The sequence below is a fragment of the Rhodamnia argentea genome, chromosome 6 (assembly GCF_020921035.1).
Source record: "Rhodamnia argentea isolate NSW1041297 chromosome 6, ASM2092103v1, whole genome shotgun sequence".
In the NCBI taxonomy this organism is placed as follows: Eukaryota; Viridiplantae; Streptophyta; class Magnoliopsida; order Myrtales; family Myrtaceae; genus Rhodamnia; species Rhodamnia argentea.
Window position 1 is genome coordinate 17,881,168 of NC_063155.1, and position 52,663 is coordinate 17,933,830.

Below are 52,663 nucleotides of genomic sequence, written 5' to 3' on the forward strand. Positions count from 1 at the left end.
AAGCGGAAAATGGGTAGGTGAGAGAGGGATTTTCAAATAGATCTTGCGCATCGCATCAGATAGGACGGTTCAGATTTAATTTTAGCCATATGTTGAAGTTTATTGAATAATTTCCATATGATAGCAACAAAGATTCCGTATGATATCGTCGTAGAATGTTTTTTTTTTTTTTTGGTTGGTCAAAGATGTCATAGGATGTTTGACTAGTGTGGGTCCTACTGAGCACGGCGCTTTGCTCTAACGGATAATATAAAGAAGTCTTTGCTGACGAACCAAAGGCAAAATCCCACACCAACTCCCTCTCTCTCTCATTCATCTAAATGGCCTCGTTCAACGCCATCTCCTCCAGACGATCATCAATGGCTTCCGCGTTGTGCAAGCTACCCACCCTCCTCCGCTGCATGAGCAACGTCCCCGAGGACACCGTCTACGGGGGCCCCAAGCCCCAGTCGCCGGCGCAGCGCGTGACCCTCACGAGCCTCCGTCAGAAGCACCGCAAGGGCGAGCCCATCACCGTCGTCACCGCCTACGATTACCCCTCCGCCGTCCACCTCGACATGGCCGGCATCGACGTCTGCCTCGTCGGCGACTCGGCCGCCATGGTGGTCCACGGCCACGACACCACCCTCCCCATCTCCCTTGATGAGATGCTCGCCCACTGTCGCGCGGTGGCGCGGGGCGCCAAGAGGCCCCTGCTTGTCGGGGACTTGCCTTTCGGTAGCTACGAGTCGAGTTCGAATCAGGTAGTGGCATTTGATGTTTTTTTTTTTTTAAATTTCACGTATGCATTGTTTGAAGAAGTTGATGAAGATGAAAGTTGCTTTGAGTGTCGCTATGGTATTTGCGCAAATGCTCCCTCTTTTTTATGAAGCCCTTTTGTGTATGAATCGTATAATCTTTTATCCTGTTGGGGCGGTGGGTTTAAGCATGGTGTTTTGCTCGCATATGTCTCTGTTTTGTGAGTCAGGGTAGAGTGAACTCCCTTTTTGCTTGTTGCGACGTGTCTTGCGAAATTGCTACATGCTGATTTATGGGAGTGAAAGGTGTGTGGTATGGTAAGTTGGATTGTTTTGATGAATGACAGGCTGTTGATACGGCAGTTCGGGTGTTGAAGGAAGGAGGAATGGATGCTATTAAGTTGGAAGGAGGGTCACCTTCGAGAATCACTGCTGCGAAGGCAATAGTGGAAGCTGGGATTGCGGTAATGGGGCATGTGGGGCTTACCCCTCAGGCAATTAGTGTTCTTGGTGGATTCAGGCCTCAGGGGAAGAATATTTCCAGTGCCGTCAAGGTATGTTTCTCTTGCATTCTCATATTGAAGAGCTTCATGAATTTAATTCTTGGAGATGTTGGTATTTGCGTGCTTTGAAATAGAATCAGTTTTGTCTTCTTATAGGTTGTGGAGACTGCATTAGCTTTGCAGGAAGCGGGCTGTTTTTCGGTTGTTTTGGAATGTGTACCAGCACCAGTGGCTGCAGCAGCTACTTCAGCTCTTAGAATTCCTACTATCGGCATTGGAGCTGGACCATTCTGCAGTGGTCAGGTCAGTTCTTTATTTCATCTTTTTGATCGGGAAATTAAGCACGTATATTGTGGACAGGTGAAGTATCTATTGTTTTGTGGGAGGAAATTATATTAACTATTCTAATGAGCATCTTGATTGGGTTGTCGAAAACGCATTTTAGCAGTTGTGATATAAAGGAGTAGGTTTTGAACGTAAGCGAAAAAATGTGGAAAGCGAGACTGATTAAATTTCATTGGACTGTGGATTTTGTTCATGATTCACTGTCCATCTATGTAGATTGTCCTAGTCAATTGATCAATTAAGATGTGTCTCCAAGTTTCTTCATTGTAGCACACACTTCTCCAGGTAGGAATTAGCATTGCCTTAATGCGGAGCCTAGATTTTTTGGCTCTAAAAAACCTCTTCTAATAGGACCGCATCCGTTTCCCATTAAGACATCTGAGCAGTTATTTCACATGAAGACATCTGTATATAATATCTATCGAGTTGAGTTAATTTACGATGTTTTAAGCGCTAAATCCTTTCCACTCTTATCATTGCTACCTCCTATTATGAATTAACAAAGTCGATAACCTAAGGGAAAGTGATTGGGGAAGAGTTGCTGTAACGTTCAGCAACAATTACTCTCTCTCTCTCTCTCTCTCTCTCTCTCTCTCTCTCTCTCTCTCTCTCTCTCTCTGCATCCCCCCCTCTCTCTCCCTCTCTCCTCTTCCCTCTCTCTCGGCTATGATCATCTTCATCTGCTTTGATTTCTCACTGGCTGTGTAGCACCTTCATTCACAATGGTAAAGACTCTAAAGAAGGGACGTTTAGAATAATTTTCCCTTTCCGATGCAGGTTCTGGTATACCATGATCTGCTTGGAATGCTCCAACACCCTCATCATGCCAAGGTCTGGTTCTTTGATTATAAATGTACTTTATCTCTGTTTTCAGCAATGTGTTGTCCGATTTTACTCAAGCAAAGGATCCCCAACTTTCACAGGTCACGCCAAAATTTTGCAAACACTATGCGCAAGTTGGGGATGTTATCAACAAAGCTCTTCTTCAATACAAGGAAGAAGTGACGAGCGGCTCGTTTCCTGGTCCTGCCCATAGCCCCTATGTAATTGGTCCTACCGATATCAATGGATTCCTTAAAGAGTTGCAGAATCTGGGTTTGGAGAAGGCAGCATCAGCAGCAGCTGCTGCGGTTGAAAAGAGTGATAAATCGAAATCTGGCGATGGAGAGAATGCCACAAAATAAGCGAATGGTGCCTTTTCTTGCTCTGTATCTTCATAATTGGGACGAAGATTCTGCACTGTTGGACTTCTTATCAGTTTGAAATGTTGTTTCAGGTGCCCGTGCTTAGGAGTTCAAAAAAGTTAGTTCCCCGTATCAGCAGTCATTAGAAGTGAAGGAATAAGCCACATCTTCTTGGAAGAGTTCATTGTTTTTGTGGTTCTTCCCTTTTCCTTTTTAACTCCATTTGGAGTGTCATCTGATGAATAATGACCACCATTCTGGCCAAGAAAAAGAAACCAGGTTATTGACTACTATACTGTGATAAGCCATTCGCTGATGACCTCTGTTGTTGCTGGGACGATAACTGCTCAGGCCATAAAGCCCGAGCGCGGTCCGATGAGGTGGGAGAGCCTGCAAAATAGGAAGTGCCCCGGGAATCAGCTGTTGGATTACCCTCCTACTTCCAAACTACCTCCTTCCTAATCTGAAATGAAGGGGTATCTTTTTTGGGGTTGGGAGAATATCTTGCCTATGGCTACTGTCTTCTTTTCTTTATATTACCCACTTAAGGCTTGAGCTGTCCAATTTGATGGGCTGAGTCCATCACTAGGCTTATGTGGCAACTGGGCCCAGTTCGGTGGCCTTGGACCAGCTATATCAACCAAGCAAACGGCGGAAGAATCTCATGTATAAGCCAGACCCAGTTGATAATTCAGATTTCATACAACTGACTGAATGAAGGTCTCTGACCCTTTGGGCATTGACTAAAGACCTTGGTTTTGCTTCTTGTTTGATGTACTTTTGTATGCTGAAATGGTGGATTAGATGGTGGTGAATTGGATGGTATGAATTACTAAACCAGTGTACTTGTATGAATTTGTCTGGCGTTGATGTAACCAGTATTTACTGATCCAAGGCCAATCAGTCAAAGGCTTCCGTGAGTGGGCGCTCATGGCGACATTTCTACTCTAAAAATTAACTATTGATCAAAAGTTGATTTTTTTACTTCTAGAGAGAAGTAAATTTTTTTAACTTCAAGTGACTTCAAAATTATTTCTGGAGCCGAAGAAAAAGTTCCGGAAGTAGAAAAATGAAGTTGCGTAACTAAACGGATTTCTATTTCAAAAGTGTTGTTATACGTGCCCTTAAACACCTCAAATTTTCAAATGACATTGCAACATTCAAAGCTCTTTCATCATTACCTAATTAAAGTGTTTTGAGACCCCAAGACTTAGAAATGGTACTGTCATGAAGTGACCATTTTTGTTCTCGTCCTTGTAATAAATAATAAGATTTTCCTTTGGACATCTCCATCATGTGTATGCCAATTCATACTGCACTCAAATCAAAAGTTAATGCTAATCAATAGGTTATCACGTCATAAAGTGGAACCGAGCCTCAGTTGTAGTGACCTGCGCAAATTCCGCCAACAAAACTGGCGGGCCTCAAACAAGACACTGCAGAATTACCAAGAGCAAACATTATTTTTCTCACGTTCTATTTTCATGATTTTCTTCATGGAAAAGTCGGAAAGACGCGAGTTTAAATTCGGGCGGGTGATCCAAACTCGATTTTTTTTCCACCTGTTTTGACTCGATTCATAATTTTCTTTTCTTTTCTTTTTTTCGATTCAATTTTCAAAGTCGTAATGTGCTCCGTTATTTCGGTGGACACAGATGGAGGAATCGCCCACCATGAAATGGGAAGATCAAACTTTTTGACATGCCATGTTGATATCCCTCATCATTGTTGGGAATATGCATCATTTCGTGGCGGTCCACGAATGAAAAAGTTACGTTCTTTTCACCCCATTTGTTCCTGAGTTTGACTAGCTATACTATTCTTTTCTCTCACCTTTTCTTTTTCGCTTCTTTATGAGGGATAATAGCACAAGTGGTCCCTGAATTTGATCCAATATGCAATGTGATCTTTAGACTTTAATTTTATTCAATATAATCTCCAAACTTTAACCCAATGTTCGATGTGTTCTTGAACTTTTAATTCCTTTAATATGGTCAATGGACATTTGTACAAGTCCAATATGGTCCTTGAACCATATGAAGATATTCAATGTAGTCCTTCCATTAATTTAAGATTAAGGACAACGATAAATATTTTCATATGGTCTAGAGACTAAATCGAACATGTACTACCAAAAGTCCATAGATCATATTGAACAAAACAAAAGTTCACGAACCACATTACACATTATGCCAAAATTCAGGAACCGTTTGTGTAATTGCCCATCTTTTTTATTATATTCTTCTCTAAGTTTGGACATATTGCAGGGTCTTTAATTTGGATCCCTTACTCCCTGAATAAGACATTTGAAGCCAAGATCATGACGTGTATGCATCCGATAAGACATCATTGCATGCTTGATAGCATCTTTATTCTTTTCTTTCGGCTAAGTTTAATAAGCATCTTAGGTTTTTGTCCAGAGGTACAAATGTGTCCGAAGTTCTGCCCTCCCTTGCATTAGTTTATTGAAGAGGAACAGTGAATTTGTTTGCACTTAGACGTTCCCTGCTCACGTGGAAGGTTTCTGTTCTCTCTCCCACTTGGAAAAAGGAACAAACCAGCGTCACATCAACTCCACATTATGTTCTATAATATATTCCTCAGCGTGGTACGCTTCCGAGACTCATCTTGATCTCCTTAAGAGACTGTAAGAGCTCTGCTAGGGTTTCAGTCTCTACTTTGCATCAGTACTTGTTCATCTTCTTCTTGGGGTTTTAACAGTTTTGACTGTTCATTTGATGCTATTTCTGTTTTCTGTTTCCGTCCATCGTAGCGCTTAGTTTATGGAAGCATCCAAACTCGATGGCGGTGATCCTGGTCGAGAGACTTATGCCTCTCTGGGATTGGATAGCTCCGGTGAAGAGGACGCAGGAACGCCCCGGATTTTGTTCCACATAGCTTCTGCTCTCGAGAAGTCCATACGGAGGAATGAGAAATTACCGAAGGCGTGGAGGCGAAAGGAAGCCATTACCATCTTCCACGGGTCGAGGGCGCCTGCCATGAGCGTTGGGCAGTACCTCGAGCGCATTTGCAAGTACTCGAGCTGCAGCACATCCTGTTTTGTCGTGGCATACATCTACATCAACCGGTTCCTGGAAAGAACCGGGGGCTGTCTCACTTCACTTAACGTCCACAGGCTCTTGATAACTAGCGTGGTGGTCGCTTCCAAGTTCATAGACGATGCGTAAGTGCTTCCCACCTTCATAATTCTTGCGAATTTATTAGGGAATACCATCCACAAGCTGTATGTAATTTAATCTTCCTGGGTCTCCTTTCATCTGTTAAATGCAGCACGAGAGAGCTCGGAATGCGCAATTGAATACTCGTCGAAAATAGTTTGAAACATGTCTGGTCGAGTTTGAACTTGGCTATTTTTTGTGAGCTTCAAACTTCTGCAAAAGTCATGATGCTTAAATGTGAATCAGGAGTCAAATTGACGATCAGATGCAAGCTTTATCAAAAATGTGTTCCCTCGTGCTTAAGAACATTTTTACCAATAAAAGGCTGGTTACCAAATGCCATTGGCTCATCTTGTTTCTATGATTACCATCTACGAGCTTGGTTCGAGATTTCTTACGTTCATGCCGATGATGCTCGATGTGCAGGGGTAGCAACAACGCTTATTTTGCAAAAGTGGGAGGAATAAGCAATGCAGAAATGAACAGGATGGAGGTCAACTTTCTGTTCAAGCTTGATTTCCGACTCTATGTTTCGCCGGAGGAGTTCAAGATGTGTTGCTCACAGTTACAGACGGAAGGCAACAGTAAATACCAGATTGATCGCTCGATTAAGTGTTGCGGAATCAGAGAAGGGTGGCTCAAGAAAGACAGTGATAAATGCACATCCACCATTGCAGGTCTCAGTTGCAGAGCCATCTGAGTCGAAATGGAACTTTCATTTCCCGATGCCTGGCGAGGAAGGGCACTTTGCTCATTTCTTTCCTTTCTAACTTTGTTCTGTAGCAATGTCGAAAGTCGAACTTTGTAGAATTCTCTTGCTTTACAAGGTCGATCCCGACTTTGTGAGACAGAATTCTTTAGTGCCACAAAATGCGGTGTTACCACCATATTATGACCACTTTTTGTCCAGGGTCTTTCTAGTCCTACAAATTGCCCGATTTTCCACAGATTAGTATATGAAACTAGGTTAGTGAAGCATCTACTGTTTCCTTCGAGATCCTCCTCCGGAAGCGAAAAGATTACACAAACCTGTAGATCGCAATTTACATAGATGAATCAGCCCCTAGCACCTCAGATTTGAAGACTGCAACATGCACAAACTTGACCAATGATGTTGCATCAGCTAGAGTTTCTTAAAAGATTAGGAACAAGTAGAGCAAATGATTTCGAGCTAAGCGCTGCTGTTCAACAATCCATAGAGGCCACAGCCTCCAAGAGCTGAATTAGGCAGTCTCTGAGTCACCAGTTTGATTTTACTAGCATAAGGAAATTGAGAGAATGAAAAATCGATGTAATAATTCCAAAGTGAGATATCACTGAAATTTCTAGCAAAACTTTAGAGTGCACAGGTGCTGCTGCAGAAAATACCTCGTTTCAATTGACATGCGTAAACATTATACTCCATAAACCCTAGCCTACCAGAACCTACTAGGAAATGGTTGTAACATAAGTACAGATGACGGTAACTTAAAAGAGCGACGAAGAGGGAAACCTGCAACCTCAAACACCCCAGTAAAAAAGGTACCAAATAAAGCTTTTGCCAACAGCTGCTTCAGAGATCATATAGATATTAGAGCCATATAATAGACAAGGCTTCATTAATCAACTGGAGGCGTTCTTCCTTGCAGCGTAGACACGATAAGCAGCCAGCCCGACAATAGCTACAGCAGCACCAACTGTCATTGTTGACGAATCAATTACACATTATCAAACTTTTAGCCAAAAATTCCAAAAGTTTAATCTTCCAAATTGACCAGAATAAGCTAACCTGACTACAATTTTGACTCTATCAAGAATTATAACATATATAATTTTCACTGAAACAACGAGATAAAACATACTCAAACGTGATCATTTCTCATCAGTGGCCTTTTCTGTAAGGCGTGATTACCATGCTTAAGTATGAGAAAATCTTGTGATACTAAAAGGGTCTAACTCTGAATATGCCCTTACAACCCATAAATCGAGAATCAAAATTACAACCAGTCACAAACCACTGATAGACAGATAAGATCCTTAGATAAACAACATACCTGAAACAAACATAAGAGAGCGATTGACGAGTCTATGATACTGTTTGCGGTTTCTCCCAGCTTCTGTTTCCGGAATGCTCAAGTGAGGATGCTCAGCAGCATTGACGATCCTTCTGAATATATTATTAAAATCACCCAGTTTTGTGCTGATAGGTATAGGGGCCTCTATTCCCATATCCTGACTAACCTATACAAGCAAAGACAGAAGGATATGCTTTAAAAAGAATGTTAACAAAGCACAAACAAAAGCGAGCTAGAAGTAAAAAAATTTAAATTAACAGACAATTTGTAATAATCAAGCAGGGCCATAGTCTGAGGTTTCTCTTTCTTGGAGCATTTTTCTCTTTCTTGAAGAATTATTGAGAAGATGAGCAGGATTAAGATTCATCTGGACATGTGCTTGTAATGCCAAATAAACTGATAATATTGGCAGCAGGAAAAAAAAAAAAAAACGTGTGCGCTATGTTGCTGACTTAAAAAAGAATATTATTCTCGCCCAAAAATAAAACAAAAGAATAGTATTGAAGGCACGGGGATGTGAACATTCCTAACCTCGTCACTCGATTCCTTTGAAAAAAGAAAGCACAGGACAAGTTCTTATATTACATCCTTAAATTTGAAAGCATATGCTTATTTGGGAAAATTATACCCTGGTAGAGTCTTGTATAGCCATGGAACATGGATCTAGATCATCCTTAGCCGCAACAATAAGGCAAGGCACCTCAAAACCAGTAATTTCACCATGACTGGCAACTTCCACAAGTAATTCAGTTGCTCTCTTCCATGAGGACTCGTCAGAACTGAAAACCAAGAAAGACACCACTTTCAGGGCAATGAGAATACTAATGGCAAGAGGCATATTCATGCATTAAACAAATTAAAGTTCAAAAGCCATGTAATGCGAGAAATATAAGAATGCTTGCTTACATGGAGTTAAAAATACTCTATGCACGGTTGTCGATGCAGGTCAATCCACAATTCATCAAACAATAAAGCTAGTGAAATACATTAAAAAATTGCAGCACCATATACATTTTCTTGTCAAGATTAGTCAACAACCGAAACAATACCATATGAAATCGCAAGGATTTCAGAACCACTTTTTCGCTTTAGGGAAGAGGATCTTCAATGTGATAACAAGAATAATGACCCAACAAGAAGACAAGTTCACCACAAAGAGACAAAAGAAAGCCCAATAACCCTTAGGAATAACTCAACTAAACAAGTCTCACCCTTGACCAACTCAAAGGCAGAAATAATTTTGAAAAATGTCACATTGACATTGAAGAGAACAATCTGTAGATGTTTTAGGATCTTATGTGAGAGAGAGAGAGAGAGATCACAAATGTTTACTCGGTGGGAGTTAAAAAAGATTACACGAGCTATACTAATGTGAACAAAGAGACACAAAAACCAAATTGCCTTATTTAATAATTCCACTAATTTATTTCCAATTCTACTTCACATATTTCAACACAGTGCATCACTTTTACAAGTGAAAAAGATAAGCGGGTTAGATTGCAAATAAACCAAGATATGATGGTAACACCAGCAATGGTTCATGGTATACCAATGGCTTTACGCGGATAGAGAAGACGATGAGGCCACTATAGTCTTAGTCATCTCATAACCTATGGAAATCCTTCAAATTAATTCTAGTTTTATCTATTTTAGCTTTAACTTGAATTATGTAGTTATTGAAGGGGAGCATTGGCGCAACAGTAAGGTTGTCACCTTGCGACTGGAGGTGCGGGTTCAAACCCAGAAATAGCCTCTTGCCAGAACACAAGGCAAGGCTAAGTTCATTAATTGCAAGAGGTTCGTGCACTAGCTGCCTATTCTACTATTGTAGTTAGTGTTGAACTTATTTAACCTTCTCCCCATTATTTTTATCTTTTACTTTGACATGTAAACGGAAGTCAACTATAGATATAATTCTATACACAATCCATCAGTTCTTCATGAAATGTCATTTTAACAAACTTAACATTCACATTTTAAATGAGAGAAGTACAGCTTTTATAGTGTGGAGAAGGCTAACCATTAATCATGCATAAAGCAGCATCTGACATTAGTCTAATAATACACACGGCAATGACATGAAGTTATAATAACCTGTCATGAACAAAAACGGCCATGTCACAGGCAGCCAAAGACTCCTTCTTGACCAGCATTTTTTTCACTCCATCTTCTGGAATTTCTTGCAACACAAGGGTTTTCTTGACTCCCTGCGTAACTTGCGAATTTACAGCTGAGGAACCATGCAACATCAGTAACAAATCATAGTGAGCATGCCATTCAACTTACCCCATGTTGGTCAACAATGTTAACAGCATAACGCTCATCAGTTGTTGAAGAGTAGGTATCAGAGAAGGGTCTGCATCAATTATAAACCATTATGAAGACTAGATGAACTTAGCAGTTCACAATGGTACAGAACTAATAAGAGATGAAAAGAAGGCAAACCTTCCCAGAAAAGAATTCAGTAACGCTGACTTTCCGGCCTTTTTAGGCCCAAAAACTAAACATTGGAAAACATTTCTGTCAGATTGTTGCTTCTTTCGATTGTATCTTCTCGTCTTAGTGACACGGATAGCAGATGAAGGATCACCAGGATATCCAATGTAGATGAGATTCTCCAGGGTCCGAGCTGGGTCTAAAAGTGTCATCAGAGCCCACTGCATCGACAGAAAAAGACTATTTAAAAATCACTTATAGACTTCCACGTACCTGGAAGGAAAAAATTGCGCTACTCGTCAAAAGTTTCAAATGGAAAGTTATATACAAATCATAGCGTAATCGAATATGAAATCATGGCGTAATCAAATATAAAATGCAAATTAAAGCAAGCAGAGGAAATGGTGAAAAATAGTATCCAGTCATTCTTACAAGTCCTTCCAAGGATGACAAGTTAAAGGATTTGTCATAAGTTAAAATGATGAAACAAGAAGCGAAAGAATATTACATAACTTCATCCAGCATTGAAATTGTTATAAAAACTATAATTATGAACCTTCCACAAACAAAAACACAGAAAAAGTGGTACCAAGGCACAACTTGATCCCTCATATCAACTTAAAGAAGACAAAGGACATACTTTCTATGCTATCGGATCGTAGAACAAAAGATTAGAAGCCTATGTAAATGCTCATACCTGAGACAAAAATCCATCCAGTGATAGTCCCCCCAATGCAGTTTTTTCTGCAGCATCTTTGTATGGAGCTTCATTCCATGGACTGAATGTAGAAAGCAGGTCTTAGGTCTATAAATTTAGAATCTCACACAAAAAAGTTAGTGGTAAAGTGTACACAGCATATACATTGCTCGTGCATTACAACCATACCTTCAAATAAAATATGCATTTATTGGAATTGCGTATTCATATCTGAAGTAATTTCACCTAACATATTCCCTTAATCTCATAACCATCTAGGGGAGTAATGTGGATGCACAAATAACTAGTTTGAACTGATTTTCAACAGAAGCCACTCATTATAGAGACAGCAGAGAAGCAGCTTATGAACAGCACAAGCTCCTAACAGAAACAGGATTACCATTCTGGTGCAGTGGAGAAGAGGTCATCGATTTCCGAAGATCGTAGAGCCCCATCCTATAAAGTAATATACTGTAAGTCAGGATTATCAGACAGTGACCAGCAACATAAGTCGAAATTAAAGCTTCAAATAAAGTGGATGGTACGGAATTGAAATGAGAGTGGACATACTCCATCAGCGTCAAATAAGTCAAATATCCCCTTGAGATACTCAATAGCTTCATTTGTCAACTCCACGCTCTACACAGAGGAAAAATAAGCAACAATTTATATGCTAATTAATACACCATCAGTAGAAATAATTTTACATTCAGTACCAAAGACTATGTCGACCCGAACGCAATGCCAATTAAAGACCGAAATAAATATTAGCTGTTTATAGCAGAAGAGAGGCACAACCTCCAGGTTGCTTTACACATTGAAAACTTGACCATTTAGCATACATATGCCATTTCCTCCAACTTAGTGCAAACATGCGATCATCCTGCTAGATCCTTAGCACACCATAGAAACTTAAAGGAGGATTGATATTCCACTTTCCAAAGAAATGGGTGAGTGGTATGATCAGACAACTTCCAGATCGAAACAGATTAAGTCAAGTAGTACCGATTTTAATATTGGCAGTGACCGCATAATTGTGTGCCCATTTACGAATATGCAGCAGTCATTGCCCCATAATGATAAGTTACTTCGCACAATGGGAGAAATAAAGTAGCTAAAAAATATCGAAAGACCTTCCAAGACATCAACCAACTTTTGTGATTCGAGGTCTTCCAAATTCTTGTTTAACTAAAATATCGCACCACATCACATTCACAAGACAAGGGCGAAACAGTTGTCCCTTCAAGAGAATAAAAAAAAAAAAAAGCCTTTTACTTTGGTTAAGTAATGAAAAAGAAAATTGTCACTAAAACAAAATCATTAAATAAGAAGCCATCGACATATTGCTCCAGGAAAAAAACCAAATAAACTAACGGTAACTCCTTTACTCTTTATGTCTTTTATATCGGTACCTGATCAGGACTTCTTTTAAATGAAGATGGAATTAGACTCTCTGCTAGTTTGATATCATTGTCATAACCAAACTTCCTCAGAACAGTCCACGTTGTCTCCAAACGCCCTTTTTCAATGAACAGCGCATGGAGAAACAGGAATCCTGTCAATGTAAGCCCGTGTTCACTGACTCCTTCGGGCAACTTCTCCTGAACAACCCTCTTGACACCCACTATTTCAGAAGGCTGTAGAGGCGCGTTAAAACATTTGACCTGTCAAATACATGAACTGAGGTGATATGAACACATGTCAAAGACTACATAACAGGAGATATTCTCGCTAAGATTTCCTTAAAATAGCCAGGGATGATGCTGAGCTATCAAATTGCATGGCACTTAAAAGTAGTCTCAATCAATATACATAAACTCCCGAAGAAGGAAGGGAAAAAAAAAGGTATCAGATGTACAATGAGTTCCAACAAAATGATACAATATTGGAAGCACAAAAGGAGACCTGAAAATCATTTAGCTCTGCATCACTGAGGGCACCATCCCTATCATGATCGCAGAGAATGAAAATCCGCTTCAGGGCTCTGACACAACGAGGTTTTAGAGTTTGCGTCTCTTGATCAAATAGTGGGGCAGTAGGATGAAGAACAGCCTTTTGTGCGTAGTAGAAAACCTCCGGGACCTGCGGTGCGAAAAATGCTCAACAAAGAGAGAACACTACTAGAGCACTTCTACTAATACAAGAGAGCTGATCATTTAACCAAAACCTGAATTAGTTTGAAAGCTGAACACTCGATACAAGTTTCGATCTCCCGAAATTGATGCATTATTGGTGTCATCACGTCGTCCAAGCTAATTTGCTGATGCTCATCTCTCAAATCAAGTTTGCAACCCACCACTATAACCGGGACTTTTACCTAAAGATGATATTCAAGAGATTAATGCTCAGCGAGTCAAACAACAGAATAGTAGACTAGTTCACAAGGCTTTGCCTATCAAAATTAACTTGTTATCCTTCACTACAGCAATCAAGAGCAATAGTTTCTGAAGGAAGTCGCAATTCTTTCTCGTGGATTGCAGGGAATAAAGAAACAAAGGGACAACCAATTTACAATACCTAACCTCTAATCGACGAAGTTCTGGAAGCCAAAAGGTACTCAATCGATCAAGGGTAGCAGGCTGATCACATGCATATGTGAGAACCACAGCATCAGCCCGCCTCAGCTCTTCACCCAATTTCCCACTGTCCTCCACTCTGATATCACATTCATTCAAAAACAAATATTGAATGAGCTAACACAAACCCAGTTTGAAACATCTATAATACACTCTTGATGACGATGATGGTGATAGCTAAGCAGAATTGTTCCGGAAAGAGCACCTCGAAGAGGTGTCGATAATCGTAAGCGGCACACGATCGGGATAGAAGTCTTCGGGCAAACGCGTAGGTGGCAACACTGGAGGGGCATTCGTGGGGAAAGCATCAGTAGCCGCGGTGCAGATCAAGCTCGATTTCCCGGTGCCACGGTCCCCGACAACCACGATTCGAACGCCCGTCACGCCACCAGACAGAGCATTTCCAGCAGCAGCTCTTGCCATCAAATCTGTAGAACACCAACCCCCCCACACCAAAAAAACCCCCAAAATCATCAGCCGCATCCGAAACGACACACACAAGTCGTCCCCCAAGAGGGAAAAAATCCGTCAAAACAGAAAAGTGGCGAGAAAAAAAAAAGAAAAGAAGAAGGAAAAATTCAACGCTGCGATTTGAAGATCTTGCCCATCTCAACCAACATGCCGAATCAAATGCGGGAATCAAAACTAACGTCTGTATAGTCTAGAACACGTAAAGAGCAGCTGATTCGTTTCGGACGTGGGGAATCCATCCCAAAAAAATGGCGGCTTGAATCACAAAACGTTCAGGCCGAGAGCACAAAAAGCACAAGGAAAACAAAAAATCCGAACGCGGAAACAAGAGCAGCGAGAGCGAAAGACGAAATGACTCGGACCTGCCGATTGATTGATTGACTGGTTGGTTGGAGAAGAAGAGAGGGAGGGAGGGAGAGCAGCTAAAACCCTAGCGAACGGGGTTAATGCCAGTGGCGGTGGCTATGGAAGGCTTTCGGCTGTTTTGGCTTGGGGTTGAAGTTGGAAGGTGGCGATTCAGGAAGTCCCATTTTTTTTTTTCCCTTTTTTTTTTCTCTCCTTTTTTCCCGTGGGCAGAGAGTAGAAATGTCCGGTTCGGTGAACCGCCGGTTCCGATTCAGGAACGGATTTGGAACCACCGATTCCAGTTCCTAGGCCCAATGGCTCCTTTCACCCAAGCCTCCTCTTTTTTTTAAAAAAAAAACGGGTTGGAACCGGCCCTTAAGGGCCTGTTCCGATTCCGAATTGGAACTGTGGATCCGGTCAACGGGCCGATTCCGGGCCCCGATTTCATTTGGCTATGTCTAGCAGAAAGTATTATTTTCTCACTTTCCTTTTATTCGTTTATCCGGGTTTAAAATAAAAATTTAAAAAAAAAAAAAAGAGGGAAATTGTCAATGATTCCGGTTGCAGTAAAAGCTCGGATTCGATACGATACTGGCAGTTGGCGTTTTCTCTTTATGAGAAGGTACCAAACAAAAATCATCGATAACTTTAAACCATGATCACTGCAAAGTCGTACATTTATTTCGAATTTCTTTTCGTAACACGAAAACCCCAAATTTTATGCTTTTATGGCGCATTCATTCCGAGCTTTTTTCTTTTCATGTGACGCAGAAAATCTCGTGTTTATACCCCGTGTAACACATTTATTCCAAATTATTTTCTTCGATAAAAAGAAAAATTGAGCGATTTTTGTCCTTCGAGATGTCCATGTAAATTTAACGGCTGTGATCCACTCGATTTCTAACGACTCGAATAAACCTCGGAATGGAGTGCTTAATATCGCATCCATCGAAATGGAGTGCTTATATAGCGAATGTCGCTGCATACAAAAGAATATTCATAATTTTTTAAGGGAATAATCTTAACATTGCATTTTGAAAATGGCTTAGTACCCAAAAAAAATTAACTTTATCATATGTCTCAATTTTATTCAAAAAAAATTTTGTCTCATAAAAATCATCAACTTTTACTTTTGTCCCAATTCTATAAACATAATACGAAAAATAAAAACCCAACTTTTATCTCATAAAAAATTTTCAACTTTTAGTTTTATCCCAATTATACCACAATTAGCCTTCCTTCCATAGTTACCATTAGTTAATCATATATGATATTTTCACACCGTTAATGAATTCCACTCCAGCAAGACAGACATGAAAACCCTCAACTTCTCTTCTATTGTCTATTTCCCTCATACATTGTCGGGAGATACAAAGTCACTCAAGGTGGCAAGTTTTAAATTCTCTCCCGCACTCAAGAGCCTAAATAACATTTGGACATGGAGATTTGATTATTATCTTATCGTCCCTAAAACATGCTGTTTTTGAATTTCGAAAATTCATTGATAAAGTTCGACAAGAAAATTCGAGTCACGTAGGATTAACTCACAGTGACTTTTGACGGAAGGCCGACAGTGGTAGAATTGTGACAAAAATAAAAGTTGGGGATTCTTTATGAGACAAAAAAAAAATTCTTGAATATAATTGAGACATATGCCAAAATTTGGATTTTTTGAACAATAGGTCAATAGAATTGGGATAAAAGTAAAAATTAGAGTTTCGTATGAGACAAAAAAAAAAGTTTTTGATATAATTGGGATAGATGCTAAAACTCGTGGTTCTTTTGGGTATTAGGTCAGGTCTTTTAAAAATAGATTGCCAAGAGAGAGCCCAAATGCAAACTCGGAAAAATCTAATTAGATTCACATTCGCTCAAAAACTTAAGTCAGTGAGTTATGTGCCAACAGGCATATATTAATTGCTTAGCACCACACCAATTCTCTAACGTGATATTTCTCTAAAGTATCGCGACAGTAATTACTTGATAAAATTTAAACGAACGACCTCCAGTTTCTTCGTCAGAAATCTTCCAACATCATCTTAAGGAGATCAGAAAAGACAATCGTTTATTCTTCTTTTGTCTTTCGTTCTCTTTTAGTCTTCTTTTTCCCTGCAACGATTCACAAGTGGCAAAAAAATCTCTCCCTCCTAATGGATTCAACGTCCACCACAATGCACGATCTGTGGTCGTCCATCATCAACAACCACCAATCAAATGTCACAGACCCAATGTCCCGGCTCTCCCATCATTGGTAGGCTTGCGAGGGGTGACGATATCTTCATCCCTAAAGCAAAATCTCCATTAAAATTTCGTAAGTAAAATAATATAATGTGCGTGTGTGTATATATAAGCTCGAATTTATCATTCCCTAATGCGAAAGCGATCATTCCTCCAGTAGTCACCACCTTCGAAGAGAGACTGTGAGGTGGTGGCTGGAAAATGTCTTTGTTAAATGCCTAGGTCCGACTACATTAGGCTCAAGCCAGGCCCATCCAGACTGAAACTTATTATACATTAGGCTCAAGCCAGGCCCATGGGCTATAGTTTTGACCCAATCCGAAACACGACCCAAACTCACACATTGATCAACTCTAGTTTGAATGCTTGTCCCAAATTTTCAGTTGATCTCATAATGTCTGTATTAGAAATTATGTGAATCATAAATGACATGAAGTCGTGCACAACATCTCTATCTTCAACCATACAAAATCATAGGAAAAAGTACCAAAAAAATCATAAATCTATTGTATTGGCACCAATTCAGTTCTAAACATTTTGTATTGGTACCAATTTAGTCCTAAACCTTTTATATTGGTACCAATTTAGTCCATCCGACCAAAATTGGCTGGAAAGTACGATGTGGATTCCAAGCCGCCGTCGGTTGGCATTGCCGACGCTAACATGTCCATCGGTGAGGGAAACGACTTCGTTTGCCTTAAAAATACATAGAATCGCACGAAGGAAAATTTCCAAAGTTACTCCTCTCAATCGCTCCCTCAACTCTCTCATGATCGATCCCTCCACTCCACTTTCCCCAAATCAATCTTTGGCATAATCAATCTTCACCCAAAATGGCTTGCACATATCGATCTTCCCCAACCCTAGCTTGATCTTCTCCAAATCGTCAGTCACTTTCCTTAATCGATCTTCGACACCTTTGCCCATCGCCCGACGCTTTTGCCAATTGCCTGACACCTTTGCCTTTGTCTATCGCCCCACGCCTTCGTATTCGCCCGTCACCCAACTCTTTTGCCTTCGTCTAGTCGCCTCTATTTTCATGCCGCTTCAATTTCCTTCGAGATAGGTCAATTCCTCTCTCTCTCTCTCTCTCTCTCTCTCTCTCTCTCTCTCTCTCTCTCTCTCTCTCTCTCTCTCTCTCTCTCTCTCTCTCTATACTAAATTTATTGGTGGTGTTGGAAGGAAACATTGGTTCATGAAACCTGGTTGCTAAATTTGTTGGTGATGCAAGAAATGGGTTTAGTGAGACTTCGATGCATAGATAAACTGTTTATGCAATCACGGTTGTCTTGCTTTAGGTGAATCTATTGGTGATGATGGAAAATTGAATTTGTTGATGAGGTAGGAAATGGGTTCAATTAGACATAGTGTTGATAGAAGGCTGAATTTACATAATTTTAAAGGGCAACTTCTGCAATCGCTTTATATTCAACATTCCGCTTGATTAGGATCCAAGCTTTCTGTAGAAAATCAAGTTGGTAACTCAAATTGGATAACTCAAGTAATAATAGTATGGAAAAGAGAGGCCTTCATGGAGAGAAAAACAAATATTCATATGTCTTTAACATTTTCATCATTTCTTGTACCTTTGCATGTAGAATTCACACAGTTAGGGCTATCACCACTACCACTTGCCCCTTTCCTTGTACATTTCTGAAACCGCAAAGAATATATTCGTTTGAAATCTTATTGATGTGAAGCAAGCATGACAAATGGAAAATAGAAGTACAAACAGAACTTTTTTGCCTTGAAATCATGTTTGCAATAATGTAGACCCAGTCTCCTTAATTGAACATGTCGAAATGTTGTGTTCTGTCTTCCAATAAGTTCGACAAGCAATCTTCATTCCGACCCTCGACATCCTTGTTTCACTTGCCATCTCAATTTCGTCCCTTGATCTTTTTCGTTTACGTCTACCACTCTTCACCCTAGCTAGAAGTGGTTCAAGTGTCTGCCTATTAGTGTATTTCAAGAATTTCTCTCTTTGAATTGGCATCATCATGTTCTCATATGAAGCTAAGAACTTGGCCTTCTCATAACACTCATCGTCATAGTCATATGCACCATCTTACCTATAAGTTATAACGGCAATGGTATGAGGACAAGGGAAGCCATGAAGCTGCCATCTTCTACAAGAGCAGTCTCTCTTGAACACATCAACCACGTACTTATCACCTTTATGCTTATCCCTCACTTCATATCCAGTCTTCGCATTCCATATCACATGGCATTACATCGCATCGACTGTATTTTCTTTTAACTTTCTTACAATTCTTGGACTACAATCCCTTTTCCACCTAGCACATGTATCCATCTGCATCTACATCCTTGTCATTATCATTATCCGTACTTCCTCTAACATACTACAAATGAACTTACACCTAGTATGTACGATTCTTCCATTGAATGCCTTGCATAAGTTGTTGTCAACAATGTCATATTTGACATCAATGGTGAAGAAAGCCCTAAACCAGTGCTTTGGATTTGTTTGAACCAAGTCATGATATGTAGCAAGATTGGTTTTCTTCAATGCTTGAGAGTGTTCATCAAAATCCATCATAGTAATGTTCTTAGCACACTGTCAAAATAGTCTTTGCGTTTGTATCTATTTGTACTTATTGCCCCAATAGGTATAGACACATCTCGCACACATCCTATTGTATGTGCCAACAGATTTGGCAGCAAAATTTAACCTATGAAGCGCCAGGCTAGCCAAGCTAGGCCGGTCTTTTTTTTCTTATGTCATTCCATAAAACAATTAGGGGAAAGTCTTTCCCATATCCGATCATACCACACCCGGTTTAACTCGGGTTTCTGATACATCGAGCGAGACGAACATATTACATTATGCACTACAACCGATTTCGGCCTACTATGGCCCCATCAAGATATCGGTATCGGCTCCCGATCGGTTTGTACACGGGAGATTAACCCGCCTTCGTAGCTCTTAAGGGATGTATTCTATTTAATTCTAGAATTCCTATCACAAACCATCCTAATACCACTCCTACGGACCTAGTTGCTTTTTCCCCTCTACATCATTCACTCACCATATTGACACCAACAAGTGCCTCTTCAAGGTTATATGAGTGTGGGAGAACACGAAAACACAAATTGTTCAATCCCCCGCATTGTGCGAGGGACACAAAACAATTAGCCCGTGTCATTCTCCCCCACTCACTTCCGCAACGCCCCCACTGCGGGTTGTTGTGTCGCTTCCTTGCGCCTTTTCCTACCATCAACGCCATGTATCTGAGTCTTGCATGGATGGATGTGCGCGCTCGCCCAACATAACAATTTCTCAACATTGATAGCTTCTTTTCTTTTTGTTTAAAGGCCATTTGGATTTCCTTTGGTCACTCATGTGTATCAACTATGGCACTTTTTGGCCAACCGCACGTATCTAGCAGCACCCTTTTTCGGTCACTTGCGCTTTCAAGTGTGGCACTTTTGGCTAACCGCGCATATCCGGTGGTACATCCTTTTTCCTTAATAAGCACTTCTTTATGTTAGCTAACCAACAGAGGTTTTTCCTTGTTTAAAACGTGGTAGAAGACCTATCTTGTGATTCGCCAACCTATTCCGAGAACGTTATCCCATATATGTGAGGAATCGATTTATTTGATTGTGTCCCCATTGGCATCCATAAGCATGTTGAGAGCCGCACTTTGTCCGAGCCACTTTTGCTCTAGCGATTCACTCTTCACACTCGTAGGACCGGAAAGACCATAGGTTTTTTCCGACTCACCACCTACTAAAGGTTTCCCGCTCCGATAGCACTTGTGACGGACCGACAAATTTGGCAATGGAATTTGGCCTGTGGGTGCCTGGCTAGCCAAGCCGGTGAGCCTTTCTTTTCTTATGTCGTCCCATGTAAGAGTTAGGTGAATGTCTTTCCCATATCCGATTATACCACGCCTAGCTTAGCTCGAGCTTCTGATACATCAAGCAAGACAAGCAGATTATATTAGGCACTACAACTAATTTCAGCTTGCCATGACCTCATCAGAAGAGCGGCATCGCCTTCAGCACGGTTTATACACGGGAAGCCAACATCGTCTTCAGAGATCCTAAGAAATGTATTCTATCTAATCCTAGAACTCCTAACACAAACCGTCCTAACATTACTCCACGGTCCCAGTTGCTTTTTCCCATCTGCATCGCTCAATCACTATGTTGACACCAACAAACGCCATTTCAATGTTATACGAGTGTAAGAGGACGCGGGGACACAAGTTGTTCGATCCCCCACATCGTATGAGGAACACGGAACAACCGGTCCATGTCACTATGCTCGGTTACAAGCAACAAATGAACCACAACTTGTATAAGACCCTACAAAAGATGATTGCACTGTAAAACATATGTTACAAGTGTGACTATTTAAGAGACATAACAAATAAAAATTGAATAAGGAACTTACCTTTTGTTTATCGCTAATTATGACCCAACCTCATCCATATGTGTTTAAGAGTTGAGATCATACATCAAATTTCTTAAGAACCACATCCAAGTGTCGCTACTCTCAACTCTAAAATCCACCCAAGCAATTGAATATCTAATCGTTTGCATCCCTAACAACATACAAGGTCCGACCTTGACAAATTTCATCCAAGAAACAACCATCCAAACCCATAACTTTCCTATATCCACTAAGAAATCCTTTCTTACAAGTAGCAAAACAGATATATGTTCTATCAAACAACACCTTATATGCAACCATAGATTGCATATCAGGCTTTTTAACATTCAATATAATAGTACTCTCAAGATTTCTCTCTCTAAGCTCCTCTGCATAATCCCACGCCTTTGCATATTAGTTCTCATACTTTCCCATTAACACTTGATAAGCAAACAACTATCCTTCTTACATTGAATTATACTTATATCTAAGCCCAAATGCTCCTTGATAAGCTCCTTGATAGCAATAGTTTTAATAGTTGGCATTGCTCTTATTGTAAAAAGATTGATTGGCCAACCAAGAACTCACTACCCTCGTATTTTTTAAGTTAATGCTACATGTGTGTTCTAAATGATAGGTCTTCACATGAAATGATCCAATACGAACATCAACGGATCAAGAAATCCTCCAATGACAACTTTGATGAGCACATTTTGTGCTAACAATTTTTTTTATCGTTCTTTGTAGATTTTATCTCTCTACTTTCAACCACTAAATATTTTGTCAGAGCATCTTTGAAGTACATGCTACCATCAAATGTCATAGACAAAGTAAACACAGGCATAACACAATTAGGATCATATCTTAGAAACCTACTTCTCCTTCTAGTAAAATCGTCATTTTCTCCTCCTTCATCGGACTCCAAACTCTCATATCCATATGTTTCATAGTACTTTGTTTCATAACCAACAGGGGCATCAATTACATTATCCACATCCAATTGTTGGGATGGTACCAACCTTGCGGATGGTTCCCCTATAATCAAATACTTTGTACCCCTCTCGCGAAACTTCATCTTGTTCTTCATTGCTTCTAGAAGCTCCTCATTATCACAATCATCATCATCAATCATTAATCTTTCAGCAACAAGGAAGTCTGTCCCATTGTCATTGTCGTCGTCATTGTCGTCATCCACAGTATAATCACATTCGTCAATTGAGTCATCAGAATCTAAATCACTCTCGTGCTCACCCAATATCTCACTACTAAACCAACATTAACATGTGCACCCTCACCGACCCCCTGACTAGCACCCTCACCTATACTTACATCTACACCGGCACCCTAACCATTACCCTCACCTACCTTATTGGCTGCAAAATTTTCTCCATATACCTCACTTAACCATAAATGCAAAGAACTAAAAACTATAGCAAGAACTCTGCTCTCATTCCATATGTTTGTCAACCCATCTTCTATAAACTTGCCACGCAACCTAAAATAAAGCTTTTCAAACTTACTATTGAACCCATTCTCGATGTCCCCGATGAAGCTTTCATTGCTCGGTAAACTGATATCAACTTTGACTAAATCAAACTTCCCCCCAACATATTCAAGTATTGACGAACGTGAAAACTTTTCACCATGAAAAATACAAATCCATGCCGACTTACCGCTCATCTCAACCCTACACAAAAAACGCAAGGTTCATTACATAATTGCGCTTATCTATTTTATAATTTAAGGTACATGACAATACTTCACAATTTCCGGATATACAGGAATAGTTCGATTAAGATATACGTATCGACCAATTTAGTCCATGCTTTTCTTTCCCACATAAATGATGAGATTAAGATATGCACATACATTAGTAGATTCTATAGCAAAGGGCCAGGTCAATGGATTGCTTCACTGACCGACATTTCCTTCCAACATTACCAAAAAATTCAAGAGAGAGAGAGAGAGACAAATTGAGCTATTTCAAATGAAATTGAAGCAGCATGAAGACAAGGGCGACAGGCAAATGCGAAGGCATGGGGCGACAGACAAAGGTGAAAGTGTCAGGCGATGGACTCCGGCAAATACGTTGCCCGGGGCTAAGGCGTGGGGCGATGGACAAAGACAAAGGTGTCGGGCGATGGACTCCGGCAAATGCGTTGCCCGGGGCGAAGGTGTCAAAGATTGATTAAGGAAAGCGACTGACATTTGTGATGAGATCAAGCTAGGGTGGGAGAAGATCGTTCTACACGAGCCATTTTGGGCATATGATAATTACCAAAAAAGTTGTAAATTTAATTATAAACATATTGCCGATATAACTCGAAAATATCCGAGGGATAGTGAAACCAGACATGAAGCACAAGTAGCATTCAGCGGTTCAAAGAGTAATCGGTTCTCAAAATGTAAGCTTTAGAACATTGTCAGAAAAAAAGAGTGAGACCGTGCCCTCCTGGACAAGAAAGCCATTCAGGCCAATGCAGATTGTGACAATTGCCTTCCACTTTACATTACGCCACCCCAGTTTTACAGCAGTAAAAGTGATTAGATTTTGCATGTCCCCTAATTGGATCCACGACCAGCCTGCCTATTACACACAGAATTTAACCCCACAAAGACCAGCAAAGACAAGACAGACAGAGGTCTCGCTCAAGAACCCCTCTCAATGGGTCATCAACAATCCCAACAACATACCCACCCACAAGATACCCGACCCGCCACCGAGCAGAGCCGCCGCCGCCCCGCCGGCAAAACTCCCTCCCGGTGTGCTCGTAGCCAGCACCAACACCATCCAGTCATCCTCGGACCCGAGGCCAGCCCCCGTGAACCTAGAGCCGTTCAGGTACTTCTGGTATGTGGTGCGGGTGTAGTTGGTGAGGACGAGCGTGGGGACCAGCTTCGGCACACACACCGGGAGTATGACCCCGTCCGTCGTGCTGTTGGGGTTGATCTTGCACTTGGACAGGGCGTCCTGGTAGCTGGAGGACTGCAGGCCGACGCCGGGGAGGGTGTTGGCGCCGTACGTGGCGGAGCAGGGCTGGTCCTCGATCTTGTCGGCAAGCTTGTCCGCAAGGCACATGGCCTTGTCGTTCTTGGCGAGCTGTGGGAGGTTCAGGGACTTTCTGTAGCTGTTGATGCCTTGAAGAAGATTGTCTTCTTCTTCTTCTGCAATAACACATTAGAGCGAAGAGTGGAAGCTCTCAGATTACTCCTTATTCACACAGTTCAGATCATTCAAGAGCCCCACATGTAAAACACCTTATGGATTGACAGTTAAGTTATTCGGACATTTACAATCAAGAAACAACACCAGTCGAAACAAACGCGAGCTGCTACTAATGAATTACTAAAAGTAATGACAAGATCATCAGATCTGCAAAGGCAGAATTCAACTCAGAACTGACGAAATGACGCATGCACTCAAGTCGTGAATCCAAAGTAGACGATACCATGAAAACATCAGCAACAACAGCAAAAAAAGTGAAAAGGGCAACTACTCCACATGTGAAAACTTACACACCCAGGAAGTTTAATTTATATCGAAACAGGACATACCATCGCAGACCACTGGGTGCGATTGCAAGAAGATGGCGTGAACGAGAACAAACCCAGAGAGGAGAAATTTGACTGAACTCATGGTGATCAATGGAGGTGAGATCGCCGTGCGTCAGCAGCGAACAATGGTAACTTGTTACAGATTTTCTTCAGACCAAGTGGAAACGGAAAGAGGAGCTCTTTCGTGTTTGAAGTTTGGCTTCTGGTGCTTCTTCTTTTGAAGGTTATCTACTAATCTTATGAGCTTTTCTCCTTTCTCCGATGGGAGTTTCCAGGTGGCCACGTCGTTCCCTCCGCTTCCCAGCAAAGGCGACGTACCGAGCTGACAGATGAGCAAACAGGTGGCAGGCATGCAGGAAAAATTGAAAAACAGAGACTCCCACTGCCTATTTCACCTCGCAATTTCATGCAAGTTTCATATTCGATGTATTACATCTTGGTACAGGGCTTCCTACTGCAGCTAGCTACAGAGGTGACAAAGAGACCGATAAAGAATGCCGTAACCTTTTTAGGTGGTGGTGGCAGGACTCCTCAAGATGGTATAGATCACACGATTTCCGAGAGTATTTTATGCAAAACACGCGATGTGAATATATAGTTGAGATTATACCATGAGAGAAGCATTACCCTCTTAACTTTACGGGCTCTAATCTTAAAATTGTTGGCGGGCAAACACATTAGTTCTAGTTACAACACAACACACGATCCTATTACAATTATAGTAGATAAGTAAAAGGCAATGCAAACTCTAAAACTGGAGATCGATTCATATAAATTACTCTGGGTTCTATATAGGTCAGAAGCCCGAAATTATGACTGATTCATAAGAGTTGCGAGATGTTTCATAAGATTTTTGAGGTGATCAAGTCTCTAAATCTAACTATAGGCTTGCTTTTGACCTTATATATAATATAACAACGAGAAGGGACATCTGCAGCGCTCTGAAATTCTCCGGATCCTTCCTCGTCGAAACAAAAAAAGATCAAGACCGACGAGGATGTCGGTGCGTCCTGATCGGGGTCTGCCTGCTTGGCTTCGGCTCCAAGGGCAGCGTTGCGTCTGTCGACGTTGCTCACTTCGCGTATTCATGCGAAGCCAGGTGGACAGAGCCCTTCACGGGAGCTGGCCACGAGGAGCCAAGGCGCTGCCACGTAACGCTACGTGGCCGGTTCTCCATCAGCTGGCCAGCGAAGCACGTCGCAGCTCCCATTTTAAACACTTACACGCGCGCTTTCCGAGTTTGGACGCTCGCCTGTGAATTGTGTTCAGTTGTTCAGAGTTTTTCTGTGCCTTAGAGGAGAATGGCGTCGGGAGGAGGAGGAGGAGAGCAGTTTCCGCCGCAGAGGCAGGAGAGGCAGCCGGGGAAAGAGCACGTGATGGAACCCCCTCCCCAGTTCGCCAGCCCCGATTACAAGCCCGCCGGCAAGCTCAAGGTCTTCTCTTTCAACTTCATCCTAGGCTCTGTTTCTTTATAAGGAAGGCCGAAATGGCAAAGGGCAAGAATTTCATCCTCTTTGCATTTCCCACTCAACTGTCCTAACTTTGGTAAAACATAACCTAAGTAATTTTGAGATTCAACAGGAATTTAGTAGGATATCTGTCATGCATGCATCCATGATGTGTTGACTCGTTTTGAAAATTCTAAAAGGGGAAAGTCGCCCTCGTCACCGGAGGGGACTCCGGTATAGGGAGAGCGGTCTGCCATTGCTACGCGCAAGAGGGGGCAACGGTGGCATTCACCTTCGTGAAGGGTCGAGAGGACAAGGATGCGAACGACACGCTCCGGATGCTGATACAAGCGAAGGCGTCTAACACGATGGATCCGATAGCCATAGGCGTGCCTGATGTAGGGTACGACGACACTTGCAAGGAAGTGGTTCATGAAGTGGTCAATAAGTTTGGTCGGATTGATATACTTGTGAACAACGCTGCTGAGCAGTATGAGTCCAGCAACATTGAAGAGATTGATGAGGCGAGGCTTGAGAGAGTCTTCAGGACTAATATATTTGCCCCCCTCTTCATGACCAGGTATATAGTAAGACATAGTTTTAGAGCAACTTGCGTATAAATGGTTCGTGCGTAAACATGAAATTTCCTCCTGAGTGTTTGGAGTTTAATATCGTAGGCATGCTCTGAAGCACATGAAGGAAGGTAGCGCCATCATCAACACGACGTCGATAGTCGCTTACAAAGGAAGTCCCAAGCTGCTCGACTACACGGCAACCAAAGGAGCGATCGTAGCCTTCACCAGAGGACTTGCGCTTCACCTAGTGAGCAAGGGCATACGAGTCAACGGCGTCGCGCCGGGGCCCATCTGGACCCCACTGATCCCGGCCTCCTTCGGCGAGGAAGAGGTCAAGAAGTTCGGGTCGGAGGTGCCAATGAAACGGGCCGGGCAGCCCATCGAGGTCGCGCCGTGCTACGTGTTTCTCGCGTGCAACCACTGCTCCTCCTACATGACTGGCCAGGTCCTTCATCCCAATGGTGAGCATACTCGGTATACTTCAAGTTTCATTCACTTAAATTGTCAATTGCTACCGAGAATGTGATTTGGCTCTGCAATTTCTTTGCCAGGTGGTGCAATAGTGAACGGTTAAAATGATGGAAGTGAAACGGAGGTGTGCCTTGTGCTGTTGAGTCTGTCAGAAGTGCAAATATGCCTTTTCCCAGCTGATGTATAATATGAAGAAAGCTTTGAGTTTCAAGCAAAATAAGATATGAACCTTAGTGCATGTTACGTTACAACTGTAACTGGTCAATACTAAAGAATGCAATATAATTTTATCATATGTATGCTTAGTGTCGAGACTTGTGTATGCTACGTAATCTTCAGATTCCTCACTCATCAGGTTGTGATTCAATAGTGCTAAAGGACGCAACGCATTGTTGTGCTCGGTTCACTCGTGAATCACCACTGCAAAGAGAATGGAAAGGACCACACGGTACAATCCGGATCTGTAGACAAGAAACAACAGAAACCCAAGTAGAGAACAGAACGTTGCAAAAGCGGTTCGCCCGATCGGCTTATTGGGCCGAATTAAGAGCAATGTATTGCTCGTGTTAACCAAATTTGAACACTTGATATGCGGCAACATAGTGTGATCCAACATCAATGAGGAGCGAGACTAAAGAGTGCGGGTAAAGTCCAAACACACAAGGCAAGAGACCATAATATACAAGTACAACAAGAAGCTCAGGAGAAGGAAGGCGAATCGTTCAATGGGTTCGTGCAATTTCTGCATCTTTAGCCACTGTGAGATGGGATCATGAAGAACCGCAGAAAGAGACTTGCGCCCCTTTCCCGCCAATTCCAGCGATCAAGCATTGGAATCCGCAAGTCTCCAATTCAGCAATTACTTTGTCAACAACTGTTCCTGATAACACTGATCCGCAGGGTCAAGGAACGGACTTACAAACAGAACACGAGTACCTGAGACAGAACATAGTCACCCATCTTCGAAATTCTAGAAAAGATTTTTCAAGAATCAGGATTGCCAGAGCACTCAGAGAATGTAAACAATAATTCAGATGTTCTCGTCTGCAAAGTCAAGACAGATTTCTAAGGTGCCAAGACATATTTACCAACGGTGTCGGTGTCTTTCCATGTTCTTGTCCTAGGATGGAACTTACATTGCATTTGCATGAAAAACATCCTAAGCCTTCATGAGCAGGTATTGCCTCTTACTTCTTTCTTGACACTCATGCGATTATATGCACTCCCATGGGGATGCAACTCATGCAAGTTTTTGAGAGAAGTGTGCACGTCCTACGCAAGCATTCTCTCAAAACCTTTTTTATGCTTGTGAGGAGACTTGATGCTTTAATTAAAAGACCACATGCATGACACTAGTGGAAACTTGAAACTAAACAGATGACATTATCAAGAGAAAAAGAATTAAGGGAAAGGATACAGGTTGGTAGCAACGTGAGAACACAGCCTCCGCCCCCAGCTCCGGTTAGTTTAGAGGTTAATTTGAACTTTAATGTCGTCCGCAAGACTGTCTCTATTGAGGCATGGCTGACCCCCATGCACTGCAGCAAACCTTGATTCATTTCCATCAACTCCCCTATTTTCTCTTCCTTCTCTGTTACCGAAATGTCATCAGGAGCGGGGGCTTGGATTATAGTTGACAATTCTTTGCTGATAGAATCAACAGCGTTAAACACACTAGTCATGGCATCTGGATGTCTTAAGGTCCTCTCAGAAACACCTGCAACCAAAGCCTTCGTGTTTCTCCCCACTTTTGTGTTGGTAATGAGCATTCTAAGGGGAACAGCGGACTTGATGCGCGTCAAACCTCCTGACTTAAACTTGATCATGTTACCTGCAGAAGAAAGTTTACAGCAACCCATTCTAATTGAGCTCAATAACTTAGAAGACTCTATTTAGCTTCTCCTGATTCACAGCCAAAGGAGATCAGGAACCATTCAATTGAATCACTAGATCTAGTAGCATTGACAATTTCTAGATTCCATATTTTCTTAATGTTCAACCACTACTTGGAGTTCATACTTCATAGACCACGAAACAATCCACGTTATGAAGAGTTTTCCTTCCATTTGCTTTTCGCTAGAATACCGAATAGATAAAAAAGGCTCCCAAACCACATTACAGTTAATCTTTCCCTTGAATGCTGGCATGCAGACCAGGACAGGTGAGGATCATAATCAATCTGGATGTAAAGGTAACAATTTACTTGCATAAGATGCCTACCATATGTGCTCACAGTGTTGTCGATTCCTGATGGCTTTCCATGAATAATCTTTTCGCCTTCAAAAGCCCATTTGTTCAACAATTCAAGTTCATTCTCCCCAAAATCAAGCCATCCTTGATGGCCTTTGTCCAAGCTCGAAGATTTGGAGAAAGCAAGAAAAGCAGCTGAGAGCGCCACACAAATTGCAGCAGATGATCCCAAGCCTGAACCAAGAGGAAGCTCGGAAGTGATAATCACAGTGGCAGGCTTAAACCTGACGCACAAAGAGGAAAACATTAGAACTATTCACCATGCAAGATGTATTACTAAACCTGATTAAAATAGCCATACCCTTGGATACAGGTGTAGAGCCAGAGGAAAGCTGAAACCCCAGATGCAAGTGCAAGTTTTGCCTCTGGAATATTTTGTTCTTCAACTAGTGCAGAAATGGATTCTGCAAATTTCCCAGAGCATGTCGCAGGGGTTGAACTGTCGAGACCATTTGATTCTGGAAGTGCTTCTTTAATTCTACCAATAGGCCAAGAAAATTCTAAGCCTATGTCCTTGAGTTGGAGTATAAGGGTGTCATTCGTCTCTGCTTAGAAAGACAATATGTCACAACCAAAGCTAATAAAAGATCTAGGCATTGATTGAGCAACATACTGAATTTCTAATGTCTAAAACTTATTGTATTGTATCGTATCAGATACACAGAGTGCATATATCATGGCGCCAAACATGCTCTCCGTTACGTGCTTCATGCACCAATTTAAACACAGCAAGTTCAACCAGATTGGGAAAAGACTCAGTACTCACCCAGATGGCAAAACAAATTAAAGGCCACTTAGGATTGTTAAAGTATTCATCTTTAGAACCTTTTTTATCTCTCATATTTATCCATAGAAGATAATTAAGATCATCATCTATAGAGGATTCCATGATTTGACTTCAATCGTTACCGCAAGAACGTACAAAACTGAACACATTTGAGAGTTGAGCAACTGAAATAAGAAAAGCCAGAGTAGTGGAGAATAAGAGTAAAACTGAGTCCATCCAACTAAGGATTGAACACATCGAACTCAGCTCAACTTGAGCCTACCAGGAATTGATGGCTCCTTCTAGAACCTTGTCATAGGCCAACGTAAATTTTCATTTCAGCAAGAGGACACCTGATGACACTATCTCAAAACAAACTTCACAAAAGCATCACTCAGCCTGGACTCGACCCCCTATTCCTATTGATTCGAAACTCAAACTAAGGATAGAAGCCGCTGCTTTCCCATAGAGGGAGCGAAAAACCAAAGCTCAGATCAAACGAAAGCAAAGCCCAGGCACGTAATAGCGCGGGAAAGAGGGGAAATGTACCGGACGGTGGTGGGATGCGGAGAGTGATGTAGGTGTAGAGATTGATGGAAGCGGCCACGGCGGTCGATCCGTGGACCACCGCGTGCTCGCCGGAGAGGATGATTTTGCCGGGCGCTCTCGCCGTCACCTCCATTTCGGCTTCTCTAGATTCACACGGTCGCCGATTGCGAGTTCGATTTCGTCGGACAGTGATTCGATTGATCGGTCGATTGTCGCCCGCTCGAGAGAGACTGCTGTGAATGTGTGAGAATGTGGAGAGGTCTTGAACAGGGGACTGGATCTCTGCTGTGGCGGAGAAAAAGGAACTCGGTAGCCATTAACTATTCCCTTTTGCTGCAATTGTTTGGTGCGTGGCGCCAACACTCGCGCCCACACGCGCGCGTGGCACGACGCGATTCTTGAAATGTTTTTTTTTTCCGCTTTCTCTTTTTAAGGGTGAAAAAAAAGGCAAAAAAAAAAAACACAAAAATTCCAAATTATGTCGACACGTTAATTTTTTTTAAACGGAAATTTTCAAACTCGTACACTTGCGGCAATATTTGCTCTCCGTCAATATTCCATCGACAAACGGCATTAAAAAAATCTTCCCACACTAATTATGAACTAAGACAAACGATCTTGAAATGATTGTTTGCATAGTTTAAGTGAAATAAAGATGACGTCCTTTTGGCTAAAAAATCATTTAACGAAATTCTGACTGAAAGCAAACGCATCACACGAGTACAAATTTCGGAGTTCTTTACGTCACAAGAAAAAATTGAGGGTAAATGTGCCGGTGGGTATAATTTGGGACTTTTCGATATCACAAAAAAGCGCGGTGTAAATGAATAAAGTTTTTTTCGAGCAAAACAAAAGAAAAATGAATACAATTTGGACTTTTCGGTTGATTTTTTTTTTCCGAAAAAAACATATATTTTATGTAATAAGACAATCACATTGGCTCCAAAATACACTTATTATCCTACATCGTGTTTATTCGAAATCAATAATATTAGTTAGCTTATTACATCACATGTTATTGTTAATGTGTATTTCGAAATGGGTGGATTTTTTCCCATTTGGCTTGTCATGCATGCTTATTGTGTCATTTGAGCATTTAGCTTGGTCTTCCGATACCACATTGTTGTGCCTGCTCGTGTGTATAGATCATATAAAGATGTATATCAATTAAAAGTTGGTACACACTTTTTTTTTTTTTTTTTTGCTTAATTAGCATGCTCCGTCACCGATAGAAAAATGAAAATGATCGAGAATGAATCTGAATCGTGGTCGCTTGATTTTGAAACACCTTCTATTTTAATCGTTGAGGTTGAATATTTTTTAAAAGAATTGAAACGGGACAGTTCAGTTTTACTTTCACTTAATGTTTCTTCACCATTCTCTAATCATCATCCGAGGAAGTTTGAAGCCACTATAATGTCCAATGTGACGGACCCCCACAACGATATTAAAGGAAAATAAAAATAGAGTATGAAGGCTTAATGATCCTCGCCGTCGTAGTTTCTCACGTTCGCAGGATTCTAACCTATCTCAATAAGGGTGTCCGCTTCCACAGTTGGCCTTAGGAGGGCCGCACGAACCCCTATAAGACCACCTCCCGCCGACACGGGCGGCGGCCCTTGCCGGGGAGAGAGAACACGCGACCCCTGACCTGAGGTCGGCGCAATCCCTTGCGCGTGAGCTTTGCGGGAGTCAACTATACAAGTGGGGGAGCGGAGCGGAGCCTGCGACCAAGTACCATGTCGACGGTCGATGGTCAAAGGGCCGAAGTCAAACTTTTCAGCCTCGAAAATGAGCTCTGCTTGTTTTCATCGTTACCAGCGAGACCGCACCATTAAACTACATACGGCTCACCCACCATCCTCGTGTTCAACGAGGTTGAAATAAGTAAGAGTGAAGAGTGAACTACTTTAGGATCAGCCACCCGTCGAATTCAATTCTTCAATTTATGTAATTCTGGAACCTGGAATCTAAAATCGGTTCCAGAGTATTCTCAACTTCTACCTATATTCTTAATTGAATGATTGTGATAAATCATCATCTCTAATGATCACCATTTGGAGATATAATCCACCGATCACAACTCATATTTAGACACACGAATAATATGAAATATCAATAAAGTAAAATTCTCAGTCATGAATGTCATAGAAAATGGAAACTTAGACTAATGATTCCAACTTACACGCTTATCGTCGGACGCTGTGGAATGCTACAAGATTACGCGAGATCATAGAACAAGAAAAACACAAAGACAAGGCGGGTTTCGGGTTCCAAGTAAGACATGTTCCATATTCTACTTGAAACCCGAAACCCGCCCGTCGAATTGGTTCCTCAATTTTTAAAAACCCGAAACCGTGCTCACCCTTGGAAACAATGAAGCCTACAACGATCGACTTTCTCAATTAGCTCGAGGATACACCGTTCGATGGGCGAATTAATAGCGTTTGAAGTGTTACTTTCCTTCGAGCGTAAAGTTAACCTACCGTACCAGCACAAATTAATCTCTAACAACCTAACATTGATGGGGCCATGTCACTATGCTAGGGAGGAGCCACGCAGCTAAAAAGTCTTCAGATGTGTGCGCATGCTTGACATGACTTCTCCGTTTTATTATTATTATAAGTAATGCAACATTGGACGCTGACCAAATTGCCGAAGACAATAAATAGATGGAACGTCCACTTCGGAGTCCAAAGACGACGGCTTTATGGACTTAGAATGGTATTGACTTTCGCACTCGAGCCATCCCATGCGATGTCCTCCTTCAGCCACGCAACGGCGAAAGGGAATATTTAGTTTTGATTCGGATGCGATTGGATGCGGTGTTCAAATCTTTCGACACCCAAAAATGATTAACGTTTTGTTGTTATCAACAATATCGGATTTAGCCGATAAGAGCAGAGTTTGATCACTAATGAACAGAGTTACCGGCAACTTGATGGGAATTGGTAACTTGTCGGTGAATTCATCGGCAACATAACTTGAAGTTATCGACGGGAGTATTGAAGTTTCTCGTGAATTAATAGGTATCAACGGTGAGCAACCGACGCTAAGATAACCATTGGTGAATTATGTCTTATCGGTTCATGAAGTAACTTCCAATAACCACCGAAGTTATTCGAACGTAATCGTGGGTTGGTTATATCTTATATATGTGCAATAACTTTCGGTAATCACCGAGAAGGAGTTATTTGTTCTTTTTAATTTGGTAATTGCTATGTGTAACCTCCGTTTGGAAGGATTATAAATACCCAAGTGTATTTTTTGTAAACCCCCTTCAATCAATGACAGAACTCAATATTTTTTGCATTTATCTTTGCTTTCTGCAATTTATCTTTTTTTGTGGCATCTTTCAATGCCCATACTTTAGCCGTAATTTCAGATGCTTCATCGTCGATTAAATTTCATCTATCTATCTTATCATTTTTTTCGTCGGTTAAATTCCAAGTGAAGTATTTTTTACTCGTCATCGATTAAATTTCCACGAAGCATACCCGTTCCTTGTAATTCGTTGAGATTTCTTGTCTAAATTGCCACGTAACCGGATTCGTTCTAGAAAAGCTGAAGACCACAACCTTTGGGGAAAGATATTTCGTCGTGGATGGATTCTAGCGAAACAGTTTTTTTGGTATACTTGGTGGGACAACTTGTGGTTTGATTTGAGGAAATTCAATGCCGAGAACAAGGAATCATCCAAAGCCTAACAAATGCCGCGGGAAACGATCCTAATGGCAGTAATGTGTCTGTGCACTCCGAATCTTCAGCCGTTAATCGAATGGCAAAAGAAGGCCAACGCGAAAGGGCAGATTTTTTTCCCGACGTCTCACCGAAGATCAATCGAGAGAAGTGACACTAAATCCTCATATGTTGGCCGTCATGGGAAGGATGTTCGAGGAGCAACAAGATGAACTGGCTAATTCATGCAGTCAATCATCTTATGGGAGTGCTCAAGCCCATGATACACAATTTGGTGAATGAACTTAGTTCGAGGCTGGAACCATCAAGTCAGACGCTTCCAATGCAAGGAAGCCAAGCGGCGATCGGGTATGTACCCTCAATCTGCTATTCTCATCTAAATAATGTCGATAAAACCAACAGTCAAAATATTGCTATGCCTAAAGTTGCCAATGGTCAGAACCAAAGTAACCTAATTTAATTGATATGGAAAATATTGTTAATAAAAGTGGTCCAGTTCAAGGCAATGCTACTTAAAATAACAATATAATGGAAAATCAAAGTTTGCCGATGCCAATTGATGAAAATCATATAGCTATATCGCCAACGACCCTTGGCAATGTGACTCGGCCTATGAAGAATGTAACACCCCTACCCGGTAGGGGAGTACAACCACCGTAAATCGGTGTGGTCAACTCGCCGAACATCAACATAATGGTACCGTCAAATATTGTTATGGCTACACCACTGAATCTTGGTGTGGTCAATTAACCGAATTTGGGGCATATGCCATAAGGACCCCAAATCCCAATGACTAATTGGGCTAGACCGCCTGCTCCCCCCAAGGGGCAGAATGCCTAGGTCCAATAAGGTCAACAAATTCAAAACACTCAAGAGAACCAGTTATTGGTTGAGCAAATAGTAGGGATTATGTTACAGCGAACGGGTATCGATGGGTTATCCCTAGGCCCATGTATAAGAAATCATATCCTGAATGGGTTGATAACCAGCAATTTCCAAGAAGCTTTGAAATCATCAAATTTTCCATTTTTATTGGTGAAGATGAACAATTGACTATTAAACATATTGTCAATTCATAGACCAATGCAGAGAAACAAAGACAAATGAGTTTTTAAGGCTTAGGTTATTTCCTTTGTCCTTGTCAAAAATTGCTTTTGCCTAGTACACCCACCGACTTACCACCTAATTCAGTATGTAATTGGGCAAAAAAGGAGAAACAATTCCATTCTCAATTTTTTCGAACGATGCCCGAGGTATCGATTCTTGATTTGGCTACACTCTATCAATACAATAACGAGTCGGTCGATTAGTTTATTGCTCAATTTAAAAAGACTAGAAATAAATGCTTTACTTCCCTCTCGGAGAAAGAATCCGCGAATTTGGCTTTCAATGGATAAAAATTCAATCTAAGAGAAAAATTCGAAGGCCAAAACTTTTTGCCAATTTATTTGAATTGGCAACGAGTATGTCTAACTATGAGCAATACTTAAGGACAAAGATAGAGGGCTACGAGAAGATTTTACACAAAATGTGGTTTCTGTGAAAAAATGCGGCAGATGATGAATCTAATCAAGATAACATTCCACAAAGGAAGATTGAATTTGCCGAAGACCAGAGGGCACGTGTTGACACCCAATTACTTGATATGAAAATCAATTGATCCATGCATGGTTCAATTCTTTTGAGGGAGTGTTTGTTGACACCAAAAAATGATCAAGTTTTGATTGTTATCGGCAAGTATCGGACTTAGCCGATTAGAGCAAAGTTTGATCAACAATGAACAGAGTTATTGACAATTTGAAGGAAATGGTAACTCACTAGTAAAGTCACCGACAACACAACGTGCATGAATTCCGAGGCACGAATCACAATGTCCTTTAGTTGGACGGACTAGCTTAAGGGGTCACGTCGCGCCCCACCATCTATGAGAGCAACAACTTTACCAGATGTTCATGATGCCGACGATTTGCGTGCATTCATGAGAATTAATCCGAGTCCTCGTACACATTATACTATAAAGAAAAGAGAAAGAAATATTATACGGAATCTAGTTCTTCCTACCGATCTAGATACTAGATAGATCATATTCTTCTAGCGAAGCATGTCATAAGTTTCGCTCATTTTGGTATTTGGGCCAAATTCCCCTTTGATGGGGTATGTTTTGGCGTGGTGAGTGCAAGTTTTTATGTGAACTAGTTGTACCGGGGAAAAGAGAATCTATCGCTATAACACAGACCTTGTTCCTTACCAATATGACGATTCCACAAGCACTTGGTTGCAAAATGCTCAGTGTCCCAATGAGCACCCATAAATCCATTCAGAATATAAACAAGCGGGCCATTTTTTCTCAGGACCAGCCTCAAGAAAATCGCAGAGAGTTGGCACTACGCCGAACAGCATGCAACATAAGTACAAGGGGGCACAATAGAGCAAGAAACAGTAGGATATCGGCCCGTAAATATAGCTAGAACTGTCTCAGGAAATTGATCAGACATACATACGTCAAGCTGATTTCTCTGCAATAGCAATTTGTTCCTTAAGAGACTCATACAGTGTCTCGACGAGGTCTAACAGGAACCCATCAGCGCCGCGTTTTGCCAGCAAGGATATCGAGATAGGCAAATTATCATGCAGCCCCATCGGTATGCTTACCTGTAAATATGAATTGCAGACACTTAATTATATATCGCATGGAAGCATTACATTAATCAAGATAGGAGCATCGTAGCTTTAAGGTTGCATAGTAAAAGACAATTTGCGCAACCTGACAGAATCCCGATACACCAGCAATGGAAAGCAAACTGAATGCCTTAGCACGAAAAACTTCCAGGGCAGATGAATCTGTTTGTAGCTTTGGCGGAGGTCCAGGAACCGTGGGGATTGCAAGGATACCGAAATCCTGCACCAAAGAGAATAGCACCTTCTTCTTTTACAATTCAAATTGCTTGAGGGAGAGAAACGAGGACAGTATTCTTTGATAATTCCTCCAGTTATTAGGTCAATTATACATTTCTTTTGGCAAATTCACCAATTCTTTGATAATTCTTACTCTGTCAATCATGCATTTCTTTTGGGAAATTCATAACATAATGTTAAACATAGCAAGAAGCCAAGAACAGTTACAGAAGACAACTATGAACTCAAGGCATGCGAGATGACCAGAGAGGGACATACCCCAAGTAGGGAAGTAAGAGCAGCATGGAATTCTTTCTTCACTGACCGACAGACATCAATATTTTCCTCAGTCGTCTGGAGGGCTTCCCTGACCCGATCTGATATTCCCGGGCCCAAATCAGGATTGACAGCAGAGACCCATTCCTTATGGTTATTCTTGAACTCATACCTACGATTCAAGGTTAATCACAATTCTTATCTAGACAGCGGTTCTCTTTAATATCCCACACAATGCACAAATGGAATAAAATCCAATGAGGGTTTAGATCCACATCACCACCTCTGAAGCAACCGCATTGCACTAGAAAGAGCTGCCAAAGATGGTATGTTGTTTACATGATCCTCATTTATTTCAGATCGGAAAGAACTCAAGGCCGGAACGTTGTCTCTGACGTAGTCCCCAAGGACGCTGTGCTTAATTATATCACCTGCGCTGATTCGCATTACGGAGACATCAGATACAAAAAGAAAAACGAGTAAGGGACTAGACATATATATTAGTTGAGACATTATCCAACTCCAGTCCAGCTCAACTCCATCTCTAGTGATAAGTTCCTTCCACATTACTGTGCTTCAGGACTGCCTGCACAATTTGAGCTAAATCATTTACTGCTTTATCTTCTTACCTCCATGTAATTTCTCAACTGATCTTACAAGAGCTTGAGTCAGTCGCTCAGTTGGAATGCTTAAAAGCTGGAAACAATCTCGCGGAATAATGATCTGACTAGGTCTAATGGGATCTTCATCAGGCAACTCGAGAAGAACACAACCGACCTGCTTCAAGACACTTGGTTCCCTAGCAAACCACCCTAGATAAGACCGCAAAGAAAGACAACAGCAAACAAATATTCATTTACAAGCTTATCACGGCAGGAATCTAGAAAGGAAGCCAACAAAATAAATTCACACCTATCATGAACGGGATTATGTGAATACTTTCGTAGATGGGGAAAGCTTGTGTATGCAACGGAAAAAACAGAACAAGGAAGAAGTGTGAAGCAGCCAGTTGGCCGCTGTGTTATCATTTCAGAACACTTGAAGATGGAATTACGGTGCAATACAAAACCTACGGAGAAAGGAGACAAATGTTTCGAAAGAGGCGCACTGTTCACCATGTGTCTACTAATGTTACGGAAAAAAAAAAGGAACCTAATTCTTTCATTGAACTTTCCTTCTTTAAGAAGCTGAAACCCATGACTATTTTCATCGAAAGCTTGAGGCCATGAAAAAGCAGAATTCTCACCCACTGTATCAAAACTTTGTGCCATGGGAATGACTCCAACAGTGCTAACGGCATTATGTGAAGGCCGAAATCCAAGAATTCCACAATATGATGCGGGAACTCTTACACTTCCTCCAGTGTCGGTTCCTGCAACCATGCAGAACTTTTAGCTTCCTTCAAAGGATAAATTGAGAAAATCTCAGAGCAATTCCAGATGAAGTGCTTTACCTAGGGAGAAATCGACAAGCATAGCTCCTACTGCAACAGCAGAACCACTGGAAGATCCTCCAGGCACGCGATCGGGTGCACATGGGTTCCTTGGCGTGCCATAATGTTTATTCTCCCCATTTATGCTGCCACCACATTAAGAATTATTTCAGTGAATTACATTCCTCACTTTAAAGTAGAACTTCCTTTGGAAGCTAATTAAGAAGGAAGAGGCTACCTTGGAAATTCCATTCTCAAGCTAGAATTCCTCAAAGTCAACCTCGGTGAACTATGTATGTGATGCATTTATCCCGTCTTTTCCTTGGTAAGCATTCCTATATTAAGCTAACCATCCGAGTTCAAAACAAAATACGCAAAAGAAAGTTCTCAAATCATGATGCCTTCTTCAATGGCAAGTCAAGAGACTTCCTTCCAAGATTCAGAACTCTAAAATCTGATCTTGGGAAGACTATCTGAATGCGACTGCATTGCAGGTTGTCTAAAGTAGTTAGCAAGAAGCTGGTACACAGTCTTTGGCAGCTCTAGCCATGCAACTAGTCTAGCTCATCCCCAATTGTCTCTGCAAGCTAAGGTTAAGGCTAAGCACAAGTACACACCTACCTTATCTTGATTCCTTGCATGCTCTCTACTCTTGACAGAAAGCCACAATTCTCGAGTTTGAGTAGTATTTTTCAATCGCAGCAAGACGCTGAGTTTATAAGCCAATTTTGCAGACACTAACCTGTATGCCATTTCATCCATGACAGTTTTTCCGACACATGTAGCGCCCGCTTTCAACACATCTAAAACAGCTGGAGCTGTGGAAGATGCAGGCACGTGAGTCCTTGCCCAATCAGGATTTCCAAACCCAGTCACATGTCCTTCGATGTCGAAACTGCACATGGAATTCCGTAGGAAAATACCAACACAAACTTCAGTCTCAGAAATGTCCAACTACACATAGCAGCAGGAATCAATGTGAAGTTCCAAGCCTTTTCACAGAAGAAGCATGTATGAGTAGTGCTACCATCGTGAGAAACACATGGTAATAGTTAGATCTCTCCCTTTAATTCAGTGATAAATGTAAACTGCGAAGACTCACTCGCTCGACCAAGGATGAAATTCCGACATTTACGGAAACAAAAACATATCAATCAAAAAAAAATTTCCAGCTACAAGTCAATCAGGCATATGCAGTGAGCTTTAATCGAGCTGTCTATGCTCCATTCTTTGTACTCTTTTCAAAAAATTTCAAGAAGAAAAAGCGGGGAGCATCACACACCTCGTCATCAATTTGACACGGTGTGTGATGGTACTCAAAATGACCACCTCCCCCACTTTTCTTTGCTGCTTTGAACATGGTTCCCCCCATATTCGCCAATTATATCTAATTGATCATCGAACCCCATGTCAGCTGAACACCTGGTAATGGGTAAGTGATTATCTTCTCATTTGGTCTTCGTTTTCCCGTGACAAGGTTCAATACTTCATTGAATAATCTGAAGCTAATAGCTACTTACTACCCAAGCAGACCCATCTTCACAAACCACGCAAAAGTGGGGGAAAAACACACGACCCAAATCATTTTCCCGCTTGATGGAAAGAAGGAAAAGTAAATACCCAGTAACCAAACCAGGGCTACATAGACAGAGAAACAGAGACTGTAATGAGCAGGGTCGCAGTTGAGCAACGATGGAGGAAGTAACCACTCACATGTCCTTGACGGCGAAGGTGAGGCCGGTCAAGGGAAGCAACGGAGACGGAGAGGGAGGCGGTTTGAGGATGAATTTGCTCACGAAAGCGCCGTAATCCGGAGCCATCGCCATTCCCCGTGCGTTGGCCGCTGTTCTCTTGGTGCCGCCCACTTGGGAAGAGGTGATAGACGGCGGCAGTACAGAAATGAGGCTCCAATGGCCACGGAGGGGCTTCTTGATCCATTCAGTTTTTCACGGAAAACTTTGAGAATTTTACTCTCGGAACTAGACATGGCTACGGGCCGATTTGGGTCCGAAACCGACCCGACTCCTCACGGGCCGGTTCCGATTTTAAAAAATTAGGATCCGGCCCGAAAAAACGCAAAAAAAGGGAATTTTGGCCGGCTCAATTGGGGAAGGAGCCATTGGTTCTTCCCTCTCCCCTCCTCGAGCCACCACACCACCCGCCCCCCCAAAACTCTCCCTTCTCTCTTCTTATGGCCGTTGCAACCCTCTTCCCCATTTTTTTAATTTTTTTCTTTGTAAATTTCCTATAAATACCATACCCTCTCCTTTCATTTTTTCTCACACATTCTCACAAATTCTCTTAATTTTCAATTCTCTCAAATTCTCTCAATCCGCTCAATCTCGGCTCAATTGTGTCAATTTTCTAAATCGGCTTTCCGTTCAATATTTTTAACAAAAATGGTAAGTGGAAGCGGAGGCGGTGATAGGGGAAAGAGCCCGTTGCTGATGGAGTTGGGCGAATCTGATTATCCTCAACATCATACTCAATATGATCCTCGTGAGTTTACATGTTGGGTAGACGATGATGATAATATCAACTAAGTTCCCAACATCGAGCACGTCCCAATGTAAGAAAGTCTTCATCCTCCTAACGGCATCGAAGAAACGGCGACAACAAAGGAACCGGAACAGCGGGCCCGGAAGAGTACATCCAACTTATGGCAACACTTCGACAAGGTACATGTAAGCGGAGATAAGTACAAGATAAATTGTAAATATTGTACGCAATCATATAATTTTAATAAAGGAGATGGATATGGAACATTCCGTCGGCATCTAACAACAAAAACATACAACGCAAGCGGGGATCAACACTAGGCAACAACAAATTTCCAAATACCCCAATCCTAACACTTCTCATTTATTTCGTTATAGTGATGAACTTTATAGAGAAACATTAGCTCAATATGTTGTCATTGAACATTTACCTTTTACTACCGATGAAAATTTTGATTTGAATTTTTTGTTCAACACTGCATGTACTCCGCAAGCAAAACCTGTTCCGAGAATTACTCTTAAACGCGAACTTTTTAGGGTGTATAAAAAACAAAAAAAGCTTTGCAAAATTTTTTTGTGGATTTCAATAGACGTATGCATATAGGTAGCGATATTTGGAGTGATCCTTGGCAAATTCATTCTTATATGGGTATCACATGTCATTAGATAGGTGACGATTAGAATATTCAAAAAGAGTAATTGCATTTCGAGTGTTTGATGAAAGGCATACCTCCAATAATATTATAGAATAATTAGGCAAGTTTTAGAAAAATATAATTTGATTAACAAAGTTTTTTCAGTTGGTTTTGATAATGCCGCATCAAATACCGCTTCCATTCCCGATTTAGAAAATATTTGTAAACTCTCTTTTGGATGACAAATTTTTTACATTAGATGTGATTGCTATGTTTTAAATTTATGTGTATCATATGGTTTACGAATTCTTGAGATTTTTCTCACCCCAATAAAGAGAGCAATTAAATTTTTATGGAGTCGTCCTCAAGTTATGAAAGAATATGGCAGATTTTGTAAATCACATGGACAAAAACCAAAAAGATTTCTAAAAGATGTTCCGCCTCGTTGGAATTCTACTTACGAGTTGCTTCATTAATCTTTAGCTTATAAAGATTTTTTATGTACGTTTATTTCAAATAATATATCTGAAATTACTTTACTCCCTCAAGATTGGGTTTGCAAAAAAAATTTAGATTTTTTGAAAGTTTTTAATGATGCAATTTATATTTTATCTGATGTTCATTATCCTACTACGTATTTATTTTTAATAAAGTGTGTTAACATTGCTGGCATTTTTTGTGAATATGAGCAAGATTTTGAATTAGCTCATACTATTATAGCAATGAAAGCAAAATGGCTGCATTATTATGCCTGCGTTCCTTTTATTTATTTAGTTGCTATTATTTTTGACCCACGTACTACGTTAGATGGTTTATATGATTATCCGAATGATTATTACTATGATTATTTACATTTGAATGAAACAGTAGATGTTAAAACTATACAAGTAGACGTTAAAAACGCTATGGTAGCATTATATAATAAATTTTATAGTAGATATGGCTTAGGTGATAGTTGATCTTCTCAACCTAGTGCCTCACAAAGGAAGAAGAGTGGTAGACTTAGTAGAGGGTACAATCTACTAATTAATAGACATAAAAGATAAAAGGGAGCAACGGGTAATATTTTCGAATTAGAAAATTAATTCACCATTACTTTTGAGTTCCGTGATTCCAAACACAACACAGATTTCAAAATTCTAGAGTGGTGGAAGACTCATTCAACCCAATTCCTAGTCCTCACTCTCATCGCAAGACAGATGTTAGTAACCCCTTCTTCAACGATTCTGATTAAACAAGCATTTAGAGCTGAAGGATTAATTTTGGACGACCGCAGTTCAAGATTAAATCTGAGTCTTGTGAAGGCTCAAGCTTGTGTCCACGATTGGACAAAGGCTAAATTTCGAAAACAAGAGCGGGATCAAGACAATGAATTCTTCAATGATGATAGTGAAAATACCACCGCCATGGGTACCACAACGGGTAGCGACGATTGACGATAAGATAAGTTAGGGTTATCAAAGGTAAACGAACTACATCGGCTTTGATTCTTTTATCCCCAAGAAGATATGTAGGCCCTTAATGATAATTCATTAAGTTCAAGCTCATTCCTTCTCCCTTTTTTTCCTCCTAAATTTGATTACAATGTACGATTTGATTATAATTTATAATTGATAATTTTTTATTTTTTATTTCATAATTTTTTGTTTAAAATTAAATTTTAAATTCGAAACCGGAACCGGGCCTTGAACCGGCGGTTCACGGCCCGTGGCCATGCCTACTCGGAACCGATCAGAATTAGATAAGATCACTTGCTTCTAGTATATTTGTTTGATTTGTTGGCTATTTTGTCTTGAGCAACGATATACTCTCCGCAAAAGAAGGACCCGCCGAAAACGGGCCGACCGCTTGAAAATTGTCATGAGCGCGTCGTGTGTGGTTCGGAATATATTAGGATTATCTTTGTCGATATAAATAGTTTGGTGTCGATCATTAAATTTGCATCGTATGATAATAAATCAAAATAAATTAAATGTGTTTATTTAAGTTGGACCGTTTTTTTTTTATCTAACTCTAGCATATTTGTTTGATTTGTTGGCTATTTTGTCTTGACCAATAATATACTCTCCGCGAAAGAAGGGCCCGTCGAAAACGGGCCGACAACTTAAAAATTGTCATGAGCGCGTCGTGTGTGGTTCGGAATATATTAGGATTATCTTTGTCGAAATAAATAGTTCGATATCGATCATTAAATTTGCATCGTATGACAATAAATCAAAATAAATTAAATGTGTCTATTTAAGTCGGACCGTTTTTTATCTAACTCTAGCATATTTGTTTGATTTGTTGGCTATTTTGTCTTGAGCAATGATACACTCTCCGCGAAAAAAAGGCCAGCCGAAAACAGGCTGATCGCTTGAAAATTGTCATGAGCGCGTCGTGTGTGGTTTGGAACCGGCCCGAAAAAACACACAAAAAAAAGGGAATTTTGGCCGGCCCAATTGGGGAAGGAGCCATTGGCTCCTCCCCTCCCCCCTCCTTGGGCCCACCACACCCCCCCCCAAACCCCCCTTCTCTCTTCTTATGGCCTTTACAACCCCCCTCCCCATTTTTTTTATTTTTTTCTTTGTAAATTTCCTATAAATACCGTACTCTCTCCTTTCATTTTTCTCACAAATTCTCTCAATTTTCAATTTTTTCAAATTCTCTTAATCCCAGCTCAATTATGTCAATTTTCTAAATTGGCTTTCCACTCAATTTTTGACAAAAATGGCAAGTGGAAGCGGAGGCGGTGATAGGGGAAAGTGCCCGATGCCGATGGGGATGGGGGAATCCGATTATTCTCAACATCATACTCAATATGATCCTCGTGAGTTTACATGTTAGGTAGATGATGATGATAATATCAACTATGTTTCTAATATCCAGCACGTCCCAACGCAAGAAAGTCTTCATCCTCTTATCGGCATCGAAAAAACGGCGACAACAAAAGGAGCTGGAACGGCAGGCCCGGGAGAGTACATCCAACTTTTGACAACACTCCGACAGGTACATGTAAGCGGAGATAAGTACGAGATAAATTGTAAATATTGTACGAAATCGTACAATTTTAATAAAGGAGACGGATATGGAACATACCGTCGGCATCCGACAACAAAAATATACAACGCAAGTGAGGATCGACATCATACAACAACAAATTTTCGGGTACGTCAATCCTAACACTTCTCCTTTATTTCGTTATAGTGATGAACTTTATAAAGAAACATTAGCTCAATATGTTGCCATTGAACATTTACCTTTTACTACCGATGAAAATTTTGGTTTGAATTTTTTTATCAACACTGCATGTACTCCGCAAGCAAAACCTGTTCCGAGAACTACTCTTAAACGCGAACTTTTTAGGATGTATAAAAAACAAAAAAAGCTTTGCAAAATTTTTTTGTGGATTTCAATGGACGTGTGCATATAGGTAGCAATATTTGGAGTGATCCTTGGCAAATTCATTCTTATATGGGTATCACATGTCATTGGATATGTGACAATTAGAATATTCAAAAAGAGTACTTGCATTTCGAGTGTTTGATAAAAGGCATACCGTCAATAATATTTATAGAATAATTAGACAAGTTTTAGAAGAATATAATTTGATTAATAAAGTTTTTTCAGTTGGTTTTGATAATGCCACATCAAATATCGCTTCCATTCCCGATTTAAAAAATATTTGTGAACTCTCTTTTGAATGACAATTTTTTTACATTAGATGTGCTTGCCATATTTTAAATTTATATGTACAATATGGTTTACGAACTCTTGAGACTTTTCTCACCCTAATAAAGAGAGCAATTAAATTTTTATATAGTCGTCCCCAAGTTATAAAAGAATAGGGCAGATTTTGTAAATCACATGGACAAAAACCAAAAATATTTCCAAAAGATGTTTCGACTCGTTGGAATTCTACTTACGATTTGCTTCATCAATATTTTGCTTATAAAGATTTATTATATACGTTTATTTCAAATAATATATTTGAAATTACTTTACTCCCTCAAGATTGGGTTGTTGGCAAAAAAAATTTAGATTTTTTGAAAGTTTTTAATGATGCAACTTATATTTTATCTGGTGTTTATTATCCTACTACGTATTTATTTTTAATAGAGAGTGTTAACATTGCTGGTATTTTTTGTGAATATGAGCAAGATTTTCAATTAGCTCATACTATTATAGCAATGAAAGCAAAATGGCTGCATTATTATGCCTGCGTTCCTCTTATTTATTTGGTTGCTATTATTTTCGATCCATGTACTAAATTAGATAGTTTGTATGATTGTCTGAATGATTATTACTATGATTATTTACATTTGAATGAAACAGTAGATGTTAAAACTATACAAGTATAGGTTAAAAACGTTGTGGTAGCATTATATAATGAATTTTATAGTAGATATGGTTTATGTGATAGTTGATCTTCTCAACCTAGTGCCTCACATAGGGAGAAGAGTAGTAGACTTAGTAAAGGGTACAATCTGCTAATTAATAGACAAAAAAGACAAAATGGAGCAACAGGTAATATTTCCAAATTAGAAAATTATTTAACAACCGCTTTTGAGTTCCGTGATTCCAAACACAGCATATATTTCAAAATTCTGGAGTGGTGCAAGACTCATTCAACCCTTTCCTAGTCCTCGCTCTCATCGCAAGACGGATGTTAGCAACTCCTTCTTCAACGGTTGTAGTTGAACAAACATTTAGAGTTGGAGGATTAATTTTGGACGACTGCCATTCAAGATTAAATCCGGATGTTGTGAAGGCTCAAGCTTGTGTCCATTATTGGAAAAAAGCTAAATTTCGAAAACAAAAGCAGGATCGAGACGATGGATTCCTCAATGATGATAGTGGAGATACTACCGCCACGGGTACCACAACGGGTAGCGACGATTGACAATGAGGTAAGTTGGTGTTATCAAAGGTAAAAGAATTACACGGACTTTGATTCTTCTATCCCCAAGAAGATATGTAGGCGCTTAATTATAATTCATTAAGTTCAAGCCCATTCCCTTTCCCTTTTTCTTCTCCCTAAATTTGATTAAAATGTACAATTTGACTATAATTTATAATTGATAATTTATTATTTATTATTTCATATTTTATTATTTAAAATTAAATTTTAAATTCGAAACCGGAACCAAGCCTTCAACCGGTAATTCCATCATGGCCACGAACCGGGGCTGCCGGTTCACGGCCTGTGGCCATGCCTACTCGGAACCGATCGGAATCGGATAAGATCACTTGCTTCTAGCATATTTGTTTGATTTGTCGGCTATTTTGTCTTGAGCAACGATATACCCTCCACAAAAGAAGGGCCCGCCGAAAACAGGCCGATTGCTTGAAAATTGTCATGAGCGCGTTGTGTGTGGTTCGGAATATATTAGGATTATCTTTGTCGATAAATAGTTCGGTGTTGATCATTAAATTTGCATCGTATGACAATAAATCAAAATAAATTAAATGTGTTTATTTAAGTCGGACCGTTTTTTATCTTCTTTTTTTTTTGTCCAAAGAACGTTTTTTGTCTAACTCTAGCATATTTGTTTGATTTGTTGGCTATTTTGTCTTGACCAATGATATACTCTCCGCGAAAGAAGGGCCCGTCGAAAACGGGCCGACAGCTTAAAAATTGTCATGAGCGCGTCGTGTGTGGTTCGGAATATATTAGGATTATCTTTGTCAAAATAAATAGTTCGGTATCGATCATTAAATTTGCATCGTAAGACAATAAATCAAAATAAATTAAATGTGTCTATTTAAGTCAGACCGTTTTTTATCTAACTCTAGCATATTTGTTTGATTTGTTGGCTATTTTGTCTTGAGCAATGATATACTCTCCGCGAAAAAAGGGCCCGCCGAAAACAAGCGGACTGCTTGAAAATTGTCATGAGCGCGTCGTGTGTGGTTTGGAATATATTAGGATTATCTTTGTCCAAATAAATAGTTCGGTACGATCATTAAATTTGCATCGTATGACAATAAATCAAAATAAATTAAATGTGTTTATTTAAGTCGGACCGTTTTTTATCTAACTCGGTCCACTCGTTTGATAAATGAACTGAAATGTTAAAACCAAAACAAGCTACGCACTTTATTTCATAAATAAAAAATGCAAATGCACTTTGGTTTTGTACATAGTGCATTCATTTCTTCTTTAGGCAATCACTCGGCTTGTGGGGCAATTTTAGTAAACCTGAAGGTGGCACAGCTAGTCTGGCGCAGCAACAGCGACGAACTAAACCTCAACCTCGACCTCGCCACGTCGAACCGCAAGAGATTATATACGAACTGATGAGCCCCGATCACGATCGAGTATTTGGGTCTCAACCCCTCGTCGACGAAGGCCAGGCAGAGTGTTGCTGGCAGTGCCTCGACCATGGAGTTCGAGCTGAAGATCGTCCAGATGGTGTCCTCGTATTGCATGACGAATTCGACGAGCGAGACTCCAAGACCAACTAGGGTGCTCGGGAACCTAGCTTGGTCGTAACATGTTGGGAACAGGGGGATCGCTTCCGCTTGCAGTAGACGCGAGAGCTCGCAAGTGAAGAATCGAATCACTGCGATGAAAATTGAGTGCTCCAAAACTGTGTATGGCGTTGTGGTGCTGATCCTAGCTCGTGCATTGCTTGCTGAAACATGCACTTGTTAATATGGAACATCTCCCATGGGCTAATAATAATATGATTGATAAGAAAATAAATTCAGAGTAAAAAATCTTCACAATTTGAGTTTTGATTTTGGTATTGAGAACGAAATTTCTAGTATAATCTCGTGAATTTGGTTTAGCGGTTAGGGATCTGACTTGTATGTGGATTAGACGTAGCATGACATGTGTTTGATTCTCACATCATCATATGCCGGCAATTCCATGCACGAGCCACTCATACGGGGTTTAGACTCGTGTCTTACATGTTCCATGAGGTTCATTCGAGATGTATTGACTCGAAGATTTATCCATCTAAAGAGGGCTTTCTAGTTATTAAAAAAAAACCTTGAAATGTCAAGTTTGACTTAACCATATCACCTAGTAGAGAAGTGTTCAATGGCACTGGTTTCTGAGTTATCATGATTGATCACACTCCGACGAAGTACTTCCCTCTTCGTCGGATCGTTAGCAGCGTGTATTGCAACCCGCTCGAGACATCAACCCCGGGAAGCATGTTGTATTTGTTGGTAGTTTGTTTTACAAACTAACTAAGAGATGCCTTGGCCTACATTGAAAAGATGTGAGTGCGCACGTGGACTAAATTTGGCACTAACAACAATAACCATCATGTCCTTTTGAAAGAGCGTGATTGCTTACAAAGGGCTCTTACAACATTTGAAGAAGTGCGTCCGAATTATGTCTGTTCGGACACAACTGCATAGCCTATCCAAAGGTTGTGTCTATTCGGACATAATTTATTAACTTTTGAAAGATTGTGCATGTTCGGGCTTACCTTCTTAACATTTGAAAGATTGTGTCTCTTCAAATGGTTTCTCTATAAATTACTAACCGTTTCTATTCAATTTATTACATTGTCTTCTTTCAAAAAAAAAATTTTTTTGTTTCTTTCCAAACGAGAATACAACCATTGTTTTTTCAATTGTTTCCCTAAAGAGATCCTGAAAAAATATCGGAATTGTTATATGCTATTCTCATCGAGACTTTGTTATATTCCGGAAGATATTTGCCGGAAACCATTAACAACGTTGTGGGCAAATAAATCCTTAAAGATAGTGCTATCATGCCTCAAAGTCCGATTCATTGTTCATTCCATTCGACGATATCTCCCAATAGTATTATCCGTCACCAAAGAAGATGACCCATCTATTGCTATTATTGCTCAAACTAGTAAGGCACAAGGCGAAAATCGGGGGAAAGCCATAGTGCGAAGTGAGCTGGCTCTGGAGAGAGATCGACAAGCGGTCGAACCGGCGACACTGTGGACATAGGCTGGCAACCCGGATCGGAGCAAGGAAGAGGAAGCGCAAGCGTAGTAGAACTTATAGAATCGGAAAGGCTGACCGGGGTTGGAATCGTGAGGATTGAGCACATACCTAGTGAAAGCTCCGAAACGGCTCTATGTTTTGTCATGGGTTCACCTATCGAAGCGTACACTCATAAGTGGACACAACGTTTGGAAAGGCTTTTGGGAAAAGCCTTTGGGAAAATGCAAATGCCTTTAGTCTAAAGGGACTTGGCGAAAAACAAAAACTGTTTGGTAAACTGTAATTTAAAAGTGCCTTGGGAAGAAAGTTTAGGAAAATAATATTTGGTAAATATATATTCGGAAAGTCATTTAATGCGGTATATTTAGACTTTTTATTTTAATTTGTTTACAATTGGAAAAAGAAAACATTGACCGCCACATTTATATGTTTCCAATTGAGAATAATGTAAAAGAGGCGTCCCATCAAATTTATAAATAAAAAAATCATATTAAAGTGGACTTCTTTCGCAATTAAAAAGTGAGTACTTTCATTATAATAAACATAGTCACATATGCACCGATACAAGATTTACGTTATCATTGAAAATTACAAGTATATTTACTAAACTCATGGTTATTCGATCACATAAACGTTCCATATCAAAAGATAAATTATCATTTGAAGCACTAATCCCTTCATTTACATCATTAAGGTTAAATGAATATCCATAATCAACATTCATATCAGCTCTTGCAAAATGTGTATCATTGAAGGCGTTTCTTCATATATAATTGCGCAAAATCATTGTTGTTATCACAATTTTCAGTTGTTTTTCAAACAGATAACTTGGCATTTGCATCAAAATCTTCAACTTCTTTTTTAACACACCAAAGGTTTGCTCAATTTCTGATCGCAGCAAAGAATGAGCACGATACCTCCCAATAACTTGTAGGTGTGAGACATTGCCAAAATTCTAGCAAATGATATCTAATTTCTTTGTATGGTTCTAAATAACCTATTCGATTTGGATATCCGGCATCTACTAAATAAATTTACCTACACAAATATAATGTAAATTCAATCAACATAGACACGTGTATACATATTACTCTACAAAAATCATTAATTCACTAACCTAGAGGAGGATGAGGAAATTGTACATGAGTATCATGAGCTTGTCCTTCTCAACCAGCCCAAACATAAATAAATTCTGTGTCAAAATTACTTACTGCTGATATATTTTGAGTTGGTGTTCCTTTTCGACCAATAAAATGAATATGATCGTGCGTACGTACCACTATTGGAATGTGTGTGCCATCAATAGCCCCAATAGAATCCTGACACGAAAATGAAAATATTATTATATAATCGAAATATATGTTTAGTTCTACATTTATATTGTATAAGTGAAACATACCTTAAAATATGGATAAAATCTTCGATTATTTCTGATCTTCTTTGGAACTTCCCTAAATTGCCGATCATCAAATCCTTTTCCATTGCACATGCATTATCTAATACTAAGCTAAAGTACCAACTTATGGTTTCCTCGGAGCGCTAAAAGCGCTCTTATACTAACCTATTACCCATACCACATCCTAGAATGAGAAGAAATATTCTAAGCATTTCTGTTACATGAATATTCCTAGTTCCTTGAAGATCATAGCATGTTACTAAATCATGCATTAAATTATTAAATATGATCCTATCCATTCTAAACATTTGATAGCGTCTTATCGGATTAGCATCTTCGCCCATCAACTCTTCTAACCATTCATTTCCTGTATATGAAGATGTCATACATGGTTATTTGTAACTGTATAACCAGCCATTTCTAAGAAGCATTAAAATCCCAAAATTTTCCATTTTTATTGTAGAAGATGAACAATCGACTATTAAACATATTTGTCAATTTATAGCCCAATGCGGAGAAACAAAGACAAATGACTTTTCAAGGCTTAGGTTATTTCCTTTGTCCTTGTCGAAAATTGCTTTTGACTGGTACACCCACCGACTTACCACCTAATTTAGTATGTAATTGGGCAGAAATGGAGAAACAATTCCATTCTCAATTTTATTGAATGATGCCTAAGGTATCTATTATTGATTTGGCTACACTCTATCAGTACAATAACGAGTCGGTCGATTAGTTTATTCATCAATTTAAAAAGACTAGAAATAAATGCTTTACTTCACTCTCGGAGAAAGAATCCGCGAATTTGGCTTTCAATGGATAGAAATTCAATCTAAGAGAAATGTTCGAATACCAAAACTTTTCCAATTTATTTGAATTGGCAACGGGTGTGTCTAACTCTAGGCAACTACTTAAGAACAAAGATAGAGGGGCTATAAGAAGATTTTACACAAAATGTGGCTTCTCTGAAAAAACGTGACTGATGATGAATCTAACCAAGATAACATTCGACAAAGGAAAATTGAATTTGCTGAAGACAAGGGGGCACATTTTGACACCTAATTACTTAATATGAAAATCAGTTAATCCATGAATGATTCAATTCTTTTAAGGGAGCATTTGTTGACACAA

At 40.3% G+C, this 52,663-nt stretch overlaps 7 protein-coding genes across 13 annotated transcripts; 3 read left to right on the forward strand and 4 right to left on the reverse strand.

Moving 5' to 3' along the window:
* Positions 1-266: 266 nt before the first annotated feature.
* LOC115751732 (3-methyl-2-oxobutanoate hydroxymethyltransferase 2, mitochondrial-like) lies at positions 267-3,514 on the forward strand. The gene is made up of 6 exons (XM_030689698.2): positions 267-743; positions 1,085-1,291; positions 1,397-1,543; positions 2,363-2,416; positions 2,509-2,776; positions 2,862-3,514. The coding sequence occupies exons 1-5, from the start codon at positions 321-323 to the stop codon at positions 2,767-2,769; spliced, it is 1,092 nt and encodes a 363-aa protein (XP_030545558.1). The 5' UTR covers positions 267-320; the 3' UTR covers positions 2,770-2,776; positions 2,862-3,514.
* Positions 3,515-5,276: 1,762 nt separating this feature from the next.
* On the forward strand, positions 5,277-6,758 carry LOC115751674 (cyclin-P3-1-like). The gene is made up of 3 exons (XM_030689627.2): positions 5,277-5,416; positions 5,543-5,953; positions 6,375-6,758. The coding sequence occupies exons 2-3, from the start codon at positions 5,553-5,555 to the stop codon at positions 6,646-6,648; spliced, it is 675 nt and encodes a 224-aa protein (XP_030545487.1). The 5' UTR covers positions 5,277-5,416; positions 5,543-5,552; the 3' UTR covers positions 6,649-6,758.
* A 482-nt stretch (positions 6,759-7,240) lies between these two features.
* Positions 7,241-14,634, reverse strand: LOC115751673 (mitochondrial Rho GTPase 1). Of its 3 annotated transcripts, XM_030689624.2 has the most exons (15): positions 14,545-14,634; positions 13,917-14,139; positions 13,658-13,790; positions 13,303-13,452; positions 13,041-13,217; positions 12,548-12,799; positions 11,706-11,774; positions 11,536-11,591; positions 11,136-11,217; positions 10,448-10,659; positions 10,289-10,358; positions 10,097-10,209; positions 8,631-8,781; positions 7,982-8,168; positions 7,241-7,624 (listed from the first exon to the last, which is right to left on the reverse strand). In XM_030689624.2, the coding sequence occupies exons 2-15, from the start codon at positions 14,132-14,134 to the stop codon at positions 7,551-7,553; spliced, it is 1,944 nt and encodes a 647-aa protein (XP_030545484.1). In that variant the 5' UTR covers positions 14,135-14,139; positions 14,545-14,634; the 3' UTR covers positions 7,241-7,550. The 3 variants fall into 3 exon arrangements, with proteins under 3 accessions (XP_030545484.1, XP_030545485.2, XP_048136386.1); XM_030689625.2 differs by lacking the exon at positions 14,545-14,634 and having other exon boundaries at positions 7,241-7,609; positions 13,917-14,201; XM_048280429.1 differs by lacking the exon at positions 14,545-14,634 and having other exon boundaries at positions 13,917-14,194.
* LOC115751726 (NADPH-dependent aldehyde reductase 1, chloroplastic-like) lies at positions 9,035-27,319 on the forward strand. 2 transcript variants are annotated; one of them, XM_030689690.2, is made up of 6 exons: positions 9,035-9,319; positions 23,120-23,135; positions 26,024-26,155; positions 26,371-26,750; positions 26,848-27,206; positions 27,297-27,319. In XM_030689690.2, exons 3-6 carry the CDS (start codon positions 26,024-26,026, stop codon positions 27,317-27,319), a joined length of 894 nt encoding a protein of 297 aa, XP_030545550.1. In that variant the 5' UTR covers positions 9,035-9,319; positions 23,120-23,135. The 2 variants fall into 2 exon arrangements, 1 of the variants encoding a protein (XP_030545550.1); XR_007198711.1 differs by lacking the exons at positions 9,035-9,319; positions 23,120-23,135; positions 26,848-27,206; positions 27,297-27,319 and having other exon boundaries at positions 26,030-26,267; positions 26,371-26,492.
* On the reverse strand, positions 23,802-25,118 carry LOC125315442 (uncharacterized GPI-anchored protein At5g19250). The gene is made up of 2 exons (XM_048280464.1): positions 24,723-25,118; positions 23,802-24,329 (listed from the first exon to the last, which is right to left on the reverse strand). The coding sequence occupies exons 1-2, from the start codon at positions 24,802-24,804 to the stop codon at positions 23,830-23,832; spliced, it is 582 nt and encodes a 193-aa protein (XP_048136421.1). The 5' UTR covers positions 24,805-25,118; the 3' UTR covers positions 23,802-23,829.
* A 400-nt stretch (positions 27,320-27,719) lies between the features above and the next one.
* LOC115751718 (mevalonate kinase) lies at positions 27,720-31,095 on the reverse strand. 3 transcript variants are annotated; one of them, XR_007198703.1, is made up of 6 exons: positions 30,782-31,095; positions 29,768-30,014; positions 29,437-29,690; positions 28,634-29,047; positions 27,895-28,105; positions 27,720-27,851 (listed from the first exon to the last, which is right to left on the reverse strand). XR_007198703.1 is itself a non-coding variant. In XM_048280452.1 (5 exons), exons 1-5 carry the CDS (start codon positions 30,912-30,914, stop codon positions 27,987-27,989), a joined length of 1,167 nt encoding a protein of 388 aa, XP_048136409.1. In that variant the 5' UTR covers positions 30,915-31,095; the 3' UTR covers positions 27,720-27,986. The 3 variants fall into 3 exon arrangements, 2 of the variants coding, with proteins under 2 accessions (XP_048136409.1, XP_030545542.1); XM_048280452.1 differs by having other exon boundaries at positions 27,720-28,105; XM_030689682.2 differs by having other exon boundaries at positions 27,720-28,105; positions 29,768-30,011; positions 30,782-31,092.
* Positions 31,096-36,706: 5,611 nt separating this feature from the next.
* Positions 36,707-40,910, reverse strand: LOC125315439 (amidase 1-like). Of its 2 annotated transcripts, XM_048280444.1 has the most exons (9): positions 40,797-40,910; positions 39,826-39,978; positions 39,105-39,229; positions 38,898-39,023; positions 38,281-38,463; positions 37,935-38,082; positions 37,655-37,823; positions 37,245-37,379; positions 36,707-37,132 (listed from the first exon to the last, which is right to left on the reverse strand). In XM_048280444.1, the coding sequence occupies exons 1-9, from the start codon at positions 40,907-40,909 to the stop codon at positions 36,983-36,985; spliced, it is 1,302 nt and encodes a 433-aa protein (XP_048136401.1). In that variant the 5' UTR covers position 40,910; the 3' UTR covers positions 36,707-36,982. The 2 variants fall into 2 exon arrangements, with proteins under 2 accessions (XP_048136401.1, XP_048136402.1); XM_048280445.1 differs by lacking the exons at positions 39,826-39,978; positions 40,797-40,910 and adding an exon at positions 39,322-39,804 and having other exon boundaries at positions 37,935-38,084; positions 38,280-38,463.
* Positions 40,911-52,663: the final 11,753 nt, after the last annotated feature.

Bases quoted from the DNA above. Each gene is read 5' to 3' on its own strand.
- LOC115751732 (XM_030689698.2), top strand. From the start codon at position 321: ATGGCCTCGTTCAACGCCATCTCCTCCAGACGATCATCAATGGCTTCC. The intron at 744-1,084 runs GTAGTGGCATTT...GATGAATGACAG, and splicing joins ACGAGTCGAGTTCGAATCAG to GCTGTTGATACGGCAGTTCG. The intron at 2,417-2,508 runs GTCTGGTTCTTT...CAACTTTCACAG, and splicing joins AACACCCTCATCATGCCAAG to GTCACGCCAAAATTTTGCAA.
- LOC115751674 (XM_030689627.2), top strand. From the start codon at position 5,553: ATGGAAGCATCCAAACTCGATGGCGGTGATCCTGGTCGAGAGACTTAT. The intron at 5,954-6,374 runs GTAAGTGCTTCC...CTCGATGTGCAG, and splicing joins TCCAAGTTCATAGACGATGC to GGGTAGCAACAACGCTTATT.
- LOC115751673 (XM_048280429.1), bottom strand. From the start codon at position 14,194: ATGCGGCTGATGATTTTGGGGGTTTTTTTGGTGTGGGGGGGTTGGTGT. The intron at 12,800-13,040 runs GTCTCCTTTTGT...TGTATTTGACAG, and splicing joins CAGAGCTAAATGATTTTCAG to GTCAAATGTTTTAACGCGCC. The intron at 11,592-11,705 runs GTATGTCCACTC...ATTACTTTATAG, and splicing joins ACTTATTTGACGCTGATGGA to GATGGGGCTCTACGATCTTC.
- LOC125315442 (XM_048280464.1), bottom strand. From the start codon at position 24,804: ATGAGTTCAGTCAAATTTCTCCTCTCTGGGTTTGTTCTCGTTCACGCC. The intron at 24,330-24,722 runs GTATGTCCTGTT...TTATTGCAGAAG, and splicing joins GCACCCAGTGGTCTGCGATG to AAGAAGAAGACAATCTTCTT.
- LOC115751726 (XM_030689690.2), top strand. From the start codon at position 26,024: ATGGCGTCGGGAGGAGGAGGAGGAGAGCAGTTTCCGCCGCAGAGGCAG. The intron at 26,751-26,847 runs GTATATAGTAAG...TTAATATCGTAG, and splicing joins GCCCCCCTCTTCATGACCAG to GCATGCTCTGAAGCACATGA. The intron at 27,207-27,296 runs GTGAGCATACTC...TTTCTTTGCCAG, and splicing joins CCAGGTCCTTCATCCCAATG to GTGGTGCAATAGTGAACGGT.
- LOC115751718 (XM_048280452.1), bottom strand. From the start codon at position 30,914: ATGGAGGTGACGGCGAGAGCGCCCGGCAAAATCATCCTCTCCGGCGAG. The intron at 30,015-30,781 runs GTACATTTCCCC...TGTCTTTCTAAG, and splicing joins CCGCATCCCACCACCGTCCG to CAGAGACGAATGACACCCTT. The intron at 28,106-28,633 runs GTATCCTTTCCC...CCTGCGGATCAG, and splicing joins TCTCACGTTGCTACCAACCT to TGTTATCAGGAACAGTTGTT.
- LOC125315439 (XM_048280444.1), bottom strand. From the start codon at position 40,909: ATGGCGATGGCTCCGGATTACGGCGCTTTCGTGAGCAAATTCATCCTC. The intron at 39,979-40,796 runs GTGAGTGGTTAC...TTCCATGTGCAG, and splicing joins ACCTTCGCCGTCAAGGACAT to TTTCGACATCGAAGGACATG. The intron at 38,083-38,280 runs GTAAGAAGATAA...GAATCAGCGCAG, and splicing joins AGTTGAGAAATTACATGGAG to GTGATATAATTAAGCACAGC.